Below are 70580 nucleotides of genomic sequence, written 5' to 3'. Positions count from 1 at the left end.
TGTTTGTAACTTGCTCAACCATGATTTAAAGGCATAGCTTAAAATGAAAACACGTTTACAATTAAGTTTCGGGACACAGTGTTTTCTGGAATGAGCTCTTAAATATTTTCTCCTTGGCAGGTTTAATATTAGAACCCACGAGTACAGTAATATGGCAACAGGAACAAATGTTTCTGCGTCTGGTTAGTGTGATGGATGATCAAGCTCAAATGCCTTTCATCACTGCACAAAAATGAATTGTGGCTGTCTGTAGCAAATCAAATCAATAATAAAATGCAGTGATAAAATAGAGCGAGACGAGATGAGACAGTAAAACTGATGTTTTGATTTAGCACAATGGCTTAGAGTGTCTAAATATTCTGTTATGCACTCATATACTGTACAAAATACCAAATTCCATAGTGATCTGGTTCTGACTTACTTGTAAATATTCTTTCAAGTTTAAATGTTTGAGGATATCTGTCTGAAGGTACAAGACTGTTTAAGTCTAGAAAATCTGTCAAAGCTCATGTGTCAGACAAATGTTATTGTGTTAACGTTAAACTAACACGCCATTTCCACCCCCTAGAATAATGTACATGATGGAGGTCTGCTTCTTGATTTCAATATGTTTCAGTATGTAACGATGTGGTGAGAGGGGAAAAACACATTAATGTCCTCTTCCCTTATTCGTCTTGCAAAGAATGTGTTTACAGTGGGTTTACGAGCTGGCTAAGGCAATTTCTCCACTTGTCTCTCAACAGGATTGAAGAGGCAGAGAAGGGCAGAGGTGTGCTGGATGGCAGCCACAGCCAGGCCTCATGGCAGGAGGTGCCCATAACACACAGAACTCTAATCACATCCTCTAGGAGCCACAGAGGTGATACAGTTCACGTGGATACACTGAAAAGGTATAAATATTATACATACATACATACATACATACATACATACATACATATATGAATATGTAAATGCAAACAAGTCTCGAAACAGGTCAGTTTTTTCATGTGTTTGTGTTTTGTTGTAGATGTCTGTTGTAGATAATACATATGTAAAGCTAGCAACACTGTGCTTATTCAGCATGGCTGTGTTCACACTGCAGTCCACAGTGTTTGTTTGTTTTTTTCACATTATCCATTCAGTGCTGCTAATATCAGATTCCAGTGTAAACTGGTCACTGTCCTGAACTGACCTGCATGTGCCGAAAAACAATAACAAAGGCGTCACTCACATTCGCTCTTGCACAGAAGTAAATATGGAGACCAGTAAAGCCAGTGTTTACATTTTCATTTAAACGTTGATGTGCAGTAAAAGCTGGAAAATATGTAACCAGATGTCAAAGAGAGATTATGGTTTTTAGATTATTTTAATTATGGTTTGTGCGGTAGCAACAGCTGCTGCTTCTAGACCTGTAGGTTTATAGTGCTGTCAAAAGTATTTGTCCCCTTTCTGTTTTTTTTTTTATTTCTTTTTTTGTGTGCATATGTGCCACACGTACATATTATAATATTAAACACATTTTAATATTAGACAATAACCAGAGTAAGTATAAAAAATAGAAAAACATAATTAGAAGATATGAATAGGGTTAAATACTAAATCATCTGGAGGTATTAGACATTTTACAATATTGGTGCACCAGTGGCGGTTTCTTTGTTTGTTTCACTCAGCTCTGAAATTTCTTTTTTAAGCTTATCAGCACTTATTTTCCTCCGTTATTCCCCCACTTCCAAAAATCTGAAACGTTACAAAAAATTGACTCTGCTCAATTTCAATGTGCCAATAAGCCATGTCACACATTGGGTACATTTTAGCCATTAATGTGTTGGCAAATGTCAAATTAGCCCTGACATGTCTGTATAATTTTGAATTTAAAAGAGAACATAGACACCGCATTGATGCTGGTCTTTCACTTTTCTTTTTACTAAAAGCAGTGCTGCTCCTGGGAAGATATTGTTCTCATCTTAAGTTTTTTCCTTGTTAATTTAGTCTGTGTGATGTTTACTATGCTATGCTCTAAAGTGATCTTCCTCTGTCCCCTAAAGTAGTCTAAATTGGCACTTAAAGGCAGAAAAAAACCCCAGACAAAACTAAGTGTGGCATATCTTCGCTGCCTTTGTCTGTTTATTTCCAACAATGATGCAGTAATGATTTTGTCATGTCAAAATGTTGCACCAAGTATCAATAACTTGAACTAGACAGACCTTAAAAGCCTATAATATCTTAGTTCTAGCTCACATTATGTATTGTTGCACAGGCTATGGTTTTTCTTTTGATTTGTTTTGCCAACAATTTTAATCCACAAGTGCTCACCCTGCTACCTGAGGCAAACACAGCATATAATAAGCCTGCCCAACAGAGCCTGCTATTGTAGCCATCACAGGTGTTGACATGCCTGTGATTCCTGTTGTATTAAATGCAGTACACAGCCTGTCAACTTAAACAAGCCATTAAGCACAGATGTTCTGTTCTGTGTTTTGTGGTGAGTCATGACACGATGAAAAGAAAATGATATCAAACACGTCACAATAATGTCAATTATATATTTCCCTACGTAATGTCACGCCTACTCTGATGGGTAATTTTGTTTTTTTGGGTATGTTATTCTTTAATTTTCCACCATTTAATTCAACTCTGTTTCTGTCTCGTTTTCCTTTTTTTAATAAACAGTACTGTGTACATTTTCTGGACAATTTAGATCAACGGTGTCCAACTCCAGGCCTCAAGGGCCAGTGTCCTGCAGGTTTTAAATGTGTCCTTGATGCAACACAGCTGATTTAAATGACTAAATTACCTCTTCAACATGTCCTGAAGTTCTCCAGAGGCCTGGTAATGAACTAATCATTTGATTCAGGTGTGTTGACCCAGGGTGATATGTAAAACCTGCAGGAGGAGACACAAATCCAGCCTCTGGGAGTCACAAGCTAATGCTAGTCCCAAGTCCACACAAATAGAAATGTCAGGAAGAGCATCCGGCACAAAGTCTGTCCCAAATAAACATGTGTATCTATCCACTGTGGTGCTCTCTTGGGAATTAAAGAAGCAGACAGTACAAAATATGGGACTTATAAACTGTCCAACTAGTCCTTCAACCCCAGTCAAATAACCCGTATCCACGGATTAGTGTTACCGAAAGGGGCAAATAAAGCAAGTATTTTTCACGTCAGTTAAGTTTCATTTCAACTCACAAACCTTGAAAGAAGAGTATCAGGTTTACAAAAATAAAAACAGGTTGTTGAGTGGTCATACTCTAGAACAGTGTTTCCCAATCTTTTGGAGCCACGGCACATATTTCACATTAGAAAACTCCCACGGCACAGCACCAAACAAAAATGTCACAAAAAGCATATTGATAATTTTCCCCTGCGCACCAGGTATAGTGGAACTGGCTTGGTTTGTCCCCCACTTCATGTGTACACCATTTATTATCCCAGTGATCATTATCCCAGTGATCCCAGTGATCACTGCAGCAGGCTAAAGCTATGAGTCATGCGCACTGTTGTATTCCCTCTCTTTTATTTCACATAGGATATGATAGATATTTTTTATTGATAGCATATGAATTTTGGATATTAAGCAATGGTGAGTAAGGATGACACAGGAATTTCCTCTTTTTTGCTTAGTCTTAATCACAAGTATCCATAAAGGTTTCCTCTTTCCTCAGTGATCACTGGACCTGGCAGTAGCTTGTGACTCCCAGAGGCTGGATTTGTGTCTCCTCCCAGTATACCTTTTTTGCTTTATTCTGACCACTACTCACACTCGCACCTTCATCTGGGTTGGAATTTTCTCCAGGACCCAGGTCAGATTGACTACTTTTTCTTTTCAAATATTTACCTTTTGCTACTCCATGCTGAGTTATCTCACTTGCAGCATGACTAAGTAATTTTTTATTTATCTTCTTCGGTTATAATGGCAGTTGGTAACCCATTAAATTGGAGCAAGAAGTTGTACTGTCCTCTGGTGGAAGAGAATATAATTGTTCTTCCCGTTACACCGGTCGCTTGGTATACCAGTCAGGTGAAACCAAATAATCTTCCACAGCACACCTGATCATTTCTCACAGCACACCTATGTGCCATAAGAATGGTTGGAAAACACTGCTTTTAGGAGACACTGAATGAGGGTTTGACCAGCTCAGAGACTCAAATTAGTAGAAACCAGAAAGTGGCTATAACTTCTAAATCAAAGTGGCCACACACCTACTTCCAATATTCAGTTTGATCAATTATGAAAATCATCCACCATACAATTTATAAAGGAGGAAATTCTCCATCCTAACTTTACAAGAAAATGCGAGTGTTGTAGTGGTCTTAAATAGTTTAGAATTAAGAATAAAAACTTCTAAGACCTTTATGGATACTTACTAGGAAATTCCTGGGCTATCCTTACTCGCCATTGCTTAATATCCACAATTCACATGTTATCAATTTAAAAAATCTATCACATCCTGTGTGAAATAAAAGAGAGGGAATACAACAGTGTGCGTGACTCATAGCTTTAGCCTGCTGCAGTGATCACTGGGACAATAAATGGTGTACACATGAAGTAACTCCAGAGAATGTCTTCAGGCAGCCACAGACTGTTAAGAGAGTTCACTGTCATCTTGTGGATGTAATTGTGTCAGTAATTTTTTATATTATTGCTAAATTAGATATGAAACATTGTACTGCTTTCTGTTTACATGTATAAATCAGCTCAGGGACTCTGCAGCCTCGGCAGCAGCTGCCTAATCAGGATTTGCAGACTCCACCCTTAGCAATGCCAAACACAGACTTTTAATAAATAGTGCATGTAAAAACTGTTAACGGTAAGTCATCAAACTTAATGTCAGGAAAGATGTTTGGGGTTTCTTCTGCTTTAAACAAGAGCTCCAGCATGCATGTACATAAAGCGAATCTCACAGTTCAACATGCTGAGGAATGAATAAGTGCATGTGGAGATTAATACTGCATTGTAAAAAATTTAAAATTCACTATTATTATCTAGGTAAGCAAAAGAACATTCACATAATTTTAAAACTGCAAAATTATACGTTAATTGCATACAATACAAAATAATTGGTGATTAATTACATTCTACACCTCCCCACAACTCTAAAGAACATTATAGCATTTTTCATTGTTTTCGTTTTCAAACCTCCACCTGTCATGGCTTCAGGAAGCCTATAAACAGTGATATAATACGTATGGTGAGCACAACAATAACCCTTTAACTGCTGAAGAACCACTTATTTCCCTCAGGAGTTACTGGATACCAAAATGAAAACAAAAGAAAGGGAATATCACTTGGAAACATCCTATACATATTAATGTTGATGTTACTTCATGTCTGCTGAAGAAGCTCTATGTAAAAAATGTTTCATATCCGCTGTAACATGTATGTGTTTTCCATTCTTACTGACACCCTCAGGTCGTGTGCCCATGAGGTCGTCCATGCTGGTCCTGTTCCTCTTCTTAAGTGCCCAGGCTGTGGCCGCAACCAGAGGGGACTTGTACACCACCACCACAGCGGCACAGGAAAACACTCCAAGTGACAACCCCGACTCTGTCCCGGTTGTCGATCCCAAACTCTTCACCAAGCGCCACTACCTCTCACCCAGAGTGCTTTTTAGCTCTCAGCCCCCTGATGCAGAGCCATCGGGGTCACAGGGTGCTAGCAGAAGGACCCGAAGGCAAGCAGGGCAGCCTCAACACCGCGGGATGTACTCAGTATGTGAGAGTATTAGTGTCTGGGTGGTCAACAAGACCAAAGCCACGGACACCTTAGGCAGAGAGGTGACAGTCCTCCCAGACGTGAAAATCAACAATGTCAACATGAAGCAGTACTTCTTCGAGACAACATGTCATAGCCCTCGATCAGGCAGCTCAGGCTGTTTAGGAATTGATGCGAGACACTGGAACTCCTACTGTACTAATTCACACACTTTTGTGCGAGCGCTGACTTCATTCCAGAACCTGGTGGCGTGGAGGCACATACGCATTAACGTGGCCTGTGTGTGCGTGCTCAGCCGCAAGTCCTGGCGGCAATGAAGACTTACAACACGCGCACACAGATTCACAAACCCAAATGCAGTACATACACAGACAAGCTAACAGGCAGGCAGGCAGAAGTGACTTTTTTCACGTAATTTATCACCAAAAACTTCTCAACCTCTGCACAAAGTAAATTATTAGTATATGTCAAAGTATCAAGACTGCATGTATACACACCAGACCTGGGTCAAAGAGTATCTGCAGCTGGTTTTGTGTTTTGTTTTTTGGTTGTTTGTTTTGGGGTTTTTTTTTTTTAACTGTTTGAAGTACCACGCTACAGGGGGTGTAGCTGTGCCGGTATCTATTTTAGCTGTGGTTTATATCAGACTCAGCTTATGGAAATTCAATACGCAGCTATGTGCTCAGTTTGACAAGTGTTCGTGCTCTGGATTTATCATAACTTTTAAGCATTACACTGAAAAATGTTCTAAAATACAGACAGGAAATATTTTTATATACATATACACATATTGCATACATTCATGGGTCATGTTTGCTATACTAAGTGTACAACTGTTTCCTCTGTGGCTCATTCCAACCATTTCCTCTCTGTTTTCAGCATTGCTGTATCTGATGTTTCAAGCACAAACATGTGCATCTTTTAAATGCCAAAGGCTTGGAATGAATTTGTTGGTGTAAAAATTCTCCAAATTATAAAATTATATTCTATTATACACTTATTGTGTTTGGTGTATCCAACCAGTAATGTAAAAGTGGCAACGCCATGCTCCAAATGAGTGAATTTATTGAATTTTTGTAGCATCATTTTTCAGCGTTTCATAGTCCCGAAAAAGTCATCTCATAAGCGCATAAATTTTCCAAAGGAGAAAACAGCGAGAAGGGAGGTCTGATGTGCATACTACCTGACTATACACCTAAATAGTCCACAAAAATAAACTAAACATGGAAACAAACTAATTAAAACATTAGGAAAAAGTAGTAGCTTAGTGTAATAAAACATGGCCTCAATAGCATTTGCCCCCTCTTACTCTATGGAAACTTTTTAGCTCCATACATTTACAAAGGTAAATAGGAGGCGTAATAAATATTTATCATCCAGGAGCAACAATCAAATGCCAGGATGCCATAATGACAGGAAATGGAAACAAAGACCAAACCAAACTGCAGACGGAAGGTAAATTTGCTGATGCAGTGCAATTCAAATGGAGAACATTCTATAGTCTATAAAAAAGCATGAAAGATTAATTCTGTTTCATTGCGTTAAGGCAGAGCATACAGGTACAAGCGGATGATCTTTTGCTTTTATACTTTACTTTCAAATTATCACTTATACCACATCTACAAATACAGACCCAAAATGCAGCAGAACCACAGCTAAATGGCACCTTTACATGATGAATGATGATTATAAGATCTGCTCCAAACATCCATATGTCATTCAGACTCTGAAAATGGTAATTAAGGAAACCGGTTTCAGCTGTCTGACTTTCCTTGATTACTAACTGCTCAACAAAGAATTTAGAAATACCTCTGAAACAATATGCAGTGTGTGTCTGATCATTCGCTTTTGATAAATACAAATATTGCTCATATAATTCTCTTTTATTTTGATGCAGATGTAATTGCTATCTTAGTGCTTAAGGCCTGAACTGAACTTGTGTTGCTGCAGTAGTTTATATATAGCTGTTATGAACGGATCTCCCAACCCAAACTCCTCTAATGTAACTGCGCTATGACATTAGTTTGACACTTGAAGATATTAAAGGCAGAAATATGTCCTTTACTTATACGTTGATTTTTTATTATGTTGGACAGCTATTCGGTACTTGCAGAAGGTTTCATTCACTGTTGTTTAGTTAATGCCTGCTGGACACGGTAAGGGAGTTTAGACTAAATCACAGGAACATTTTAAAGCTGCAGCTTTTACAGACACAGACCTTGGGTTTAAAAGACCATGTGATTTGGTTCCAGAAAGCACAGGCTTAAACCTGCCTTAACCTTAAACTGCAGCTCAGCTTATGACAGAGTAGCAGCCTCTAGGACTTTTGGCACAACAACACAGTCAAGCTTCTTTTCTGCCAGTCATTATACTGTCATGCAGCCCACTTACTGAAGAAGACTAAATCAATCCACAACTTTGCAAATACAATTTGACCCAGGCCTGATAAAACCAAAAGTGTTTTTTTAATAAATGTTGTTGTTGATATTGTTATTTATTAAACATTTACAAACATGCACTGTGTGCTTTCTGTAGTGTTCTGGGAAGCTTGCTGCTTCCTTCAGCGAAAAGGAAAGCCCTGACAGAAGTGAAAAAAAAAGAGAATTCCCATATGGCTTCGTTTTACCGCCATTCTTTTATTTTTTTTGGCTTTGCTTTTTGTTTTTCTCTTGCTATCATTCTACAGTGCATATGAAACAAAATTGAAAAGACAAACACAGACCAAAAATGATTGATAATACAATACCTTTCCAGTGATATTTCAGTGTTCTCAGCGAACACAAAATTATTCTCCAGGCAGTATCGATTGGGATTTTTGTAGGCTTGCAGCCTAATTTTGTGTCCCATCTGGTATCTGAGGTGTCTGATATGATTGAGCGAACATGGAACTAATGTAGAAATGCAAACAAAAATCAGATGAGGCTGTATTCCTGGAAACCTTGAGTTTTAAGATAAAGCAACAGGGCTCAGCTGCTAAAAAGAATGCAACGCTTCCCCCTAGAGGTCAAGACTGAAACATGAAATTTTTCCTAAAAATAATACTTTCACAAATAAAAACGTGACTCCTAACATGTTGGATTTAACAAATATTAGACTCCGCTCAGGCAATAAATTTTAGCTAGTTCCCCACGTTTCATGCACTACCTCCACAAACTAAAAGCAGCACTGATGCTCACTTAAATGAACAAAATAGGACAAATATTAATTTGATTTTGTTATACATCGCGTTTCCATGGTTTCTACGAAAATTGGGGGGTTTTTTGTTGTTTTTTTTAATCGCGTTATAAAAAGCCATACGTTACCACATGCCAGGCGTCAGTGTGCATGTCCATGCGCATGCCTCGCGATTAGTTCAGGGCCCATGCGAAGCCCTCGGAAAAAGTAGCGCTTCTTTGCTTTGAATATGTTTACTTCATTATATTGAGCAACGCGATATTGACGGGAGTCCCCAAGCTGCTGTCCTGTGGCAAGTGGAGAAGAGTCAATATGGCTGATATGAAATGGAAAAATACTGTGTATGTGTAATTAAAATGTATGAAATAAAAAAAATATTCAGTAAAAAATGACACCCACATCTTCCAGAAGGTGTCATTTAATTAGATGGTTTGACCTAGTGTTACTTAATACATTCATAACTTTTTTTGTCTGAAAATTAGTCCTGAACACATGAAAATAATGTTGTTATTATTGAGCCTTTTATTTTTGTTGTTGTTTATTTCCGGATATCGTTTTTAGGATAGTTATGAATGTACTAACTAACAAGGTACCTGAGCATACAGAATTTCATAGATATAATTGTGTAGTATGACGCAGTAATCCTACCTTGCTAAGATACTGAAATTTGTTTGAAAGTTCCAGTAAAAGTGAAGGCTGAATAAAATTTAAAATGTATAAATTGTTCATATCAACTAATAGATTTATAATTTAAGATCCATTCAAAGTGAGCATTGTGACAACGATAAAGATAACTGCATAAAGACCGAAACAAAGTGGCCTCTTTCATAAGTAGTGTATGCAAACCACAGCTGAGAGACTTGATATTTCGAGCTCTGTCCACTGGATGGAGACAATGAAACGCATAGACGTTTTTCTGTCGCGTACGGGTGCAGTGTTTTCTTTTACTCTAGTGGTGCACATTAGGGTATGGAAATGTACTTAACTATTTTGGGTGACATTGTTTATATGCATTGCAAATGAACTAAAGATAACTGTATTTTGCTATATTCGTCAGTTATTTGTTTTAACTAAAGTTGTCTTTTGAAACTTTCAGTAACTGGCCATTTTTCTGATTAGAAGTTTAGCACGGCCTGTTCAAAGAAAAAATATAAAGCGAGGTTTGACTGCACTTCACCTCTGGTGTCTCTTGGCTCATAGGATGACTCATACTTGCACCATATGGAGATCAGGTTACATTTTTGCACCTCATTTACATATCAAGCACAGTAGAAGAGGGTGAGGAGGATAAGGACAGTGTGTCGGTGGAGGGATAATGGGATTATGGCTCCATTATACCCTGAGGATATCGTTTCAGTTTGGATGCACTTCCGCAGTGATACAGTCCTGAATTCATGACAGGATTGGGTAACCGAACTGATATCGGGTTAACACCCATCCAGTCCAATGATCTTATTCTGGGTCACATGGAAACTATTAATCATTTGTAATTCAAGTGTGTACAATGCCATGTGTTTATCTCTATAAAAAAAAAAAAGGAGAACTGCTGTCATTGTCATACTTTTTTCCTTGTGTTTGTTGAGTCCTGTTTGATTTTTTTTTTTTTTTTGAGAGAGAGAGAGAGAGAGAAAGAAAATAGAGGTGGTAGGCAGTGATGTGATGTGTCTCATGATCCACCCATGCTGATTCTCACTGATACTCTGGCAGACATACAGGGAGGGTCGCTGTTTCCCTCCCACATCACTGCAGCAAACAAAGGCACTACAAACAAGAGAAGCTTGCATGTCACAAAGCGTGTGACCCCGAGATGACCTCCCTCCATCCTGCAAAGAAGACACAGAAGAGCACTGGCGAATCTCCATATACGCTCTTCATTCACAGGAATCAGCTTGCATTATTATTAATATGATATATTATATTATATTATATTAATAAAGTCTTCATGTTTTAAGCACTGACCTATGAAAGATGTTCACTCTGACTCTGTTTTTAGGCAATGTTCATTTATTCTCAGACTCATTATATTTAAGGGTGAAAAAGACAGCATCAACTAAGGTGTCTTAGTATGTGTCATAAGAAGAGCTTCATTGTGCTTTGGTGTTGATTCTCTAAGCCCCACATCTGGCTGGATTATTCCAAATTATATTCCTTCATTTTAGGTGTTTTGAAGATGTTAGTGGAAAACTCTGTCCAGTGTGCTGCTACAAAATCTCTGCTTTTAACAACAACAACAACAACAACAACAACAACAACAACAACAACAACAACAACAACAACAACAACAACAACAACAACAACAACAACAACAACAACAACAATAGTAATAATAATAATAATATTAACAATAATTAAACTTTTACTTATAGTAAATGTGACATAGCCTTTTAAATAAAATTACAGCCTGTGGTTAAATTATAGGGGGACATGGGAGTAGATATTTGTATGTAGGATGTACATCCATATGCACCGTTACTAAGAGTAAACAAAATTAAGAGTCTAAGATTGAAGACAGGGACTAAGACTTTACATTTTAGCTGATAAAATATTAAAACTATTTTCTTTCTTAAAATTCTGTCTATAATACACATATAACAATGATGCAGAACTAAAAACAAATGTTTAATTGTGTTTTTTTTGTTGCTTTGTTTTGTCAAAGCCACAGGGAGCCACTGGAGATTAGTAAAAGATATGTATGTCACTCCGAAGCTGAAGGTTTTCAATCACTGGTCCAGGCCAAGAGGGCAGTCCTAAAGTCTCACATAATGATCCCGACAGCATAACTAAATCCTCTGTAGGGGTCAAGCATTTTAACCCATCTGTATTTTAGTACATTAACTTTATCTCAGGCCAAAAGAACTTTGTCTTTTGTCACACTAATTCTGAGATCATGTACAGACTATATAACACATTTGATGTTTATTATGTTAGTTTAACATGAGGCTGAATGTCATTACTTTTGCATGTGTTTAGCCAAAGTACAATAAAAACATGTCAATGCTGCTGCTGCTGCTGCTGATGATGATCATTTTGGTTATTGGTATGTTGTTGTAAATTAACAAAAAAAACCCAAAACATTTAGACACATAAGCAAAGATTAAAAATGTATTATTATTTACAAGCACTGCAAAATTAAAAAGAATATATTCAAATATTTGAATTTAACAAAGAAAGTAAGTCAGAAAAGAAGAAAGCTTAAAAACATTACATACAAAAATATTGGTTATTAAGAGAAAAGCAAATGAATGGTTGAATGTTGGACCGGGATGGGTGATACGCACAAAGTGAAAGCATTAGTGGGTTTACAGTAAATAAAGTCCAGACTTGCCTCATAGTTTGTGTTTTTTCTTGTCTTCCTGCATTCTCCATTTTCTCTCCTCTTTCTCCTCACTCACAACCAGTCACAGCAGATGATAGCATCTGCCCGAGCCATCTGATAGAGGTTCCTTCCTGTTAAAATGGAGTTTCTCCTTCCCACCTTCACCTAATGGTTGTTCCATCTTATACTATAGGTTCTTTTTCTGTAATAAAACGGAATACTACTCAGGGCACAAACGTCCATTTACTGAGATGCATAATGATTATCTTCTTTTTAACATTGTCAGTGGTAGCATTTGGGTATGCAAGTCTAAAAAGGAATCATGAATTGCACACTCAAAATTAAACGTGTTGTTAAGAGCATTCCATATTTTCAAATGTATTCTCGAGAACTGTCTACTACTTAGTCTTACACCTAACTAGTCATGTGGGGAAAGATTACATACTGGACATAGCTTTTAAAATTACAAAGCTTAATTATTCTATTTATAGACTGTGCACCTGCTACATTTTTACCTAATTTAAAGTCGAAACTATTGCCCATTTTCAAACATGTCTTATTCTTTTTGTCATTAGAAGTTATGGAGACATGTTTATTCGCCAAACTTTTTGTAATATGCCGCCCTAACAAGAACAACAGGTCTACATAAGAGATTAGATAATAACATCTCCAAAATCCTGGCTATGTCTCTGCTGATCTTATTTTAACTATCAGGTCACTGTGTTGTAGGTGCACACAAGAAGCTATTTTCACACAAACAGGGATATCAGTGTCTGGCAGAGGACAATGTTAAAAGTGTCTCCATGATAAATTCTTGTCCAACGTCTAATGTAAAGGTCACACACATAAGTAATGGAATCCAAAGTGTCATACTGTCACACTGATATAATTTTCATGTAATGCAAGACTATGCCAAGATGTACAGTAGCTCCTCAAGACTTTACTAACCTGAAGTTTAAATCTACCATATTCACTTCAAAGTAGAACTTAAAATAAAGACTGCAAACAGATGTTTTTGTTTCACCAGTTATACTGTATTGTTGTGTAATTTGGTATTCAGTCATGATTACAAAATAATTATTTTTACTTGCAAAAAATATGATCAACCATGTTGTAAGAAATATTATCTTCATAACAATGCTGGTTAACCCATACCACCGGCTTTCCCCTCATTTATTTATTTATTTATTTATTTATTTTAAACCCAAATCATTGGTGCCGAACACAAAAATGAACCCCTCTCTCTGCTCTCGCTGGCAGACCTCTTGGTGTCTCTCTCAGGGATCCCAGATCGTCCCTGAACCCCACCTTGGGTACCTCAGCACTCGCGAACGCTTATGGGCGTGTGCAGACGGCGTGCAGCAGCACTTGTGCGCATGTTTCATGTCTGGATGGTGTAACGGCGCAGGTCTTCATTGCATGGGTTGATGTCCAGCTGAAAGACGCTGCAAAATAAGAAGGAATCGCGCAATAGATCGGAGACTCCGACAAATCAGGTGGCATCATGAGCAAAGTGCAGGGTGGGATGAAATGTGTGAAATATCTGCTTTTCGCTTTCAACATCATCTTCTGGGTAAGTCCGCTTCGGCAGCGGTTTGCCAAGAATTAACGTTGTTTCTGTCTGAAAAAGCCGGATCACCGTTTTCGTTGTTTTTATGGTTATTTATCTGTTTTGTTGTTTTCTCTTTAGGAGGTGAAATTGATTCGGTTTATTTTGAAGCGACTGTGGAGTTTCGTTGCCTTGTGAAAAACCTGTTTGTTCTCAGCCTTGTTTACACGTTCAACGTCCTGAAGGCTGAAAGTCCGTCTATTGATATTATTTGGTATGGCTTTTAAATACAGCAGCCTTTGTTATTCCGTACAGAGTTAGGAGTTAATGTTGTCTGGCAGACCGCCTCAATGCACCTGCTCTGTTCACACCGTCTCCCTCTGACTCCACACTGTTTCCCAAAATTCTCAAACCAAACCTCAGTTATATAATCCAGAGTCTTCTTTTCATCTGCGTTCATTAGTGGCTGCTGCTTTAGAGTTGGTCATGATTTATTGTTGCACCAAGTACATGCTGCAACAAATACATCAGAGCTACTTTTCCAACACAGATTCCAGTTCATGATTTGACGTTGAGGTGTGACTTTCCTGCTGCAGGAGTGTGAAGGGTGCTTTTTTTTACATGCAGGGTTAATCTATTTGGGGAACATAATGAAAGGTTTTTGTTTTGGTCTGCAGTGCTGCTCAGATAAGATTCCCTGTGACTCAGATTCACTTTCGATTTTCTGCCAATGACTTCTCATATGACAAAAGGTTTTTTTTCTTGGTGTTTAGAAGGCTAAATGTGTTAGAGAAGTACTTTTAAGCTTCTAATATTTTGTCAGTTTGCATGTAGACTGTAGTATGCAACCTTAAACATTGGATCAAGAGTCATTCTTTTTGTATTCTTTTATTTTAATTATTCTGTGTGAATCAAAGAATATAAGTATTCCAATAAGGTTTTAGGTTTGCCTTTTTTGTTTTCTGTTCTGTTCACCCCACAAATGTATCTCATAAACTTATCAACCCTGAGTTTGGGAACCACTGTTTTAGAGTGCAACATCAAGGAAAACTCCTGCCCCTACTTGAGGCTGCAAGAAACCCCCCCTTGTTTAATTATTATCATTTTCAATCAGTGATGTGTTTAGATAAATAGATACATTTATTAGGTCATTAACAAAGAGCCTGTTTGGGTTTACTCTTGTTTCGTTTTCATTATTGTCTCTTGCAAAAGATACTCAATATTTTACTGCTAAATGATACAGTGTGAGTTTAACTGGCTGCATTGACTCATTTGTGCTCTGTAAGACGATCACTTGTGTCATCCAAAGTGACAGCAGCCTCTTTGTTCGGCAGTTTTGGGACTGAAAGCAGAGCTGTTGTGGTTGTAGCCAAAAGGGGCGTACAGTACGCTGTCATTTTGGGGTGCAGAGCCAACAAGCAGCCAATGCCAGTGTGAGTTACATCACCCAGGCACTGTGAGGCTGGCACAGCCTGTGGCTGAAATGCACCATGGGAGATGGACCGCTGATTCTGATGCTAATTCTTGTGTTCAAATGTGGTACTTTGATGGGCCATGAGGATGCATGGGCTGTTGTTGCAGCGTGGCCTTATTTTCAATCATTTTATTGTCAGAGTACCTCACTAACAGAAGACACTTCCACTCTTTAGTTTGGGTGAATCTGAAGAGCAAGTCAGGAAAAGGATCTCAGAGTGTTACTGAAGATGTGCTGCTTGTTCATAGAACTGTGGGATTCCATGCTTTTACAAAATTTTGAAGCTGAATTTTTTTTCATCTGCATATTACATGTGACACTTGTCCTGAAAGAACATATAAGAAACATGGTTAGGATTAATATATAACTATGACATAGACAATATCTTTTACCCTTAATCCACATTTGTCCTTTATTCTTTCTGGCTTTGTTTTTGGATGTTTAAATTAAATAATGTTATGTAGGAGGTCAAAGGGATTCATTTTCTCAGAGTAAAACCTGGTTTCAATCAAATGTGTTATGGTAAGTCAAGCTCTCCTGGAGAGGAAAGATGCTACTCAGCATAGATACTTTTTTTTGTCTCCCCCCCCCCAGTTGGTTTTCTTTGAAAAGTCCTCAGTCTCTTGAGAGGTGAAGCATCAACATTCTGAAAGTTGTTAAATAGAAGGAGGGGAAAAAAGCCTGGGAGTATCATTAGCCACTTTAGCATCACCTGGAGAATTGTAACTACCTCATGATAATTAAAGACTAAAAGAAAACATGAAAGTGCTCATGTGAAATTTTTTCGGCACAAACAGAAGAACTGCCACTTACCAGTCATTGAATCCAGCAGAACTATAAAGTCACAAATAATTTTGATTTTATAATTTATCAATCCCCAGGTGTCTGGCTTGTTGGTGCTGGCGGTGGGACTGTGGCTTAGGTTTGACCCAAACACAGTGGACCTCCTGACAGGCGATGGCGCCCCCTACACCTTCTTCATAGGTATGTCAGAGATTCTATAGCCTCATACATATGCTTGTCTCATCCTCTGCAGAATAAAACATATATGTGGATGATTTAAATCTGATCTCATCACATAAAAAAAACTAAAATCTAAAATGGATCCAATTATTCGTATTCATTTCTTCTCAGCAGTTCACCATCTTGATGGATCTTGATTACACCATCTTGATTACATGGACCCCCTTGAAAATGAGATGTTACATCCCTACATGTTTATCCACATTAAATAAACGTTCAATGTGTAACATTTTAAAGATGCTCTAAAAAATCACACATACGGAGAAGTAAATACACGTGTACACATGCGGATGAGACCGAATGTCTGGTACTGTTATCCCTTACAAGTATGAAGAACCCTTCAAGTACTGCTTGACATTTAACAGCCACATTTTATCTTCAGCGCATCGAGATGTTTTACTTCTTTGCACAAACCACAAGGAAAGTTGTTTAATAAAACACGTTAGTTAAAACATGCCCACAGTTACTAGGCCTGTTTAAAGGAATTTGTCATTTGAAGCCCTCAATTCTTCACTTTCACTTTGGAAGTGGCTAAAGTATGCGCACAGAGGAAGTGAAATGTGATAAACTGATTGAAACTTTCCATTAGTGGCAATTCTCCTGTTCGTGGGATACGAAGAAATTCAAATATTGACATAAATGCTTATTTGGTCTTGATTCGACTGAAATAACATAAAAACGACCAGTCAGAAAAATGTACAAACGATGCCCAAGAGCCTTTAGCTGATTAATGAACAGCTCTGTCTGTTTGCTGAAATATCGTATAAGAGTGTCTTTGCAAAGTTCACACAGTAGATTATTAAAACATACAGTAGACAAGACAAACAGCTAGTGTTCAGCACTCCATACAATAGGCCTTCTCTCTGACAGTGTGTGGGAGCTGATGATTAGAATGAAGCCTATTCTTGTTACTCCCGTTTAAGCCATGACCTAAAATGGTGACTTCACTTCATCAGCTCTCTGCTTTGCCTTCGTGGAACTGGCTGCCTCTCTCAGGACATGAGTAGCAGGTTGGGTGGGGCCAGTGACAGAAGACTATATCCTGCTTGCAAACCTAGTGAAAAATGAAATTAGAGCAAAGAAGAGGGGAGGGGGAAGCAACACAGGGCAACCAAAGGCAGTGTTTTCGATTATAATTATGATCATATTGCCAAGATTACAACCTAAAACATTTCAAGATACAGTAGAAAATAAAAAGTACCATGTTACTTAAGTCATCTGTTGATGCAGTGTACTCCAGATGAGGTAACTTTTTTCCAGCTTGGTTTTATTTGATATGCAAATATCCTGGAATTTCTCTGTTACTGTGTTGCATCATTATGAGTCATTTTAATCAAATTCTCTGTCCCACTGTTCTTTACCGTCCCCTCCTCACTTTCCCATTTGCAGTGATTATATTTCTCACTTTAGGTTTAGCAAATCAAATGTAATGTGAATTAGATTTTCTTGATTAAAGAACATTTGGAGTGCAGTTAAAACTGGAGCATATGTTGATCTGATCAATATTTTGGAGGTAAAATAGCTGATTAAAAAACTGGCAGAAACCCTGGAAGGCTTCAGAAGGAAAGGAGAGAGCTAGACAGAGAGTTTGTTATTGCCACCTCTAAAACGAGATGCTGTGACTAATTTGTAACTGTGTGGAAAAAAATCTCAGAGGGTGGGTGTGATCTGGAAATCTTGTTTTTCTGGCTACTGTACGAGACAAACATGCTTCACAAACTGGGTAGAGGAGTATGCTGATGGCAGGTCTAGTTGTCAGCCAGTTATGAGCCAATTGTATGCCTGATATCAGTTGTTACTGTATCATCAGTAGGGATCCTCTAATACTAGTGGGCTCACAAACCCAAAACTCATGTCTCCATCATATAAATCTGCTACTTCTCCTGCCTTCTAATGCAGATGTTTGTGGCTGTGTTAAGATGGCGCCAAGATAGTTTGTTGGTAGTCCACATAAACCAGCAATGCGGGCTGCACTCTGTAGTGTTTTCCCTTAAGCTTAGTCTCTGTTCTAGAAAAAACTGAGGTTATAGCATACAAGGAATTTCTTTGTAGTGAAGTCAAGCAGAAAGCTGACCAAGCCACAGTCTGAATTACTTGTGTGTGGGTTTTGGGGTTTTTTTGTTTTGTTTTTTGGGGGGGGGTTTTGTTTTGTTTTTTGCTATGTTTACCTATTTGTGGTGAATTCCACAGTTCCCTTCAGTGTCATCAAACTAACTGTTGTCTTTCGGAGAAATACATACAAGTGCACCTCCATAGCCTCTGCATGGGCTGAATTCCCACAATTGCTCTTTCTGCAAATGGACAACACAAGCCCATAAATCCGGCATTTAACTGGAAACACTTGGGTTCTGCAGAGGATCACTTTGTGCCTTTGCAGCCAAACGTTATAAGCTTCCTGGGCAAAACAACTGACTGTTGCTCCCACTTCTAGCAATGAGACTAAACAGAGTGATACCATAATAAGGCAAAGTGGCAGCATTCTCTCTGAGGGTTTCACTTTCCATTCTATCACCTTTGTTACTCTCTAGTGTGTAAACAGCCATTACATGTGTATATAAGATAGAGATGGGGATCTGAGAGATGTTACAGATGTTTATACTCAATAAGTTGTATTTCTAAAAGATACGTGAAGCAGGAAGTGCACTTGGCAGGTGTCTGGTAGATGGTAGATACCTCTGGATTTAATAAGTAAAGCGCAAAGAGCAGATATTAAAGTCAGTGTATAAGTGTTGGAAAAAAAATGAGCAGCTGAGATCACTTCTGTGTAGACAATTGTATATAAATTGAAAGCTTTCATGGTCCATTATATTTTCCATTGCTTACCCAGACAACTTTCTTTGAAGCTCTGTATCCCTCTAGATCCCTTCAGCTCAGCAGTGTATTCGCCTCGTCTTTACCTTCCCTTTTGTCGCACAGCAAGAAAACAACAGCTTGCATTTGCCCCATGTGGATTAATTAAATTGCTGCAGTGGTTGCTGCCTGTGTCACCGATTAGGCCCTTAGCATGGACCTAAGGGACCTGCTTGGTGTATAGTTACAGTGTGAGGGGGCTCAGTAGCAAGGACTAGGAGCAGGGGAGTAGACCGAGAGGGTGACGTCACTCAGGCTTGAGGAGAGCATAGATGGTGGCAGACGCAGTTGAAATCTGCAGCAATCAAGCCCTCTGAAAATTAGATTTTGGAGGACAGATGGCATCTGTGTGCTTCTTCACCCTGCAGGAGCATGAATGGACAAAGTCTAAGTAACTGGAAACCCTACTAATGCATCAAAAGAGTCAATTAGAAGCATTGTTTCTCAGTGGGCTCTCTAGGCCTATTAGTTTTCTTTCAAATTTGATTATGATTTTGAACAGACTCTGCCTATGCCTTAGACAGCTACTCTATATACGGACAGGACTTCAAGCTATTTCTGTAGCTGTCCAGAGCAGGAAAGAGTCCAGAACTGTGTTTTGTTCAACCCACCTTTTTTCAAGTGATCAGAGATGCTATAATGTAACGTTAAGAACATAATTCATTTGTGCCAGAGATTCTATGTTTCAGATCATGAAAAACTTCAAATTCATTGTTTAAAGTAGCCTAATAAATAGACTGAATTGTGTGAGTCTATTCAGAGATGTTCTGCTACCGAAGATGCTTCCACCTACAAACACAACACAAACAATCCTTTTATAAATTCTGCTCCAGCAAAGGCAACCATTGCATCACGCTGCCACCCTCAGTGGAAACTATAAACTGCAGCCATGTGATACTGAGAACACCATGATCAGATGCTTCTCATATGTCTTTCACAATCTTCTTGTTTATAAAACACAAAACATTAATTTTCCATTTTTTTCATTTTAAATGCACTGATCTATCGTCTGGTCTCTCTCCTCAGCCGTGTACATCCTTCTTGGTGCCGGTGCGTTGATGATGGTCGTGGGGTTCTTAGGTTGTTTTGGGGCCATTCGTGAGTCTCAGTGTCTTCTTGCATTGGTGGGTTCAAAGCGTCACCTCTCATTGCATTTGTATTATTTTTATATTTGTTTCCATGAGGCTTAAATTGATAGTACCGTTAAATTGGTACTAACACTGAAATAGCTTGATGTGTATGCTTCTGATGAATGATCGCAAAGATGTATAGAATTAGGCTGTCTAATAACAAATGAATAATAGACAAATATTAACTTTAGTTTAGCGTAATCTCTCTTTTTTTTTTAAACAACAAGGCCCTTGTTTTCTCCATTTGTATAAAAGAGCAGAATTATACATTTCTTTCTAAGGAATTTCAGAAGAAATCACCAGGAACAGCCCCCAAGATTGTTTGGCCAACTGTTGTTCCCCAATAAATGAATCAATCACTGATTAGTTTTTGTGTTGCGCTTGTGTGGATGACTCCCACTAGAGGGCGATAATAGTCCTTGTTTCTGTTCTGCAGTTCTTTGCTTGCCTTGTGATAATCTTTGGAGCAGAAGTCACTGCTGGTGTGTTTGGATTCTTAAACAAGGAACAGGTGGAGTTATTTGATGATTAAATACAAAATAACAAAAATTATTCTCCTTTTTTTTTTAAATCCCATAACTAACAACCTTTTTTTTTTCTTCTTTTAATAACAGATTTCTGAAGAAGTCCAAAAGTTTTACAGTAGCTCCACCCTCGACTCTAGTCCAAATGGAACTGCAATAGTAACGACTTATTATAAAGCTGTGAGTAAAACTTCGCCATCATGTTCAGGGTTGCAATCAATACCATTAAAATCATGTTGTGTTTTGTTTTGTTCTTACTTCTTTTTATATTTGCAGCTGAACTGTTGTGGAGTTTCCACATTGGAGCCAAACGGTGAGGTGTGTGCAGACTTCCCAGAAGACGTCAAGGTAAACCCCTCTGCCTGCAGGGACACTTCATAGTCACATGAGGGCAGTAAAACACCATTTTAAAATCAAGCACTATTTGCTATGATGAACCTACTTTGTTGTGTGCATAATGATCAATATGAATGTTTCTTGTTATTTTTGCTTGATATTAGGACTGCCTGACTGCAATAACAGACTTCTTCGATGAAAAGCTGTATATCATTGGATACATAGGGATTGGTATTGCAGGAGTCATGGTGAGAAAAGTTTGAGTTTTTTAATTAATTGTGACCGATGTTCCTCAGGTAACCACAATATGTGTCTGTGATTTCAGATTATAGGAATGATCTTCAGTATGGTCCTGTGTTGTGCCATCAGAAACAGCAGGGAGGTTATATAATTGGTGAGCTGACCCCCCCCCCCAACCGTCGCCTGATCATATGGTTATACAGCCCTTCATAATCAACTTGTCTGCATGAGAAGGGAAACACCAAAGTTACATTTCACAGTCACTTCTCTTAGTCCAAACAAGTGCGGTGGGGAGGGCCTCCGAGTATCACAAAGAGAGAACAGCAAATCTCAATGCTCCCACTTATCCACGGACCACATTCAACACGATACGCTGGATCGTTAACGTCACACCTTCTTCTTGAGTCCACCAGCACTGAAATTTATTTCCCTCTTCTTTTCCATAACACATGCTTTGCTTTTAGCTCTACTCTGTGACATTCCTCACTTTTAACATATCTTTGTTAGACTGCCGGTGCTCCGCAAAGGCCAAAGTGCTGCAGTTGTAGATGCAACACAGCACACGAAGCCTTCTTTGACACAGGAATGTTGTGACTGGGGAGTATTGCTGTAAATATGGATCCTTATTTCCACTTCGTGTGCTTTAGCGTTTTGAGGACTAGCCTACCTTTGCAGAGTAAATTTGCAGAGTAAAATTCCGTCATGTGCCTATTTATTTAGTTACGATCAAGCCTATTACTACTGGACTGTTTGCCTATATCTTGTGATTTGAATATGTACACTGCACCAGTGCTTGCTTCCTGTCACCACTTTCAAGTATTTCTACCGTAAAGCACAATAGCTGAAGTGTAGACATGATATGAAGCCAAAGGGTTAGGATGGTCTCATGATAAACTGTGGCGTTGTAAATCTCCAAATTCATCTGACAGCTAAATAATGCTATGTGCTGACCTCTTCTGGAGCATGTTTGGGATGTAACAGTGAGCTAGTTTGCATTTTGTGTGAATTATTGTGGATGTAAATTTTGTTGGTGTGCCAATAAGATGTGAATTATAGAATAATATAGTTTGTCATACTGTTAACCGTAATAAAAACATTGGGTGCTTTTATTTAGATGTTTCCAGCTTCTGTCCTCTGAGGTGAATCACATGTGTGCTTCTTGTAAAGTGGAACAAGCTGAGCAGAACTTCATTGTAATTTGTGGTTAGTGAAGTTCCTGAACATGTCAGCAATGTTCTGCTTAGGTCCACGGATGACAAATTTCAGTCACATACAGGGCAAGAGTTAAAGGATGTTGACTGATAATACTATTTACTGAAAATACTAGTGATGGTAGTATAGTCTATAAATCAAGTTTATAGAAAATATCAAGTGTCATGGGATTTGGACAAACTGTCTCTACACAAGGCCTGCTTAGTACTTGCTCATACAGAGAAGTGGGGAATTCCACCACACCAAGGCATGTTTTACAATTTTCAAAGACAATAATGAACCGTCAAAGTGAAATATTACACTGACTTCAACTTCGCCAACTGAAACTGTCTTTTGCAAGACAGCAGGTGTTAAAAATGTAGTACCTTTGAAAACCACTTTAAGCCCAAACCTCATGTCCACAGCCCACCAGCTCGAAATTGACCCCACTGTGGACTTTACACTTGTACAGGTTTTTAAATTTATACTTCAGCAGGCTAATGTACCTCTTTAACCCGCTTTTATCAATAGTTTTTTTTTGGGTTTTTTTGCTTAATCCACTTAGTATCTTTAAAAACTTTCTTATATGAAAAATGAGACTCAACATTGTTTTGATTTCACTTGTTCTGCTGAGATCCGCCGTTAGTTAGTGTGGACTAAATCATTCACCTCAGTATGTGAACTCGCTCAACCATGATTTGATGCCCTCCTGGTAGTAAAGCTTCCTAAATGTGTGGATCAGATTCAGTCAGCCTTTTTTCAAAAATAACTGCATCTGCATTGCATGATACAAATGTGTAGAGAAGAAAATAGCGCTGTGTGCTGCAATATGTGGCTGTCATTTGACTAAAAACAAGGGACTAGTTCTTCTCATTTTCAGCATCTGGGACTCCAGATATTTGATTTGTATAATACAACGTTTATGGTGAGCCTTGGTACACCCCCTCAGTTCATTCACTCTGAAACAAGTCAACTTTCTTCTGATTGGGTGTGTGCATGAGATGGCCTTACTAAAGAAATCAGTATTCACTGATGTCAGCAGGAGTCCAGAGTCGAACAAACTCTTCGTAAAGGAACATTTAGAAAAATCGAATGTAGTATGTTTATATTAATGAATATATCATAAAGCAATAGTTCTTAACTACTGCAGTTATTCAGAATACCTTCATAGCCTTCAGTATTTAGTCAATCAGTACAGACTGGGTACTTCAGATTTTTTTATTAATATACACAAGTACAAAAAGCCATTACAATCATTGGTATGTAACAGTCTTTTTTTCCTTTTTTAAAAATAAGCTCACAGTAACTGTAATAATGCTTATATTCTGTCAATTTTGCCTTGCAGAATCAAAAATACATTTCAAACTGCTTTGTTAAGGCATGAATCACAAAGGACCTTCTGGGTAACATTTCAGATGAAATATAACAAGTGTGTGTGTGTGTACGTAGACAAACATAAAATGTGCATGATTGCATCTCAAGTTTATGACAGATGATAGTTCACATAGCACTAACCAAGTACAGCACTAATGTCAAGTGTAGGACACAGCTTATGGTTTGGTAAGCCGTATGGTCCCCATTTCATTAGGAAGGTTCATGATTAGTTAAAGTAAACATGTACACAAAGCAGTTCACAAAAAAAGCCTTTCCAGCAAGTTGTGTAAACTGGGCCCTGTGAATCACTTTCAGACTTTTGTTTCTAGATTAAGGCTCAGCAACATGAGACAGCAAAGAAGGAAAAAAAACAAAGAAAGTACTACAAACTCTCATAACAAACTACTTTAAATAACCTCAAATACAAGTTTAAAAAAAAGAATAGAAAAGTCGTGATCAAGAAAAAAAAAAAGAAAGAAAGAAAAGGTCTGTCTCTTTGGAGCAAGCTCCCTTCCCTCACAGAGGGAAACAAAACAACTGTTTAGGGTCAAGAGAGGCCCCAATGCAGTAAAGCTAACAGCTTCAAGCGCAAACACTGGCTTCAGCCTACTGAACAAGTAACAAAAGGGTTTAAGTGCAACACCACGTTCTGACCGTAAAGATAGTGAAATCATAGGTCTTTCTACTTGTTTTTCTTGCTGTAAACTGAATACATGTAGCAGCTAAGTCTTCTACCAGGTCCCATGGATAGCTAGTCAGCAAGATGATATGGTCTCATGGTCCTAAGAGGCGCAGGGGTGAGTTGTCAAGGATGTATTCACCAACACCAACAAAGTACATAACCTGTACAATGCCAAACAGAGGTGCGATGACCAGAGCCCGGCAGCCGGCACCTTTCAGGAATGCTGAGGGCCCCTCCTTCTGCATTATTTTACTGTCAAAACAGAGGAACAAGTTTATTCATACACATGAAGGAAGGAAAAGAAAAAAAGACGTGCAATTTACGCAACTGTAAAAATGATTCACTGTCATACCTTACACAATCCACCACTCCACTGTAAGTCTCCTCACTAGCCCCCTTGTTCAATGACTGCAGTCTGGTCTTCACCACTAGAAGGAGAGAGGGAGAGAGGGGGAGAGAGAGTGGGTGGAGGGATTGTTAAAATTCCAGTGTTGCTAAGAATACTCAACAGGAGACAACTGGATGATCCAGCTGAGGGGGGCGGGGGAGGAGCTCACCATCACAGGGGTTAACAGCCACCGCAGCAGTGGATCCTGCAGCACAGCCTGAGAGGAAGGCCCAATAGAAGGGTGACGACGCCTCAGGACTTGGTTTGCCCAGGCGATTCAGATTAGCAAACAATGGGAAGTAAACAATAGAAAAGGGGACATCTCTGGAAGAAAGTAAACAAAACATTCTCAGACTAAAATCCTGGCGAAGTTCAACTGCCCTGTCAGGTTCACACACAACTTCTCATCGGGACGGTAGAGGTGATTTACCTCATCAGTGTGGCCCCGAGACCTTTGTAGAGCCCCTGGATGCCCTGCGTCTGGACGAGTTCTTTTGCAATCTGTGTAGCCGACACAGCTCTTGGTGCAGAAATGACCATGCCAGAATTGTAAGAGCGACTGAGCACAGCATTAGTGACCACAAGCTTTGTGGGAGTCATCATGACTGGTTTCTGTTGTTGGGCTGCTGTACAAAAAAAAAACAAAACACATAAGATATACAATTATAAATGAGGAAGACACCTATAAATGTAAATTACTGACACTGATGCATTTAAAAAGGGCTTTGCATGTTTCTTACCAAGTCTGCCTGCATCCTGTAGTTGTATCTTGAGCATTTCCATGGGGGTAGTAACAATGACCTGGCACATGCCTGCACCACAGCCTGCCAGCATCTCTTTGAACACTGTCAGCCCCTTTCTGTTAATAGTGAGACATGTTTTAAGTAAACCACCTTTAAAAATAATAAATAAATAAATACTGCCCATTTCCAAGAAGATCCTCTCACAGAGTATGCTTACCCGTCTTTGGCAAGGTGGTGCCGGAAGAAGTCATTGGCAGCCAGCTTGATTGCCTTCTCAGGGGTAACCAAGGTCAGATTTACAGCAGCACCTGAGGAAAAAAAAATAGTTAGCACTGAAGACAGAATCCAGTTTTCCATTAAGCACATGTACAAAAACATACCCCGCCACTATCATTACAACATCAGAATGTAAAGAGTTAAATGTACAGTTAATTTAAACACAGACAAGACATATACTCAGCTTAATTGAGCTTAAGTAATAATTGTGAAGGGGGATTATGTCAATTAAAAACAAAAAAAAGTAAACAAAATATCAGGAGGAAAATGAGAAACAAGCATAACAAGACAACATAAGGAACAATAGGGCAATGAAGATCCAGAGGAAGATGCAAACACGAAATCTATGAAATAAACAGTCAGGGTGTGACAACAAGGAACACTGTGTAGAGAAGACTTCAAGAAAGGAAATATATCTTAGTGACAGGCTGCATGTCAGTGAGTAGGTTAGTGATGACAGATAAAATAAATAAACGTTAGAAAAAGGACAGACTGAATCCTTGACTATGCGTGTGAAGACTTTGAGCAAACTTAAATGTTCTGTGGGACTGAAGATGGAAAAAAAAAAAATAAATAATGATAATAATCTTTAGTTCACCACAGATTTGTTTGCAAGCTCAACCAAAGTCTGCAAAGACACAATTCATAGTCCAGAAAACAACAATAATCCAAAAGTTGACAGGACAGCAAGAAGACAGCAAAGTAGTTACTGACAAGTCAAATTACAGAACAAATAGATGGCAAAACAAAAACTTGAGCCTAGAGTTTTAAATAGAGCAATATTGTAAGAACCATTTAATGATTTGCCTCCAGCGTGGCTGCGCCTTATCGGCTAGCCTTCAATATCCCAGGGGGACCCAAGTCTGTAATATGAAAAACACAGATGCAAACAAACATTCCTCACACAGACAGAGACCCAAACTAAAAGGTCTCCAATTTCTTTGCAGACTTTGTTTCCTTTTCTAAGTGATACACTAATAATGAAAGTATGTGCTCTCTTTTAACAAGTACAATATTACATACTATACTACAGTGAATGTAATAATTTGCATGAGACCAAATTTGACAACTTCTCCTTTACAACTGGACTATGAGATATATAAAGCATCCAAACACAGCTAAAATGCAGTCTCTCAGTACTTGTTAAGACAACAAGTGTGGCCAGTGGTAACCTTATCAATGTTAACCTCACAACAGAGAGCTTACCCTCTCCTATATTTAATCCTCTTGGAGAACTTCTACCTCTGCTATCCTACTGCTTCTTAATATTCAGATATGTACAAGCCTTACCTCTGTACATTCCAAAGTATCCCTCTGATCGAACTGTCTTGACAAGGCAGTCCATCCTACAGAAGAAAGCAAGGTAAATATTACCGGTGTGACAAAACACGCCAGTAGTTCATTGAGGCAACAGGGGGTGGACTAAGGAAATTTAAGTGTTACAAGAGAACGCAGTTCAGTAAATTTCCACTCTATAAAGCCATGCAAAGTGAGTAAAATGACCTCACTGGAGAGAAATTTCTTAAAACCTACATAGTCATTACAATTCAATGCACAGCTGTCATTGTGAGATCAGTATGAATAGCACTGACTTACACCAGGGCGTGGTAGGTATAATACCTAGGGGCTGTGTGTTGCTTAAGTCAACATTAAGCAGAAATACTCACATGCTTTTGTAGACCTGCTGACCTCGTCTCTGATTCTGCAACCTGGTCTTTGCCAAGTCAATGGGGAAGACACAAGTAACCCCAACAATGCCAGCAATGCCGCCATTAATGAGTTTGGCTGGGAGGCTAAAGAGAGACAGCAAAATAAAAATAAATAAGTAAATAAATAATGTCACAACTTTAATGATGCTGTGTTTATTCTTATAATTTTGAAAGACAGACTATGATTATACACTGTTTAGAAGGCTAAAAGGTATACTCCACAGATAATCAGTTTACAATTACATGAAACATATACACTGAATAAAATAATGCATGAAGCTTACCTGATCTGCTGCTGAGACATGATAAAGTGATAAAGCTTTGAAAGAGTGACAAAGGAAGATGTATGAAAAAGTAAAAGCAAAAATCAGGTGATGTAGGTTCAGGTGTTCTTCCGTGAGGTGAATGAGTAGAGTCCTAGACAGAGAAAGCAAAGGGAGTTACTAAGTAGGTTTCCAAGTAGTCACAGACCTTACAGAGAAGCTTATCCCACCCACGAGGGACTTTAGGTTATCTATGTGCCGCACAGTCACAAGACCATGATGCAGCGGATGTGCTATACTTGCACTATGAGTAGTGCAACCCGTGGGCGTGTTTAAGCTCACATACCAGCACTCCATATATGGGCGTAACCATCTTTCATAAAGTTAAGATTCAAATCTGGCGGCTACTGCTGAATTTCTAGTAACTCTTTCTGCAGGCCGAGGCATAAAATATAGATACTTTGTATTAATGTGAGTTACGAGGGATAATATCTATGCAAATCAACGAGATGGCGTTTCCATGCAAATATATCCCTCTACCGAGCATTTTAATTGCATTAAAAAATATAATTAAAAAAAACTGCACTGGCCAATGGAGTTTATACTATTTATAATACACGCTTTGGGGAAAAAAGATATTGACTACCGCATTGTTTTCAGTTCCACATAAAGAAAGTGGCTTTTGAAGGCTACTGTCATTGAGACGCCCATTCATTCATCAACATTATGAGAAATAACGAATAAACTGGAGTAAAGAGCCAAGCAGTGAATTTAAAACCATTTCTAAACTAATTGAATATAGATTATTACGGCTCAACTTACCAAATAAATGATCTCGCAGTAGTCCTTGTTTGATTGTTTCGAGCGAATAGTCAGCACTTCTGTCTCTTCCGCTAGTTGAAGCGCTAATATAGCTGAGGGTAGCTGGAATTTTCCACTGGCTTTTTTTAAGGGGGTGGCGCTTATCTGATTGCCGCTTGACTTAAAGCCAATCATAAGTTTCTATATTGTTACTTTATTTTGATTGGAAGGTAGGTCCATCAATCATTAGCTGTTTCACCAATTACAGCTTTACACTGCTTAAGCCCAAAAAGAAAGAAGCTATTGTTCGTCAAGTTTAAACATTCAGTTTTTCAGAAACAAAACCTCACTGTTAGATTAATTTAAAACTGGTCTTTGTTGGGAGAGATTACCCCATTCTTAGTAAAGAAGTCCTTCCCCATGTCTCAGAATAATCTCAAGTTAAAACTGGATTAATCCTATTAAAATCGTCATGGCTTTGAGATTTGTGAAATGTGCTGTCCGACTGTTAATGGTGTTATTCGATTCGATTCTACTCTATTCTACCACCCAGGGGCAACTACGGCGCTTCTTTAAATGACTGAACTTGCTTTTATTTTATCACAATTAGCCACTGTTTTCTGCTGAGCAGATCAAGATGCATCATTAGTTCAAATATATATATATATATATAATGAATTGTTTGTAAAAGCTCATGCACTGAAATATTTATAAATTCTGCTTTCTATTTTCTACTATTGCCACTCACGGTCAGGATTTTCTCTTTACTTCCTTTCAGCAAGATAGCTGTGGGTGGGAAAACCAATTCTCTTATCAGTTGTAGAATTGGTTGAACATGCTGTGATGAGCAGGTCTGACTGTGTCCAGCTGCATGAATCTGATACAGAGTGATAATTTACTGACGAAGAAAAGGTATCTTCATCATTAAACCCATATTATAGTCATAAAAGTTGTTCTTTATGGTAAAATAAACGTGGCCTTAAAGTTTAAATGAGAAACACAAGACAGCATATCAAATTACTCAAAGGAATGTTTCCCGGTTTTAGTCAGAACAGTGCATTCTACAGACAAGGCTTCAGGTTTTTACAATGTATTTTTTAACCACATAATTTGGAAAATTCCGGAGTGAAAGATCTAGAGGCTTTAAAGGTGTGAACACATGCCCGATTGTCTCTTTCATAATCACCATATAGTCATGTCTTCTCTGCTCACTGTTCACTGTAATAACTTGTAACAACATGCCCTAGTGATGATCATCTGGTCACTCAGTGTTGTTAAAAAATGTGAAGTTCAATCAGACATATTAGCTTTATTGAAACAAATAAAAAATAATTTTTCTGAGAACCTGTCATATAGAAAACCTACAATCTTTTATACGGGCAACGTGGTGTGAAACTATATTATAAGAAGAAAAGAAAAACTTAGGGAATCACCAAAGTCAGGGGGACATGTAATATCTATGGCACGAATAAAGATATTTCACAGAATAAGTACAAAGTCATTTTGGAACTAGAAGTAAATTTAGAATAGAGGAGCAAGTCAGTGGAAAAGGTCACTAGGACAAATCATAATACTTTCTTTCATCATGCTCAAAACAGTTGAATGAAGATAAAAAGACGAAAAAAAGACAACATCACATAAACCTATTTCTGTACAAATGTGTTTTAAAAATTGATCTAAACAGGGTGACTGATTCTACAAACTTTGCAAACTAATTTTATACTAAACTGAAGTGTTTGACAAGCAGACCAACCACCAATGACTTTCCTGGACCCACTGGTGATTCCATTGCTACAAAAAGTTCTCACATTTTTATCTAGCTGAATAAACACAACACAAGCAAAACTTTATGGTTTGTCTGAATGAACGCGTAATCGGTATGTGCACAACATAGCTGGTTGCTTTGGAATGCTGACAGAGGCAAATTCCATGCTTTTATCCGTTAGGGTATTCAGGTTTTCAAAACTACACAACAAACTACACACCACTACAAATTTTCAGCCAAGCACATCAGACCATTGTGCCATACCAGACTGATTATTCTGGAGTCATGTCTGGTCAAATTTTAATACTAACAAAAATAACTCTATGTAATAAAAACATTTTTACCTTCTCAACACATCAAAATTAGGAGGGGTGGGGGGAGCATATGTAGCACAATATTTCATATTTAGTGACAAAGTCAGGACACTGAAATGCCTCATCCCAAAATGGATAACACTGCGCCATTTTGTCAGCTGACTTTTTGCAAGGTTAAACAGAGTGTCAGGTTGTGAGAAGCTGTACAAGCTCAAAGCCGACTAGTGGCTCAGAACACCTGTGTCATTGTTGTGTAAACCTGTCCCGCTTCCTTCTTTTCCCTTCATAGAGATAAGAGCGTCATATCCTGTTCTTACCCCAAAATTCAAAATGCTCCAAGGTTACTCCAAGGTTTGAAACACCATAATCATGTCAACCATTAGTGTAGTTAAACTTCTTATAAGGGGTTATGTTGATGAATAAAAGTGAGAAACAGCCTTTAAAGGTCTTTAAATCAGATGTTTTGTTGGCTTTTAGGTCACAGGACTTCCTTTGTAGTTCATGTTATACACACTTCTCTTTAAAATGTTGTAAAGTGTTAAAATCAGTGAGGGCTGCAGAGCCAATAAAAAAACTTCCATCAGTGCAAAGACATTTTAAACAGAAGCTGTCAGAAAAAAGAGAAAGCCTGTTATATATGTAAAGACTGAATATAAGATCATGAAAGAGAAATGTCAAAGAGCACCACATGAAAGACTTATCATGCATTCTCACACTCTGAATTGCTGAGCTATAAATAAGCTGCAGCTGTCCCCCAAAATTCCCACTGTGCACTGGAAAATACACATATAAACACTGCATCAAACTGATAGTTACAGTGGACAGAGTCACACATTAAATTTGGTTTTGTTGAGGCTTCTAGTTATATTGTTTCCAAAAAATCTAGTAACGTCTTTTAACAACCTCAAGGACAAGACATTTAACCCTTGTCTCTATAAAATTTCAATAAAAACCAAATGCAAAAGTTTGCAAATCTTTTAAAGGTGACAATATTTTTGTTTAATCATTAAAATGGTTTTAGTGGGTCAATGGTCCGGACTGCAGGCTTACCACATTAGCTCCCAGTCACTTCTTTCATTAAACCGTTCTTTTGGAACATATGTAGACTCTGGTTTGACTTTTTTGTTTTGTTTCAGCTTACCCTGAAAAAGATTTCATGTTAGGACGGTGTTGCAAGACCTGTATGAGCGTTGAGTATTAATGGTGCCTGAACTGGATAAGCAGTTAAGAAAAAGAAAGATATACTGATGACTCACAGAGCAAGAACCCATCACCACTTTTACTTCTAGAATAGTCTGAGTATCTGGGATGCACTTTTCATGCCCAATTGTGTCACAAATTAACCTCAACAGTTATTAGAAGTTTCCTAAAGTGATCACCATCAGCTTCCTTATTCCTTATGCTCTGGCGATCGTGGCTCAAGAGTTGGCAGTTCGTCTTGTAATCGGAAAGTTGCCAGTTCAAGCCCCAGCTCCGACAATCTCGGTCGTTGTGTCCTTGGGCAAGACACTTCACGCGTTGCCTATTGGTGGTGGTCAGAGGGCCCGGTGGCGCTAGTGTCAGGCAGCCTCGCCTCTGTCAGTGTGCCCCAGGGCAGCTGTGGCTACAATGTAGCTTGCCATCACCAGTGTGTGAATGGGTGGATGACTGAATGTAGTGTAAAGTGCTTTGGGATCCATAGGGACTAAGTAAAGCGCTATACAAATACAGGCCATTTACCATTTATGCTTTCTTTTGAATGTTTTCAGTTAAATATAGGCTTTAAATGATTTCTAAATCATCGCATTGTTTTTATTGACATTTTACACATTGTCATAGCTTTTTTGGAAACAGAGTTTTAGTTGTGTCAACAGTTCGCGGCTTTCCAGAATGACTATCAAGGTAAATATAGTCAGTGATGTTGTGGAGTGTCATGGCCTTGTGTAGCAAACAGAAAGCTATAGTCTTACACAGGATGTGATTAAGTCAAGTACTGCTTAGTCAGAGAGCTATTTAGAGACTTTAATTCAGTTGTAATCAGACTGTCCTTTTCCGAGCACAATAAGTCTGAGAGTCACGCTCACAAGAGAGTACAAATGGATATATAATGATGCTGAAAACAGGAAAAATGCACTAGGATCAACCCTCATTGTAAAGTTAGAAGCAAACCTGCAGCACAGACATATTGGCTAACAAAGGCACAATTTAAAAAGCTGGTACAATTGGGAAAGGTACAGACAGTACAGATCTGACAGTAAATGATGACACTTGTCTTTTCTCAGAATATTGATGTTCTGTACTTCCACAACTAAAACAGAAATTATGGGAACAAGAACATGTGAGTCAAAAAGGGATAACATAGTTGCTGTGGCCAGGATATGGGTAGATACGCCTAACAGGCTTGGTACACTTTGTTCCATCCATGCTGGCTCTGTGTGCGCACTCATCAGTGTCAGTCCTGCATGCACTGCAGTGGCAACTGAGAGCCACAGGGTAGGTGAAGACAGGGTTGGCTTCAATGGGACAGCCAGGCAGAATAGCAGTGTGGTATTCAACCTTATCATAGGTGCAGCCCCTCTGGACAAGGAAACGTGGGCCAAGAATATCCCTCATGTTGCTGTCCTGGTTATCACATATAAGCACAGAGATCAAACTAAACGAATGATGGTTACATAGAGTCTAGATAAAATTGGGGAAAAAGTGCTAGGAATATTTTTTTTATGTGACTATCTAGCTTAAAGTCTGATAACATTGGCTAAAAAGAAGTCTGTCTTAACATGTATTTATGTATGCCCAAATATTCAGCGTGTTAGTAGTCGAATATTTGCAATAGATGAATTATGAAGTGCCTTTTTTTGATATTTTTTTTTTGCCAGCTTTTGTAAAATTTTCTTAGTAATTTACTACATTAAAACCCCAAAGGAAATTGTAAGCTTTTGTTTCAGTGTAAAGCCCATCCAACATCTGAATAAAGTATCCAAAGCATATAAAACTATGTAAAAATATGCTAAAATAAAATGAAATAAAACTATGTAAAAATATGCTAAAATGACATATTCTTACTACCTTTTAGATATCTCTTTCTAATATTTTGTTTCATATTTCTTGTCATATAATTTTGTTTAACATTTTTGATATGGAAAAACGATTATTTACTAAGCACTTCCAGTTTTCAATAAACAAAAACAACATGTAGACTTTTTTTCTTTTTTTTAACATTAGACATACATACCCTCGAGTAGCAAAATCCCATGCAGATGGTTGTGTTTATTGCCACACAGAACTCACATTCTGGCTTTTCCACATACAGGGTGAAATCAGTGGGTAAACACATGGGAACAGCAGGGCTAAACATCAGAAAAAAGAGCCAGCAGTTGAACACTGTAGCCTCCATGTTATGTGTCTCAGTCAATCTTAGTCTATTTTGGTCCTGTTTGGGAAGAAAAAGTAAAGAGACCAGTCAACAACATACAAGAGAGATCAGAGGTTTGGTTTCTTGAATATTATTTTCTTACCCTCTGTATGCGTGAGTCACCTGCTTGATAGATGTGGGCACTTGCAGGCCTAATGATGCTCTGAGTCTAAACATCTCTGCTAAGCAGTATTTATACAAACATATCTTAATCTACCTTTACATAAACTGCATGTTATCTATCTGTGACAAAAAACGATCTGTTGAATTTTCAGTCCATTATGTGGATTACATGAATAATGATTTCCTTGGTAAACAAAGTTTGTGCATTAGCCATGTGGCTCTGTGCAAAGTAGTCTAAGCTAGTGTACACTAGATGTCACAAAACACACAAAAGCTTATTTTCTGCTTTAAAGAACGCATTTTCTATTAGAGGGCCATTCAAATTTTAACCCAAGATGTACTTTCTTTACCAAACAAGCCAATCTGTTACTCATTTATGTAAAAATTAACTTGAAAACTTCTTATAATGCAGAGTTGCACACCGGCAGTGTTAAAGTGACACCAAAGAACATACAACAATGTGAGCCGCTCAAAACACACAATAGTCACAGTCCAGAGATGACACTGGTATAACACAATCAAAAAAGGTAATACAACCCAATTTTGTATTACTAAAGCAAAAGTTACTGTAAAGATAGAGAGAATGAATTCCTGACAATAACATCTTAAAAAAAAGGAAGAGTACAATTCTCCACCTTCACTTTGTGTCTCCTTATCTGTAATTTAGTTTAATGATTGTCGAACATAGTCAAAGTCTCAGACACATTAGGTGATTTTGCAACTGTTTTGAATGCCATTGTTGTGTTTCTGTGTATCTGTAGCCCACTAGGATCAATACAAATATACAAATATTAGACAACAAAGAAGTACAGAGCAGGAGCTGGATATACTGATTTCTTTTTCATTTTAGTCAAATGTTTTTTTAGAGTAAATTGTTTTTTTTGTTTTTTTGTTTTTTATCTAATTACAGTTACCATTAAAGTATATGTATATGGTTAACCTGCTATCATCATTTAGTTTATCAGTGACCAGGAGTATTGCTCACAAAATTATTATGATACATTGAAAAATTTAAACAGTATAATTACATTTTAGCTTCCGCCTTAAACTGATCATTCTTTCTCCCCAGCCATTGTTCAAATGCACATACATAAACAGTGCATTTTACATTAACTTTTTAAAAATTTAGAGTAACTGATTCTCTCATAAAAGATGTCTTGAATGAAACCATCCATGAAACCGCTAATATTTAATGAACTGGCATAAAGGTCCAGGGCAAATGATTACACTTACTTTTTCTCTCTAGTCTGCAGTATTTTTTGCTGTAGCCATACTTTTCCCAGAAACTTAGATGTGTGACTTTTGTGCTTTTCTATGCATTACTGGAGAGATAATCAAATACTGAAATGCTTAGTAAGGCATTAGCAATCACATATGACATGTATGGCAAATAGAACAGAATGTCGTCCTAGGAGTAGTGACAAAACCCTAAAAATTGAACCCGCATTCCTCCTCCTGAAATTCCTAACATATCCAATAAATACTGAATAACCATGAGTTGCACACAGACTCCTCATAGGTGTGTCAACATGTCATTTCTTTTTAATAAGAAGTGACACCATAATAACAAAAAAATTATTTTCCGTCCGAAAAGAATATACCACGTCATAACGTGTCATAAAAGAAGACACACCAGAGGCTCATCAGTTTTTACAATCAGGAAAATTATGGAAGGCTTTACTACTTAGTGGCCCTGATAGATTATTAACTAAAGTGAACTAATCTTTATAGTCACTAGGAACCACCAGAGTGGACCAGATTTCTGTCAACGACAAGGGAGACAGTTGAACTACCTCAATGTTCTCATCCGTCGAAGAAACTTTTCTGATAGTTAAAGTGGCTACGCTGCAAATAATTGAAGACTAAAACCAAGAAAACTCTCGTAAAATCTGTTGAGGTCAAGCGATAACTTTTCCACCACGCAGCGGATTTAAATTTCTGACAATTGATTCTGAAATGCACTGCATGTCAACTGGATTTAAGGGCAATTTCAGGATAATTTAAAGGGGAAGGACTAGATTTGCAAGACTGAAAGTTATTGAATTCTGACAGAAGCTCAATATTGTGTGTCAAAGGAAGACCCTTTGCTTTTCCTGCTGAACCAACCATGGTGGGTGCAGGAGGTCCAGTGGCAACTTTCTCTGTGTGGGATTATGTGGTGTTTGCTGGAATAATTCTGGCGGCAGCTGGCGTTGGCCTATTCCAGGCTATCCGAGGTCGCAAGGAAACTAGCAGCGAGGAGTTCTTACTAGGTGGACGGCAAATGACAGCTGTGCCAGTTGCCATGTCGCTCACTGCCAGCTTTATGTCTGGCATCACAGTCATTGGTACGCCTGCTGAGTCCTACCGGTTTGGATCTGCTTTCTGGATCTTTGGCTTCGCCTATGCTATCATGTCTGCAATCAGTGCTGAGATCTTTGTTCCTCTTTTCTACCGACTGGGGGTCACCAGTGCCTATGAGGTAGGGAGATGGTAGAAACACTGGTGAACATGTGAATCAGGAAATAACTTAAAATGCCAAAGATCAATAAAGCAAACAACAAAAATACTGTACACGGCTTGGTGCTGGTTAATGAAAGTTGCTCATTACAAGTGACATGCCTTGTTAAAATTGATTCCAACATAGTATGCAAAGAAATAACCAAAGTTTTTCTTTTGGAAGTTTTATTTTTTTAAAATACAGTACACAGTACAGCAGTCTAGCAAATTTGTGGACCAAAAGATCCTTCTATTGATACCCAGGCTTCCTTTTCATTTCTAGTACCTGGAGTTGCGATTCAGCCGCCCCATTCGGATAATTGGGACATCAATGTACATCATTCAGACGGTAAAAAAAGAGTTTTAAATGATTAAATATATGATCAGTTACTTTATGTATTTTGACTATTAAAACTGAAATTATTAGGGAATGAAAAGTTGAGCAAACACCAATGATTAACATGTTAAAGGTAAAATGATAAACAGCACCTGCTGTTTTTTTTTCTTTTTGACTATATGTAAAACTGTTCCTTCCACTTCCAAGAAAGCATTAATATAAAATATATGCTTGTTGTTTTTCCATGTAATCAGCTAATGGTGACATTTCTCCTCAGGCTCTGTACACCGGTTTGGTTATCTATGCTCCAGCTCTTGCTCTAAATCAAAGTAAGCCGAAGAACACATCTTGATAAATGTAGGACTTTTAGCTTTAAGCCTCACGAAACTGTCACCTGCTCATACAACTTCTACTTCTTCTCAGTGGAATGTTAGTCCTGAGTTAATATACTAATGATTCTTTCATGTTTATCCTATATAAAGCTTAATCTAAAAAACAAACAAACAAAGGAGATCGATTTTTTTGTGGTTTTCGTGGTTTTAGATTAACAAACAAACAAAAAAAGGATGTAGACAGAACCATAATGAAGCTTATTTCTTATTACTCAGTCACTGGACTGGATCTGTGGGGAGTGTTGGTGGCTACAGGAGTGGTGTGCATCATCTACTGCACTTTGGTTGGTACCATCTAATGTAAAAAAGTATTATATTTAATTAGCTGCTTTAGACAAGCATGAACTGAAAACGTTGTTACGCCAGAGCATGCTTTCATTTCTAATGATAAACGTTTTGGTTCATTGAGGTTTTAATAACCAGTTCTGCATATACATATGAATGAAATGAAAGTTATTGGCTCCTTGATAATTAATAATTGTACACATCTGAACATTATTATGAATCTTACCAAGGAATCGGTTTGACAGATTCTGCAAAAAACCTTTACAATGTGACGCTTACTCTAGCATGAATGTTTTCTCCAGGGTGGTCTGAAAGCAGTAATCTGGACAGATGTGCTTCAGATGGTGGTCATGCTGGCAGGTTTTGTGGCTGTTATAGCTAGAGGAGCTGTACTGCAGGGAGGCCTGACAAAGATTTGGGAAGATGCTGGTGAAGGAGGTCGACTAAAAGCTTTTGAGTAAGTACGCAAGCAGACTAATGTCCAATAGTGAGTGAGTTTATTTTACAATAAAAACCAGTCAGGGTGTTTTGAATCACATAAACTGTGATTACTAATTCCAAGGAAACTTACTAAAAACATTTTGTATCCAAAAATAAATATGATGGATGGGAATCCTGCTAATTGGCTTCTATATGCCATGCCACATTAGAGGTTTGTGTTGCTGATGTCCTCTAAGTTAATCCTTTGGTATGTTTTCATATTATTGACATTTCTATCACAGTTTTGATCCAGATCCCCTGAAACGACATACTTTCTGGAGCATAGTAGTTGGCGGCAGCATAATGTGGGCGTCAATCTACTCGATCAACCAGTCCCAGGTGCAGCGTTATATCTCCTGCAAAACCCTGGGACATGCCAAAATGTGAGCGTTCCTATAATTCAATACAAACAGTACATTGCTGAGTCTGAGGAAAATTTTCTGTGCTGACATGTCTTTTTTCATCTTTTAGGTCTCTGTATGTGAATATGGTTGGCTTGTGGATAACTGTGACTCTGGCTGTGTTTTCTGGTCTCACCATGTACTCCATTTACAAGAATTGTGATCCACTATCAAACGGTGATGTTGCCACCCCTGACCAAGTAAGTACACCTGCAGTTTTCTCTTTTGTCCTCACCACCTTTCCTTTTATTGTGCAACAAAGCATTATGTGTAACAAAACATGGGTTATATTTATCAACCAGCTGTTCCCCTACCTTGTGATGGATATTCTGGCAGACTTCCCTGGAATTCCAGGCCTGTTTGTGGCTGCAGCATATAGTGGTACCCTGAGGTGAGAGCCATAAACAAGAAAAAACATGTTATTTTAGAGCTGTGCAGGGATCAAGAGCAGATAAATTAAGATTCTTAGAAAAGAATGGCTCTTATAGCTGCCAGAGAAAAGGTCACTAAGTAGTGAACGGGAAGATATTTTTGAATTTGCATAGACATAGATAATGCCATAAAGTACTATCTGTTACCTGAAACTAGCTTCTCTCTGTGTAATTAGCATTTTAAATGCATCAGCCTGACTGTTGTGTTCCAAGTCTAAAAGCTTACCTTTGTATATTTTTCAGCACAGTGTCTTCCAGCATTAATGCCCTAGTTGCTGTCACGGTAGAAGACTTTATTCTACCAGTGTACAAAGACCTCACAGAGAAGCAAGTGAGCTGGATGAACATGGGCCTGAGTAAGTTACACAAACAAAAAATTTCCAAAATAGCCCAAAAAAGCCTTGAGCAATTTGGCACTATATTAATTAAAGTGAATTGAGTTGAAAACCCTGAATAAAAGCTTCATCGTGTCTGTAATAACACAGCTTAATAATAAGACTTTACAGCTCTTTGTTTTTAAGTAGTCACCAACAACTGTTCAGACTCCTATTATCCCAGACCCTTTGAGATTACAAGAGAGCAAGTGACATCGAGATAACCATCTTATCTTGCTACTTTTAGATGGGATTCAAAGCATTTCCACCATATAAGTTATGAAATGATTAGAAATATATCATAGATAGCCATTTGAGCCTGCGTAATACCTCTGAACAAAGGAAATCTTGTCAATTCAGCAAATAGACAAGTCATGAAGTCATAAAAGACATTTGTTAATAATTTATATTAACAGACCTAACAGAACAGTCGGTACTGTTACTGTTATCTTCAGAAGGTGTAATTATGGTGTGGGTCGTTCATTTTCTGTGAAAATACGTTTGCAGCACACAACTTATCTTTTTCTTCTTTATGTCATACAGACAGTTTTTAGTATGGATCAATATGCTGTTTTTGCACAAGGTCACAATGATCTTGTTCATTGCAGTCCATTTTTAAGTCAAAATCATTTATGGTGGCGATTTCTACTGGCCTCACATCACCTTTGTGGACTTATTTTTCCATACGTTTTCCATAAGTTATGATGATAAATTGAATTATATGAAAAAAAAAAACCCAAATAAACATTTGCTTTTAAACAGAGTTAAGTGTGCATAACCATAATAACATTTGTTCTAGAAAACTGTGTAAAACATGTTGCCTATCTGAACAACTGAATTTGCACTGCGAAAGTTGTAACCTGGATCTTTTATATTTTTCTACTTGCAGGTGTTTTCTTTGGAGGAGTGTGTATTGGAATGGCTGGAGTAGCTTCCCAGATGGGAAGCGTCCTGCAGGTAATCTAAATCACCATGAACACAAACTACTGCAGTCATTTATTGCTCTTCAGCTTCACCATGAGGTGAAAGTTGCAAACTACAGGGTAAACTACTTTTTTTTTCTTTTCTTGTCTTTTTTTTCCTTTTCTTTTCAGGCCGCTCTTTCTATATTTGGCATGATAAGCGGACCGCTCCTTGGTCTCTATCTATCAGGCATGTTTTTTCGCACAACAAACTCAATAGTGAGTATTTCCTTGCACTCAGACTTCCACTAGCACAACTGCACAACCTGACAACACATAAAAAATATTGCCAAAGAAATACAAATGTGACGTCCTAAAGAAAGTAGTTCACTGTGTTCATATTTACTTTTCAGGGAGGACTTGTGGGAATGATCATTGGTCTAGTGTTGACTCTGTGGGTGGGGATCGGAGGCCAGCTTTACCCACCAACAGCTGAAAAGACTAATCCTCTTCCACTCACCACTGCAGGCTGCAACAACACAATAGGCCAAAACCATACAACAATAACTCCCTGGACCAGTCCAGTGACTCTGACCCCAGAGCCTGAGTGAGTCACTTTACATAAAAGACTGATGCAAAACCTTATTTTGCTACTCAGCAACACAGTAAAAATCATAGTAAACTTTTATTTAACTAAAAAAAAAGAAAAAAAGATTAATATCTGTCTAAAAAGGCATAATTAAACCTCATGAATCAACTACAAAAAGTACAAACTTCTCTGAAAACAGTTGTCAACAGTTGAAAACAGTTGTCTGCTTTAAACATAACTTTTTATATATAGCCTAAGTATATTAAAATTAGTGATTTTTGTTCATTTCAGTTATAGGCCTCCTTTAGCAGACACCTGGTACTCTCTGTCTTACGTCTACTTTTCTCTGTTGGGCGTTCTGACCACAATTGTGTCTGGCCTGCTTGTGAGCGTGATCACAGGTTAGCCTTTACCTTTACTGCAGAAATCTAGTCCATAATATTATGGTATTTCAATTATATCAAAACAAGGATAAAATTGAGGGAGTATGTATTTTTTTTTATACATATACAGGTGGATGTAAGCAAGACAAGATGAACTCAGAGCTGTTTGTGAGGAAGAATGACTTAATCTGCTTCAGCTGGTGCAATAAGTCAAAGGTATGATGCTTACCCCCTAACAAACAAAGGAAGAACATATCAGCAACCCTCTACAAAATAAACAAAAATTTGGTGTTATAAATATAATATGTTTTTAACCCAATACAGGAATCAGACATCACAGAGAAGCCTTCAGCAAACATTTGCATGGGAGCTGACAACCCAGCATTCAAAGAAGACGACGTGATGAGCAAAGATGTTGAAAAAAACACAAGACTATAATATTAGTCTATCAATGACATATTCTGTCTTGGGGTCATTTTAATTAAATTTAAGAAAATATACGCACACACATAAAGCACAAGCAAAACCCCTTTATTAGCATCTGATGATAATGGTATTTATATTGATACTAATCATGTGTCAAAAATCTAAAATTGAATCACTTAAGAAATCATTGTATTTATGTTACTGACGTATTTCAACAAGACAGAAACAGTGTATTTAATACAATGATGGAAAAAGAAATCTTTTGTTTATTCAAGTCAGATGCCCACAGCTTCTGCTCCCCATGGGATGAGATGTTCCCGTTTCATGTTCACCTAGACAACCTTGTAATTCCATTTATCGCCCTTTATAATTGCTGATACCAGATTACAGCTTCATAATCTATCTGAACATTGCACTTAATTTTATACTGACACAGAGATACATATTGGAGTATTGTTCACTTTTACTGTACAGTGTGATTACTGTTTTGAAGGAAGTGTTTTGAAACATGAACAATGGCTGTTTGTTTATTACAGAGTTGCTTTTATATAGAAAATATTGCACTCTTTATGAGCTGCCTGTACAAGCTGGTAACAAATTTGTCAATAAAATATTTTGTAAAAAAGTGTACTCAGTAAAAAAAGCTTAAATCACACATACACAAACTCTAAAAACTTCAGTGCATGGACTGTACACACACCTCTCTTTCTCTCTCTCTCTATATATAAATGTATTGTCTATCACTTTGGTAACTGTCTCTTTAAGGCTTGTAAAATATGTTTGCCATAAAGAAACAGACGCTGATCTCTGGACCGGCTCACAACAATGCCTTTGTCTCCTTAGTAGCAAACAGTAGAGGAAGTTTAAGGGTAAAACTGCCCTGCCCACATTCACCTGCCATAGTATCAGCCACTTTCAATCCAGGAAGTGAACAGTCAGTTGAGACATGGAGGCACACTTTCAACCAGAGAATTAAACTAAACTAGGCTGCTGTTTTCACTCTTATTAACTAAACAAGGTGAGCTGGTTTTTTAAATTCGTTTTTTAAACGGTTTGGATTTACTTAAAATTTCACAAGAGGCATTTACATGTTTGTGTAATTTAACTAAAAAGATCACATCTACTCTTGTTCAGTCTTGATTTCAGCTAATGTTTTTCTTTCTAGTACTAGATTAAAAGGTCATGGATGTAAAGTTTACTGCCCTGGGTTACTGCCATCTGGCCCTTTTGTTCAGTGTGGCCCAAACAGAAAATGGGACTAGCACTCCTCAACCAACCTTTAGCTTAACGACCCTTACGACACTAACTCAGTCTGACTCTACTTCACCAATCTCAAATTTGACTGAGGAGACAACACTATATACCAGCACACAGTTGGATAACAAAACTGTCGCTAGCACCACTGCTGCAACAACCGAGAGGACAAGTCACCACCAGACTTCTCAGTCAGCAACCACCTTGACTCCTCTAACAAACAGTACAACTCTGAGGACTACAACCGCTAGCACTCAAATGTCAACATTTACTGCACATACAACGGCAGCAATCCAGACCACAGTAGATAACTCAAGTACACCAAGTACTCCAGTAATTACAACTGAAAATGCAACTCATACTACCATGAACAGAACCAGACAAGGTAAGCATAAGGCTCCATTCTTATCTGCAGTTTTATCAACAACTATTCATTTTTTATATAATTTGCTGATAATGGTAATTTTTGCTGTTTTACTTTGTCGCTAGATGTGGGCCTCAATGTCTCTGAAAGGAACATGACTATTGTCTTCAGCACTGTACTTGGAGCATTTGCTGTGTTGTTGGTTTTTCTTATGTTTCACAAATGCAAACAGAAAATACAATACTTGCACCAGCCTCTCAATAATGCACAATACACAGGTAAGGAACTCTCCTTCATCAAACAATTAGTTCAAACCCTTTTATTTACTATTGGCAATTAAAAATACTAATCTAATTTTAAACAGATACATTTGTGGCAGATGATGACACACTCGTTATTTCTGGAGGACTTTATGATGGCCATCCAATCTACGACAATGTACCAACAGCTCCTGCAGACCAGTCTCAATTCCACCTCGAGTTTCTCCATTAAAGACACAGAGTTTCTATAGTCTGAAATCTACAGTTTAGGAGTGGATAAAACCAATGTACTAAACTAATGTAACCAATATACTTTCAAGACTGAAATATAATTCCTATGATGGTCTTTATAAGAGAAAAGCGGTCCTTAGAAAAGGAAAATGAGAATAGGTAGGGCATGCAAACAAGTACAAAACTGATTTTTGAGAACACTGCTTTTACTTGTACAACACCAGAATACATAAATATATTAACAGAGTAACTTGTAACAACTAGAAATTGTCAAAGATCAGCAACATAACCTTGTGATAGAACATATTAGATTTCACGTCAGCATTAAAGATGAGTTATTCCAAACATTAGCACAACAGCAAAGTAATAAATAATACACTGACTCTGTAGTAGGTAAAAATATACTCCTAAACACCCATAAACTTACTAAAAGCAGGCATCTTAACACCAAAACCTTCTTCTCATTGACACTATGTTTTAGTTGAACCGTAGAAACATATTCCATTCATGTTTTTGTGTTATTATTAGTCTATTTGTTATTCAGTTAATCGTGTATTATTTATTCATTCTCAATAGAACTGTATTTCAAGTCACCCACCTCTACCAATATTGTTATTACCGCTAATCTGACCTAACAGCCATACTTAGGCAAAAATCTTCTCATTGGTCTTCTTCTTTTTTTTGTCACAGCCAGTAACAGCTGTCCAACCAGCATCTCTCATTCTTTTCATTGCGGCCACCTTTAAGGAGTTTCCTGGTGATTTATGAATGAGTGGGCTCTGATTCTGTAAAAATAACACACACATACACACACATAGGGATTTTTAAAAATCAAAGTAAGTATATTATATGCCACTTTGTTGGATCATAAAGGCACATTACCTTTTTGAGAATGTGGAGTTTACATTGTGAATCTGAACTTTTACGTGCAGGTACATGTGTATAGGTCTATCAAGACAAGAAACAAAAGAATACACATTAATCTGTCCTAGCGAATTTGCAGAAATGGTAAAATCACATTCACATAACCTGCAAGGTTTATGGCATTATTTTTTTTAATATCAACAAGCCCCCACCCCCCAACCACCGAAAAAAATACAACAAAAAAACCCACCATTGCTTACCAAGAGATCATTTTGATCTGAGCTGTCAGACTTGGGGTCAAGTTCAATGGCGCTCTTTCCCCACTGTGCTGACTTTTCAGAAGGGGGAGTCCTTATTCTGTAGGACTATAGGGGAGTAAATGTCAGTGAATATATTCATATTTTTTTTAATTTTGGAAAATGTCAGAATGGTATATTATATTACTTTGATCTTTGTTGTTCTGGCAGTATGGTTTGTAAGACTTCTTGGGGTTTTCATGTCTTCACTGTTGATGCACTACAATTCAAAGTCAGTGCAAGTCTCATAATCATTTATCATAAAACTTAAAGTAAATAAAAGCATATCAATACATGAATTATGTTATAATTTATTCTGTCACTATAGCCATTTTTATATATCTACTTTATGAATAGGTTAAATTGCAGTCTACCTTGGATTTTGGTGTTCCACATGATGCTCTGATAAATTCAGTGGCAGATTCCTTAACAACAATTCAAACAAAGTTGCTTTAGAAAAAGGCTGTGGTAATAAGGTTACACTGTACTGCTTTACATTCACACACAAAGTTTTGCGGTCGTTTCCTACAGCTATAGGCAATTATTAGCAGAGTCTTCCATGTTAACTGACTAAGAGTATCTGGAGCCAGTATTCTCAGGCCCTATAAAAGCTGCTAGCTTACTAATCTCTGAGAGATGCTCTCCATGAATTTAAATGTTTTCTCCAATGAGTAACACCCATGCTCATATTCACACTGCTATTCTTGTTAATTAATGGTTTCTAAATAAATCTGTCAACTCTGGTGCATTTTTAGTTCCCATGGCACATTTGAGACTCTCATTCAAACATATACCTTTTTTTACTCATACACAACAAATACATTTAAAATCCCTTTTCTTTCTCTAAACAAAATCCAGGTGAATAATAAACACTATGAATAGCTACAGGGCTACAAACTGAAAGGCTAATACACCATGTCCACCATAGTTTAACCATTTTTAAAACCAAAAAAATGGCAATTAAAATCTTCGCAAATATTATGGAAAAATAATAAATGAATCTATTTGTCCGATTTGATCCACCAATCACTTAGACCAAATATCGGCTGATCCTGACTCAGCTGGATGTTGTTCTGTTTTTGTCTTTACCTATGGCCTGGTACCATGGATTATTTTTCTAATAAATACCAGTTCAGCAAATTCAATTGGGGTTGTATTTATTTTTCATAATACCCAAAATCAAGGATGTACTATATCTGAAGTAGAAAAGGCTATTTTGAGAAATCTGTAGTTATAAAAACCTTAATCATCTGATTTTCCAAGCTTACCTTAAACAAAAATGTCCGAAACAAAACGTGCTTAATCTGTTGAAAACATTTTGGTCGATAAAACTCACATCTATTGTACGAGTGGCCACACTCTGACCATCTTTGCTGTAGGAGGAAGTTTTCTTGGCCTTGAAGAAGTCAAATGTGTGACTCTTTGAAGAGTTCTCTTTTGGAACCTCTGAACTTTTCCCTTGTTTATAGTTTGAGGCAGCTACCTGTAGTAGTACACATACAATTTTTGGTCAACTAAAAGTAATGACAAAGAATGCCATCTAGTGGCAGCCTATGAGCTGCATGCACTGTACCTGTTTGTCGCTCCCTTGTGACAGCAGAGTGCTTTTCACAACAGATATTTCCTGCTTCAGATCACTTATTTTGTTTCTGAGGTTTTCCTAAATTCAAAGTGTTTGTTACATTGTGAGTTGTCACCCTCAGAAGTATGGCAAACAAACAGCTGTATAAAAAAATCCAACATAAACTGTTTTAAAGTAGGATATACCTTCTCTCTTGTTTCTACCTTCAGCTCTTTCTTCAGCCTCTCATTTTCAGACTTATGCTTTGAGAGGTCCAATTCCTGATTTAGAGAAATTTGTGATGCAAATATTAGGATATGACATATTTTCTGGTCAATCATTATTAGTGCTACTTAGCATGTTTCTTGGTACCAGTGATTTTGCACGGGCAGTCGCCTCCATCTCATTCTTCTTCTTCTCTTCAAGCTCTGCATCCTTTTCTTGGACCATCCGGTCATACTGGCTCTGGTAGTGACAAGTTGGGTTCATTCCAACACAATATACATGAGACATATTTATCAGACAGCAAGAAGGCCATTATAACAACTTTACCTTATGTTTTTCCATCAGAGTGACCATATCTCCAATCTTATGCTGGCATTTAAGTTCTGTGGCCTCCTTGTTCTTAATGGCTTCTGCTGCTGTAATTCTAAGTTTCTTGACCTACAACACAAATTGGTTCTATTTTTGTAAATTCAATTTGAAGGAGGTAAATGTTAAATTGAAATTACAAATTGAAAAGAAAAAAAGTAACCTCCTTCTCAAGTTCTGCTGCAAACGTCGATTTTGACTCAAGAGCCTTGAGCAGTTTCTCATGTTCTTCTCCTTTGAGTTGTTTAAGGTTCTGGGACTCATTTTGAAGGCTGTTGATCTAAAGATTAAAGCAGCATCTTAATTTTCCAGTCTAATACTGATTAGCTTAAATAGTTCACATACATATTAACAACTGGAAAACAAAAACACCATGCAAACCATCCCCATACCGTTGTTTCAAGGTCACTGGATTTTGCAATCTCCTGTGCCATTTGTTTCTTAAGCATTTTATTCTGAAAATATACAAGTGAGAACAATAAATACCATTCCACTCCTTTTATAGCTACAGTTTCATGGTCATTACAAACCTCTTTCTTGTATTCCTCCTGGGCTTTAAATTTAATTTCATATTGTTTTCTGAGTTTGCACAGCTAAAAAGCAAAGATTTTTTGTTTAGTTCCAGAAAATGATCAATAACAACAGTATTTGCAATTTCACATTTTTCGCTCACCTTTGTTTCCACAGCTTTGATCTGTTTTTCTTTTTCTGTGATTTTCACTTGAAGTTGCTCATACTGTTCACACAGAGCATAAAGAAGCCATAATGAACATGTTTAGAATAAGCATCTTTATAAAGCCCTGTTTCTACTAATAATTTAGTTAAGATGCTTACCTTTTCTTCAATTTGCTTCTGCAGAGTTTCTGTTTGTACACATTTCCCCAGGATTTTGGTTTTGACTGTAGTTAACTCATCTCTATTGCATGGAAAATGAATATTTAAATCTCAAAAACTGTGCATTTCAATCAGGAAAAAGTATCTTTAAGCCTCTGAAGTGCAGATTCACCGTAAAGTCTTGTTTTCTTCCTCCAGCGTTTGAATTTCTCCTTCGAGTTTTAATGCCTTCTCCTCACTCACCTGAGTCAATACAGTTTCAGAATTTGTGATTCATATAATAAATGATTTAATAATAATACAAATAATAATAAAAATGACAATAATACAATAAAATCAACCCATAATTCAGACCTTCATGTTTGCCTCAATAGCTTGCACGTTGAGGAATCCATTTTCAAACTGCTCTTGAATGGCTGTCTTCTCAGACTGCAGCTCATTAAAGTTTGATAATAGCTCTTCATACTTTACTCTTAAAAATGACATAAATAAAAAATGAAAGATATTACAACAGCGTAATAAAATATTATATATGCTAATATGATGAAATGGCTGTCTATTAACAACTCACTCATTTTGCAAAATGTCTTTCCTCAGCTGTTCCATCTGAACGTTGCATTCCTTATTTTTCTTCATTTCAGTGCACAGCTGTTCCTCCAGCTCCTGCACTTTGATCTGCAGGTATATTGCAGAGAAGCAATGCATTGTATATTTCAACCCACTGAATATATTTTACTACCAAACACATAAACAGCTTTCTCTAGTGGATAAGAGGTGAGGGGATGAGAAACAAAATTAAAAACATGTAAAAACCTGAGTCAAAGTGGACTTCTCCTGTATGTGTTCTTTTTCCTTTTCAGCAGCTTCACAAGCCTTTTTCAGTGAATCATTTTCAGCAAAAGCATTCTCTGCTTCTTTCTGTATCAGGGAAAAAGGACAAACAATTTTAAGTATCTTTATTAAGCTATCTGATACAGATCATCTTTTCTTTTTGCATTATGTATCTATTTATCTACTTATATCACCTTAATCAAGTGGATTTCTTCAGTTTTCTTTGAAAGCTCAGCCATGAGTTCCTCCATTTTAGCCTGAGTGAACTGAATTTTAGCCTTCACTGACTCAATGGATTTAGATTTTGTGTCCTAATAACAAGAACACATATTGTTTTGAAGGTATGTAACAGACTTGGACATGCAAGGACTGGTTTTAGAGAGAAATCGTACACTTTCCCTTCAAATAAACCATACCAGTTCATCTTTGAGAATTTGGATTAGGCCATCTTTCTTTGTAGCTTGGTCGATGGTTTCCCCTGTTGAGTAAAATATTTCTTTCAGCTTGAAACCACATCACCTAAAAATATCAACACATGTTATCCGGTGGGACTTACCTAAAACTGTGTTTCTCCTTTCAAGTTCAGTGTTGTTTTCTATAAGTTTATCCTCAAGCTCTTTGGCCCTTCAGAAAAGTAAAAACAAGAATATAATGACATGAGGAAACACTGTACTTTATCTAGAAAACACTGTGAATGAAGGAGTTTAATATACCTCTCTTTCTCTAGTGCTAGTGAAGTCTTTAGCTCTTGAATGGTTGACTGAATGCACTCTAGCTCCTCTGCTTGCTGGTTTTTGACTCTGTTGAGCTCCTGTAAACTGAGATCTTTGCTTTGGATGACCTCAGCATACTCTTTTTTACTTTGTTCCAAGGCTGCAGCAGTAGTTTCCTGATTTTTCTTTGTTGGGGTGTTAATATTTCAGTTAAAGCATATTGCATGCAACACAAGAGCCCAATTTCAGTACAAAGAAAAGAATCTCAAGTTACTCACCTCAGTCTCTCTGCAGCGCTGCTCAGCAATATCCAGTTGTTGAAGAAGAGATTCCTGTTCAGCTTTTGCACTTTTGAGAACTTCAAATTGATGATCTATAAAAGCACATATATAATATTAGTATCCCCAAAACAAAGTGTACTAACCTGACCTGAAGACTGGAAAAGAAATAAAACATTTTCACCTTAAACTAAGCACCTTTTCTCATGTTAATGAGCATCTATCCAAATATACTGTCATGACTCTAATACCTCTGCATATTTAATACTGAGTAATATTTAAAACATTTCTTGTTATGAACACAGTGTTTTTTATTACCAGTGTAGCAAAGTTTAAAAAATCAACATGCACAGCTTATCTTCAGATCTAATTATGATGTTACTTGTTAACTGTTGAAGTTCATTGCAGTGCTTCTGAGTTTCATCGAGGTCCAGCAGGAGTTTCTGCAGTTCAGTTTCCTTATCCTTAAGTTTTATTTGAAGCATGGTTATCTGAGAAGAACATGTCAGTCATTAACGTGTCAAAATTTGTAAAATTTGTGGAAATATATTTCATGCCAAAAGTTCCTCAAATAAACTGATGGAAGGGCTTTTTGCCCCCACTAACCTCTTCCTGTTTTATCTTAAATTCCTGCTGGTATTTCTTTTGTAGATGGTCAAATTGCAGTAAGTCTTCTTTGACTGAAAAACAATAAAACATGCTGTGTTGATGGTCAAAGTGTCACTAATTCATCTAGTTCCACTTAAAGTCTAAATACATTTAAGGCATTTTACTGAGTAAAAGACAACATTTTGGCGTAATAGCGGCAAGAAGAAATGTATATATATACCTTTCTGCATCTCTTGCTGATCAGTTTCTACTCGGACACGTAGGCTTTCAAATGCGGCAATCAGTTTCTAAATGAAAAAGTAATAAACTGGCAATCAAACCTCAGCATTTTACAATGTTTTGATCAACAAAATATAATAAATTAAAAGCTACTACTGGCAAACATTTTGTGGTGTTTTACCTTAACACTTTCGTTGTTTTCAGTAAGGAGGTGGTGGGTTTCCTCTCTTTCAGCTTCAACTGCAAAACATTCACAGCAATGTACCGTTTATTTCTGCACTTACTAAAGCAGATAAAGAAAAGTATTCTCCAGATCAGCAGAATTTAAGAGACACTTTTTACTTACATAAATGTATTTTCTCAACTGACGAGTCAAAGGTTTCCTTGAGTATATTGCACAAGTTCCATGTTGAATTGTTTCTGCATTTTAAAAATTGAGTTTTTAGCATTTCACAATTAAAGGAACAAAACAAAGCTACATGTAATCAGATCATCATATTTATCTTAGTTTCACAAATCACACATACTTGTTCCTCAGTTCCTCATTTTCACTAATCTGTTCCTCCAGCTTTATGCTGAGACTTTCATTTCCAAACTGCAGACAGAAAATACATTAAAGAATTCAAAGTTATCTCTTCCTATTGTAAATGTTGTACATAAGTAGATAGACAGAGATAAGCATAAGATCAAATAAGATCAGTCTGTGGGGTACACACCTGCAGCTCCTGAATTGCCTTGCGCTGTGTTTCAATTGTTCTTTTGTTATCTTGGAGCCTTCTTTCCTTTTCCACAGTGTCAGAATAAACTTTAACCTTCCAACACTTAATTTTCTCAACTTCATCAAACAGCTTTGAATAAAGCTGACCAGGATTGCAATTATTCTGGAAAACATCCACAGTTTAGGAAGTAAAATGACACACACAGACATATTCATGCTGCATATTTCTGTGCAATAGAAATATTTACCTCATCTTTCTCCATTGGTTGCATGAGTTTCATCTTCAGAAAGTCTTTAGTGGAAACAATAATTAGGTTAATATTTCTAGTGCAGTTCTTTTGTTGGAAGTGATAGAGCTGGTGTTGTTAAATAACACAGACAAAGACACACAAATACCTTGTTTGGGTGGTTTAGTTGGTGCAACCACGTTTGTATTGGGGAACAGGATGTTTTTCTCTTTGTCAAAGCATTCACTGTAACTCTAGTGGAAAAGAGCAGTAATATTTAATGTCATGTGTGTTAATAATTACTGCCTCATAGACTGTTGCTGACAACACACATACAATGGTCATTGCGCTTATAAGGTTAAATAGTTACTGCTGAGCTAGCATAGTGGTGCTTTGAGTTTTTTCATCAATGTTTAGCTTCTAATTATTAACTAATTATAACTAACTATTTATTGACTTACAGGTTGCAATGCTTTCATGAAATCGCCTCTGTCTTCAACTATGTCTTGAGGTTGAACCGCAGATATTGGTCCGTTATTCACCCTGGGAGGCACCAACAGCTTGAAGCTAAAACGTCGATCTCTCTCCATTCTGGAATAGCCATACAGCAATAACCTAGTTATTTAATAAGCTGTGTTTTAAACCAAGACATCTTTAATAAACACCACAGAAATGCCAGAAGACTACAAATAATTATTATTTTCCCTTTTTACCTAATATTCATAAGTCAAATACCCTAAACATTAGCTAGCTAGCTAACGGTAATTAGCTTTTTATTTGTGAGTCACCTTAGCTCGCAGACAACAGCTAACAGTTACCTCCGGTATATTAGGTCAGCATTAATTCCTACAAAATACAAGATAAAAAAACAATAATAATAGTCAGTAGTTTAGAATGTTACTTAATAAACATCAATGTGGTAATTTACTAGGTACTACGTGTAAACTATGACATTTTTTTAAACGTTACCTGTTAAACTTGGTTAACGGTTATAACACGACCACCCTGCACGCGAGGAAGGATTCTTGCCCAACTGTTTAAGTGAAGACTATTCTTGTGTCGCTCAGGTTTATTTAAATATCATACTTTATTTTTTTATTATCTTATTTTTCTTCTTCTTCTTGATAATAATAATAATAATAATAATAATAATATAATAATGTTTGTGGTAGCAGTGGTATACACAAAATTAAGTTGTTTTTTGGTGGGCGGATGCTGTGTCCCTTTAATTAATATTTAATGTGTACAATTGGCAAAATAAAGCAAAATTTTATATTATAAAATGAAAAATGAAGGTAATACGTTATAGTCAAGGGATGTATCACTTATACACAGATAATTTTTCAGTCTAATTTAGCACAGATATGCAGTTGGAGGTGATATATGTCATATAAGAACAGCACTTTGTATCTTTGAAACCATCAATCAGTTTGGTACATAGTGGAGAATATTAATTATTCTCTGAACTCTTGTATCAAAACTGATATGCAACAAATATTACAAACAAAATCATAATATAGAATTATTCTTTTTTTCCTGAAGACTATAGCTGACGTTAAGATTAAATTTTTAAATAAATTATGTCAGCACATAACAAAAACATTACCATATTTCTATCTTAGATTCAAGAAAAAAGACACAAGACACAGTGGAGTATTACATCCTTGTTAAACAGCCTTTTATTTGACTTTTTCACAAAATTCCTTTTGTTTTTTTGCAGTCAGTGGCATGTTTACCATCATAAGGCAAACAGCTAAACATCAGAATTATTTTATAATTGGCATAATGCATTATCAACAACGAACCAGAAAAAAATAACATTTAAAAGAATTTAGAATGAGAATGAATGTGCTTATGGAATAAACAAAGTGGCATGGGTGATACTTCTAAAAGTTAAAAATATTGCACTTTGCTGTGATGTGCTTGGAAAGCTTATGCTGTCTTTATAAATGTTGTGAGAGAGAAGTGAGAAAAGAGAAAGTGTCTCTTAAAAATAAATCTTTCTACTGGTAACAACAAACAAACAAGAGCAAAACACTTTCATTATGTAATTGTACATTTCAGAAGGTTAACATGCTAAAGGAGATAAAGTTATAAAAAATGTTATAATGATATTACCAATAAGACAGAAGTAATTTAAATCGCTTATTTAATATATTTATGAGGTTTAAGTACAAATATAAGAGGTATATATTTAATGAGGATTGTGTATTTGTGTTTAAAGGACTTTAATAATTGTGGCTATGAGTTCTATGGTGGACTTCAAAAACAATGCATAATCAAACTGATGAGTAATTAATGCTATTGTTGCCTGTTGAAAAAGCATGTTTCCTTTGATGAAAAATTACCTCACTAAGGACAACAAATTGACCCATGTTGTAAATTGACTTGATGCAGGACTTTATACAGTGTCCTCTGTATTCCTAGCTTCTGCCACTTCTTTGGCAGCATTGTCCCTGTTGGACTTTTGTTCTCCAACTCCCACCACTCCTCTCCTCTCCTCCTTTTTTTTCTCTTTGTCCAGCAGCCGATAGTTCAGCCCCATTCCTGCAAACAGGAAGACACTAGCAACTATGAGGATGATCCCACAGCCCTGGTAGGTGTACTTGTAATCATGGTAGACATCTTTGAACTTCCCTGTGAAGACAAAACGACATCATACAGGATAATTTGTTTCTGTGCATAAACTGTATATAAAATATGGAAGTCTTCACCATGACATTACCCTTTGGTTTGTGCACTCACATTCGTAATCGTTCAGATGGATATTTTAGCTGTTACCCTCTGTGTGTTTTGATAGTAGCGCAAGGGCTGGTACTGACTGAAAAACTACAGACCCTACATGCTCATGGCTTTTCACTTACAAGGTACTACACTCAATGACATAATGTGCGATAGTCTATTCTAGAGGAACAGTGTAAGGGTCTATGTGTTGCTCCTGTGATGGGCTTGTAACCTGTCCGGGGAGACCACACCTCACGCCCAGTGACTGCTGGAATGGATGGATGGATAATCTAGCAGTCTAAATCAAAATTACAAAATGAAGACAATATTGTGTTGTGTAACAGCTGAAACTAGAGATTGAGACCATAAACCTATAAGCGAAGTCTTTACTGAAGTAAAAGATCGAGTGACCAACAAGGCCATTTTCTTATACAGTTGCACTTCTTATTGCGACTCAAGGAGTGCCCTCTGCTAGCCAGTTAAAAAATAAAATTAAGCACTTGTGTAGTGGCTTAACTTTCAATCTTTTATATATACAAGTGTATTAGTAAACTTATAGTAAGTAGTTATAGTAAGTATATAAGTATATAGTAAGTAGTTATTATCATTAGTGGGGTACTCACCAAGTAACGGCGGACCTAATAATACAGGACCGCACTCAACAATAGTGACAAGCCCAACAGCACTGGAGAAACGCTGCGCTCCGACTAGGTCCATTAACGTCTCGAACAGCACTGCACTCAGCCAGCCGAAAGCAAACCCAAAGAAGATGGCATAAATGGTAAAGCCTGTATAATCTTCTGATATTGGGGCTAGGACATGACACACGCCGTTGTACAGTACTGAAGCAGCAAAGAAGTACTGTATCCTGGAACGGACCCACTTGGTATTAGCTACCATGCCCATTGAGGGTCGGGCAAACATGTCAACAAAAGCGAGGATAGACAGTAAAAAAGCTGCCTTCTCTTTGGCAATGTCTTTACTCTTGGCATAATTAGAGAGGAACACCAGCGGTGCAAATAGGCCAAAAAACATGACAACATTGCCCACTATGTAGAGCAAAAAGCCACGGTGCTTGAACAAAGTGAGGTCGATAAAGCTGTTAATGGTCTGCAACACAGTCTTCCTCTCTGTGGTCTTCTCTGCAGGTTTGGGTTTTGGTCCTATAGGTCGCATGAGGGAACCTGCAACACAGCAGTTGAAAAGCAGGCCACCCAGGATCAGAAAACTTCCTCTCCAGCCAAACTGATCAAAGAGCCAAGTATTAATAGGAGCTAGGGTAGAAAGAAAGACAGGACTTCCAGCCATGGCAATCCCATTAGCAATAGGTCGCTTCTTGTAGAAGTACTTTCCAATCATTGTGAGAGCAGGGTTAAGGTTGAAGGACAATCCCAGACCTGAAAGATTCAGTAAAAATATGTATAAAAATGAGCATGAAACAGTGTTTGAAAAAACAACAGTGCATGAAAAAAATAAGTTAGCAACGAACAAACTTGAAAATATTAAAAACTAGGTACCTCCAAGAACACCTATGCAAAAGTAGAGTGCTTGAACAGATTCACAGAAAGAAGCAGCAATGAGGCCCAATCCTGATAGGCATCCTCCAGCCATCATAACGGGACGACTCCCATATTTGTTAACCAGGATGCTGCTGATTGGACCTGAATCAAAAGAAACAAAGAACAAATATAGTAAATATATAAATATAGCATATATATCATATTGCTACATGTTTTTCATCTATTCAAAGGCACAATTCTAATTTTAACCACCAGAGGGCTCTAGTGCCACAGCTGTGTCTCAGCAAATTCAAACAACTTCAGCAATCAGTTTTGTCAGTGCTGCACTGCAGTAGATGTGCTCCCAAGCCATTAATAATGCGATCTGTCAGAAAAACCACAAAAGCTGCAATGAAATAATCATTTATTTGATCCAGATATTCATAAAAATTGACAGAAGAATAATTTGTTTTGGAGCTCTTTTTAATGTACTCCAAACACAATTGAAATGATCATTAGAAATATCTCAGCTCAGACAAGCGGGTGGGGGTATTTGTGTGAGTGTACTGGGGTGATTTTCTCACTGGTGTGTACATTGGGGTTAAAATAACACTGAATCTTCTGTTATATATATAAATATATATATATAACATATATAAATATTAGATTTTGATACTGGATATAGAGAAAGAAAGACTGACTGTGCAAACAGTAACCAGCTTATTAAGATTCATGCATACTGGATTCAAAATCAGCTCAAGAAAATTGCTATGACTAGTAGACAAATGACTAAAATGCACTGAGGGCTCGGGTCGCAAAACACCATCTCCATCTAAGACATGTAACAACCAGCCTAAATGAGTATGAGGATCCACATGGAAGACACTTCTGCCTTCCTGCCAAATCTCTGCACTACCCAATGAACCCAAATGGAAACTGACAGTTTTTGTTTAGAGGTTGTCCAGACTCATTTGCCAGCACGGTGCAAGACAAAGGGTTTTTAAATTGTAATGCAGGCAGTCTCCTCACAAACAATGAGTTCTTTCCTTCTGCGTTGCAGGGTGGGTTGCTTATGATAAAAAGGTTGGAGACAAACCAATGTAGAATATTATGAATATAATGAATCAAAAATTGAAGGAGTACAGAGGTACGCAACAGTGGGCCGTTAATGAACTTCTCCCGCTGATGTGTTCTGAATGTTTAACATAGAGATGGCAAGAGGCTCAGCTGTCATCTGCTCACGGCGCTGACAAACATTGCCTTGCTTATTCTCTGTTCTCAATTACTATGCATAGCTTGCCTTCATCTGTGTATATTTACATCAAACATTTGCATTAATTGAGGGAGTTACACATATCCACGTATACTAAGACACTGCAGCTCATAACTTGTTAGGGCATGTGAGGCTCTAAGAGCCAAGTGAAACAAAAAGAAGTGATTAACAGACATCCACTTTGGTCCATTATGTGTTACAAATAAAAAGCAACACCATGGTAAAGACAGAGGCAAGTTGAGAACAATCAGATGCTGTTACAGTGTAACTCAATAACCTTTAACCATTGTTCCTGCATGCCTGAATGTCACTCTCCAGAAGCAGCTGCTTGTTAAGTGTTGCTGAACAATAAGCAGCATTGATTTCTTCCATGGGGAACATGATACTTCTGTTGTACAGTAATGAGGACTTAACTTGAATGTGAAGTTTTGTTCGCCTTAGGAACTTAATACTCAGAGTAAATAACAGACATGTGGCACCTTGGTTTCTTGGGATGTTTTCACCTGGGATGTTTTGATGCAATATGTTCACCATTATGCACACAGTGTAATGCTACCTGAGTGAGGCCATATTTCCAATTTTATTTTACTGCTAGCAGATCTTACAAACAATTTTACACATAGCCCCATGTATAAAATTTGACTGACAGTGTATTTTATATGGAGCTACACTTCCCACTTCACACATTCGTTTGGAACACTAAAGCAGCTTTCCCGAAGCTTCCTTGAGACTAGATGCCTAAGTCATCATTTTTCCAGTTCATCACACACTAGAGCAAAGAGAACAGCAGTGTTTTGATTTCAGAGGAGATGGCCTTTTGGGACAAGAAGGACTTCTTTGAACTCTGATCTCTCTCTGTTTATTTATCGTGAGCTTGAAAAGGGCTTTATCATCATCTGATTGACCAGCCCGGAGTGACATCATGAAGTGTCTCATTCATCTCATCAGTGCAAGAACACAAACAAAACCCCTGGTGGTCTTCCAGTCTCAAAGCACAAGAGAAAAGAATGGGTAGGTGTGCAAGGCTTAAACTCATTCATATGCTCCAGAGACAGATATTGCAAATTGCAACAGCATTTCAATGGAACACTTGAACTTTTGTTTTGCCAGTTTAAATTTTTCTGCACAGTAATTATGATGATGTGTGATTTTTTTTTTATTTGGAACAGAACACTAAAGGAATGAATGTAGTATGGTCATGCTAAGAGCTGGGTATTGATTTCAGCTGCTTGTCTTGGATGGTACTGTAGCTCACCTCCGCCGTACGTGACGGCTAACATGATGGAGGAGATCCAGGACACCTGGCTACTTGTCACATTGAAGATCACCTCAATCTCTTTGAAGAAGACAGTGATGGACTTGGGAAATGCATAGGAGAAGCCAATAGAGATGAAGGCTCCAATCACCACCATCCATCCCCAGCCACCCTCAGGTGGTGTGTAACCTTGAGGACCACCGACGGCTGGCGGCATTGTTCTTCGCAAATCTCCTCTTAAAACTCAAGAGGTATTTACAGATACGATGACTGTTTAGGAGAGAACAAAGTGACAGAGAAAGTCCTTTGATTAGTTGCTTGTAATTCTTAAAACACTTTAAAAATATATATATTTGTGTTTATAAATTAGAATACAGAAGACTTTTGGCAAACAAGCTGAAAAAACTTTATTTAGTTAAGTGCTTAATAAATATTCAACCCATCAATAAACATATAAAATAACAAAATATTTTCCCGTTTTATACAGCTGCACAGTCATTTGTGATACTTTGTTCAATTTAGTGTCCTCTTTTACTTGAACTTGATGTTTTGTCCTCAACTTTGAAACATTTGACATCAACAAAACATTCTTATATCAGTTTTGTGACTAGAACGCGTCAGCAATAGATCAACTTTGTATTCAAGTTGATCTTAACAAATATGACCTTGCAAACAGAACTCAGATTTGATGTTTTCAGTATTTCCAAACACCAGCAGTGGTTTTGTTTCTGGCTCACCTCTCTTGTTTAGTAATATTGTTAGTACATTTTACTTTGGCATTGCCTATCACGGCAGTTTTTGAAGAAGGAAAATCAAACTAACAAATTTTCTACCAGAGGCGTAATTTTCACATTTTCACACTGTGTTTATCAAATAAACATTTGCTTTTATTTTTTTTAACCTTCAGTAAGTTAATGTTACTTTTTTTTTATAAGTTTTTAGAAAACTAGAAAAAATACAAATCAGGTACTGTCTCACAGTCTTGATTTGATTTTCCTTTTTCCAAAATGTTTTCATGCATTTCATGCTCCTTGGTCTCAGCGTTAGCTAGGCTTTTCTATTCTTTGGAAGCCCTTTTGGCAATTCCAGCCCTTTTGGCCACTTCACCATATAGCTTTGTCATGCATTATACAGTACGAACCTTCTATACCGACCTATAACTTCTGAGTAACCCTGCTTTGACGATACCACATGTGTATATGAAAAGATTCATTATGTTGCAAAATTATTTTCCCAACTTTAATAACTATGTTCAAGATTAAACATGGCATTTTTGGCCTTGCTTTGCTTTGAATTGATCTCTGCATGCATTTACTAAACTCCCACCTGCTGATCTCACACAGTTTCACTTTAGAAATGATGAATACGAGTCCATCTGCAGAGTCAAACAACTTACTGTATTGTTTACACAGGGGAGACTATCCAGAGAGAACATCGATCAGACCACGAACACAGGTTGAATTCAGACTGGTCAATAGCTCAGGGCTACGCTCTGGAATGGCTGATGATGTAGCGTTTTTCAGCCAAGGAGGACTTGATTTGGTTGATGAATTGGTTTAGGACTCTGAAAACTTATTGGATAAACCAGTTGTGTGCAGCACGTAGTGAATATTTAATGTTTTAAAGAACTTTTGTTATTGAGCTGGGATTTTAGCATCTGCTGTGCAGCTGTAAATGTGCCTCCTTCTTTATCCTGCAGCAGCAATACACTGAGAGAAATAAGAACTTACACTGCCACTAAATCAAATCAGTTTTGCATATCAAAGAAATAAGTTGTGTGTGACATTATTGGTTATCACTAACAAAGAGTATTTGTTTTTTTATGCAAGTAAAAATGCTAAATGACTGTTGTTTTTGAGGAACATTAAATTGGTCCATCAACCAACTGCACTGTGGATACACTGTCTGTACTTTTCATACTTCAATGTTCTGGCCGACTTGTCAACCAGTGAGTATTCATTTATGTTTAGAAACATGCAATTGGGATTTTGGGAGGGCTGCATGGGAAAACTTTTGTGCTGAAAAGCCTATCCATAGACTCTCCACTGACAAATACATACACAAACTGACACAAACATGGAAACAAAAAGGTGTCCTAACTGCAGCTCTGTACTCTGATGATGTTCTCTCCAGCCGCCATTAGAAAACGTAACTGTATTGGTTTTCTACTCAAAATAGATATATATTTTGTCATATTTTCTCTTCTTTTTTAATGTGTTGCTTCCAGTTTAATCTTGTGTTTTCATATCCATAGAAAGTTCAGTGTTGTTTGATGTTACCTGTCCATTGGATAGCTTCATATCAAAGTTAATCATGTTTTACCAATAACATCATGACAGCCCACAGATTTTTCCATGAAGTGACCACAATACAGCAATATTATTTTACAAAGCCTAAATGTCTAAGTGTGCACCACATATTTTATTGGCCTTTCTTAATAAATGCTACTTTTAAAATCAATATTGTTCAATACACTGTAGGTAACAATAAAATTTGAGTTTGTTTAGGTTAAGTGTAAAAGTTTTTTAAAATTTTTTTTAACCTTTAATCGATCAAGGAGCCTTCTCCCTTTGGAAACTACGAAATTACGAGAAAAGGGAATAAAAAGATTGAATGAAGTCTAGACTCTTAAACAGGATAATATGCCGGGAAATGTTCTTACAACAGAGACAGTGCTATCTGTATTTTTAAAGAATAAAAATTCAGCAGTTGACATTAAATGATAAATGGAGGAACAAGTTAAGACAGTCAGGACCCCCGGATAGAATAGTAAATCTGCAGAAATAATGAATAAAACAGATAAGTTCTCACTAAGGATTGACTGCCTGGCTCTAAAATAAAGAGCAAAATATCAAACAATTCAGTAAAAACTGCAGAGTCAATTCATTCAAGTCAGGAAGAAGTAGACAAACATGCAGAGGCATAAAAACAAACTCCCCTCACGCTGTAAAGGTCTAAATAAAGTAGCCAAAGTGGGCGGCCTGAAAGTGCCACTTGACAACACACATACCAGCACAAAGCAGGGTGGGCTCAGCAGAGGACATCAAGCAGATATACAAAAGGATTTGGTGTCTGTGCTTAAAGATGTGAGGCTCAACTGATTTAATTTGAATTCATAAGATTAAGTTTGGTAAATGTATCTCCTTTTCTTAGTAATTCATTTTAGTCTCAGCTCTGTGTACCCATATGTTGCCTGAATTAAATTGTCAAACTAAGAATAATGAAAATAAAAAAGAAAGTACCTTTAATATGGTTGAGAAACCACACAATTTTAAATTTGTGCCAAATTGGGCTCTTTTGCGGAAGACTTTTCATTCATTCTGCCCGCTTCAGGCCTTTTCTGACCCCAGCTTTCTAGTACCAATTTTAGACAGAAATGAATTTGTCTGTTTAATTATAGATGAAAATAATGTGTTAAATATTTGCTCAGGGAAATTGCATTCTCACATAATAAGTATTGTTATAACATTGACAAAGCAATCCATTTTTTATGAATATCCAACTGGAAACAGACTACTTCTTGAAGTAATTATTTTAAAAATGATTTCTGGCAAATATTATATGTATATCAAGGATCTTACCTTAGCAGGAGCTCTTGAACAGGGACAGATGAGCTCTGCAGATAAAGTCTCTGAGGGACGTTAACACAGTGCAGACATCACAGAATCGGACTGAGTGGCTTTGAATATATATTTAAAAAAATACAAAAAAGAAACACTACATTTGTTTCACAGACTGTCCACAAAAAATCAGTGGGTCGGTGCCAGGCTACAAGTTTCAACAGTGTCACTGTTTCCTCTGAATAAAGTAGAGTTCATTCAGTGCCCAGATCAAACAGCTGGACAATCTGGACACAACGGTGCTAAATGGTGAGGCCAGTCAAGATCTTATTGGCTATGCAACACGTAGTGCCATGCCCCTACGGTGCTTTCTCCACCCCTCTGTCATGTGCTGAGCTGACACACAAGGTCAGACTAAGGCCCTGCATACTGCACAACTCTATAGTATCCATGACTGTATGTGGTCCAAGAGGATATAATAATGTCTGCACTCCAGAAGATTAGATGCTGTTATCAGTGCCATTCACTTGAATTTTATAGGAAATCAATTTTACAAATATGACAGACATTGTTTATTCAGCCACCTGAAAGAAAGACTTTTGTGTCATTCCTTGTTGAGCCTTTCTTCCAGATTCCCTGAGGAACTATTTATAAGTCTGTATCAGGGCTTGGGACAGGAAAGGCCTGAGTACACTGGGTTACTGAAACAGCATGTGCTTCCAAAGTGCCTTCAAATTCTTGACACCCTTGAAACATTATTTCTTATTGTTAACTTGTTTTGTGTAGTTCACCTCATTTTTCATCCTCCAATGCTTTTTATTGCTTTTCAAACAGAGGATGCAATAGAGCAACACCTACAATTCAGTGTTTTCTCCTGGGTTGGTATTTATTCACAGGAGCACAGTGTGAGGAATAGAAATGGATTTGGGGACAAAGGCATTCAAATTTGTATCTGCTAGTTTCCTTCAAAGGCTGAATACACAGTTCTTAACAGAGGAACTTTTTCTTTAACATTTAAGTGCATCCTTTCACTTTGAGCCATGTACATGGCATTACTTGAACAATGTACAATTAAGTTTTTGTTCCCACATGAAGTTTAATAGAGGAGTTTTTACTTTTTCAGAGAAACATCTCACAATAAACTGGCACATAGCATATCATCATTGCCATAATATGAGAAATAAAAATAAAAAAATCAAACAAACTTTTAGTTTCTCTACAAGACTGATATATTGTTTTTTCTTGCTTTAAAAAAATATACCTCAACAGCTTCTTAATGAATGATGAATGATTTTGTTATACTTTCATGGTCATCATGGAATTAAATAATAAGGACTGAATAACACTGGCATCAATTCAAAATGTGTTATGACCACATCTCTACAACACTCATGACATTTTAGGTTTAATTGTTCCTTTTGAACAATGTCATTTAGCACCACATAGTAAAATATAGGAGGAAATTTTGAAAATCACCATATATGACTTGAATTAGCCCCCTCAGGGGTGTTAGCATGCCTATTTTACTTGCTTTTTCTGCTTTCAGTCCAAAAAGAACTCAAGTGATTCTGTCAGATTAAACCACAGCATGCTCTTCTCTTGTTGCTATGACTGTATCTTTTATGTGACCTGCAATAGCCTGTACAATCTCTATGTCTCCTTATGGAGTCCCTCCAAAGAAATAATAGGATTCTCTGTCAAGAACAGAACCTGCCGCCTTTATCAGCATAATCACTCTCAGAGAGCCAACTCTCAACTCAAAGGCTCAGGAACAATGACGTCACACTGTCTTCTATTTCATCCTAGAATATCTGGTTATCTGTGTCTACGTGTCAGACCTGCCGTTGCCTTGGGAGTTAATTGTTCTAATCCTATTGTATAAACAGTCAGAAGCAGAGAGGTTTCTGAGCATGACGAGGGGTTTATGTTTACTAAGCAGGCTGCAGGTTATACAGAATGGAAAGCGCAGTCGTGTAAAACAAACAAGATTTTCAGTTTCAACAGTAAAGTACAGTGTGTTTGCACTCTTAGATAATAATAATAGCAATTTCTGCTATCAGCCACGTACAGTAAAACTGACTAGCATGCTGATATTGTTCAGTATGGTCAATAATGAATTTAAACTCTGCTTAATTTATAGAATTCTTTTTCACATGCTTGAGTAACTGACACATGAAGTGAAGCATGATCCCCTGAGTTAAAAAAAATATTTACTTTGTGTTAACGGAATGATTGATAGATTTAAAAAAAATAATATATAAACCTTGTATAATGTATAATTTTTTTATGAGCTGTTTTGTTGTAAGTCATAATTCTTCCACACTGTTTAGCAGAAAAAAATGTCTGAGGTCACTCTTGGGTTTAGAGAGCACTACAGTAAAATACCTTATTCATTGTCAAAGGGATTAGAATTGATTAGCTCAGCTATGTGAGGCACAGCCTATATAGAGTTTTTATAAGCTGTAGTAAGAGCACTATATGTTCTCATTTGAACAAGGGCACTCTCAGACAACATACACTGGCATTGTGCGTTGTTCATTGCTGTGACTGATTCCCAAGAACCTGCCTGGTCTACAGTGTTTTCTGTAACCCTTACCTTAAGAAGTGTAACATGTAACTCAAATGGTAAAAAAATAAATCTTTTTCTACATAATAAAAGAACAACTTGTACTATACAGTTGGTTATTTTGGGAAAAAAATATAAAAGATACAAAAGATCTGTAGGTAAAACAAACTTTTTTTTATTGATTTGTCTCCATCAGTTTCTAGTAAAAATATTAGTGTCCTCCATTTCTGATTCAGTATACTGGCTTGTACTGCTCAGACCAGTATATAGTGGAATGTCACCATGGCCCACAACAGCTACACAACTAGGATGGAAAAAAAACTGCTAGTACTTGCAACAATATTATGAAATTTTCTCTTAATTTGTATATACTTCTTTTCAAAGTTTAAAGACAAAAATTAAAAAGCTTGTTGTCCCAAACAATTTTACCATTAATGCAGTCCATTATCTCACTAGTCAACTACATTTTGCATGTCTACAGTGCATTTCTTGGTTCATATCCTGGATAATGATTACAATAGCTACCACACTCGCAGTCACACACAGTTGTTTTCTAGATACACCTGACTGCATTAATGTCATAACATTATTTAATCTTTCTCATTTGTACTAAATTGTGCGGCTAAGCACAAGCCTGACTGTGCATCCTAATGTGAACAAATAGACCAATAACCATGTCTGTGCCAGAGCTCCTGCATCCTGCAGATATTATATTAAATTACAAAAAAGGTCTTTGGTTTGTATTTGAATACTTTGTTACACGCTTCTGAGATGCACAGTGTACATAGCAAAACACACCAGAGACTGGTAAAATGATTAGAAGCTAAAAGTCTGAAGTAGATTCTGATAGACTAGAAAAACAAAAAGTCACATGAGCTTTGTTTTGATCTTGGTTGGTTTACAAGATTCATTTCCTCTCATCAAACACAAACACTTACACACACTCACACTCATACAGTATATTGTCTCCTATGGCGTACCTCAAGTACTCCTTTGTGGAGACAGATATCCGGCTATACAATACTTCCTGACATTAAGACTTTAATTTTGGCTCAGACTTTTAAATTACACTAAAGTGATCACATTAAGAGTCTGAGCCTGGACTGATGACATGGACCATTCTGTACATGTGCCACATGTCTGCTAGCTACATTCTCACTTTCATTTTAAATTAAGATCTGACAAGCACTTTTTTCCATACCCTAGATGCACATTTCACTTCAAATTAAAGTATTCCTTTGGGACAAAGTGCTAAATGTCGAGGTCTATCAATTGTGTTACATGGATTTTCTCCCTCTGTAATTAAAAAAGCCCATTGTTCACACCCATACTTGCTTGTTCACTATCATGCTTTTGACAGGCTTTTTAAAATATCACTGACAACAGCTGTTAATCAGTGGAATACTGTGAAATCACATGTAAAAATGTGCAGTCCCATACAATTTGAAGAAAAACACAGCTATGTGTATTTGGTGTGTATGTATATACAAAATTTATTCCCAAAGAAATCACAGCCTAGTAGACATGTGGGTGAATGTCTTCTTGGCTTGCGAGTGCACAGATAGTTATGCAAATAAACAAGAAAAATCAAAGAAATTAAAGAGTGAAAATGTGTATTTCTAATCTAAATCCAGTTAGAGTTATTAAAAATGGTTGCTCCATATCACTGTTTTATCTTAAAGTTTCCTCTTGTACTTTCTCTAATGTTCTCTGTTCTTGCTCCATAACTGATTTCCTTCAGCCATAATAACCTAATTTTCTTGTGCGGAAAATGGTTTATTAGAGCACAAAGGAAAAAAAAAACAAGTTACTATGAGTTATATCAGGTTTCTTTGGAATGTCTTTCTTCTTATGGTGGTGATTTCACACAGATCAAACATTCAGCACTGTAGGTTTCTGTGTAAACAGATAAAGTACCTATGGTGTGGCATGTTCCTTCATTGCAGGGGTCCCATTGTTTGATGAAGCAGTACTTTAGGAAGTGATGTGAGAACCCCTGGGATAGACAAGGAGGGACAGCAACAAAGTCCCTTTTGATTCTTGTTTCCTGGTCCTTGTTTCGCTTACAGCTAAATTATTGGGATTTGTCTTTGAACAATAACATGTCCTAGGTTTGTCTTCGTATATCAATTTAAAGGAAAAACTTGAGAAAAAAGCCATGTTTCCCTTTTACAAGCAACAAGCTGTGCTGAGAAGTAAATGCTCCTTTGTTGCATTTGAATTGACAGATTTATCATTATGTTCTAACTGTCACTTATGGTCGCAGAATAGCATGATACATCATTTTGCTTTAATGTATGAACAAATGCTACATTAGACATTTTCTGAGAAAAACACTGCTTCTCTCGCAAACACTTATAATGGACCATGCACAACTGAAGCTTTAAAATGATATCACTATTATGTCTGTAGAATATTAAAAACAAAAACAAAACAACTCTGTACTACTTGTCATTTTGATTGGAAAATGGACAATAGGTGCAGGGATTTACTGAAACATGTACAAACATGCATGGCAATACAGTATATAAGGCAACAGCAGTTTCTGCAATTGAGCTTGAAAGTTGATATTGTGTATGACCTTTTCTTTAAATAGTCTTCAAGAATAGTTCTTGTAGGACATTCAAAGCTCCTCTTTGGATGTTCAGTGCGTTTTATTCCTTTCTCTGCAGAGATGATCCCGCACTGCTACAATAATGTTGAGGTCTGAGCGCTGGGGAGAACAGTCCATATCTAATAGCTCCAAAAGTTGATTCTGTTCATCTGGATGTAACGTTTTGTGGGAGAAACGTTTCGTCACTCATCCACGTGACTTCTTCAGTCTCAGCTGACTGCATGTTTCCCCAATCTTATAAACAGTACATTTGCATAATGACTGAAACCAGCCCACTGAAGGAACAATGGGCTGGGAGGTCAGTTCCTTAATCTTAATTATGCAAATTCTCATGACCATGAGAATTTGCATCCAGATGAACGTCCAGATGAACAGAATCAACTTTTGGAGATTTACTTACCTGGATGATTGAGCATGCATCAAGACATAACTAATAGCATTCCAGGTATTCTTTTCTTGTACTGGCAAAAATGCATACCTGGGTCATTGTCATGTCGAGATAGTATTGCATCATGGATCAAAATCTGATAGTGCTTTTCTAAGTTCATAATTCCATCAATTTTGCCAAGATCTCCAACACCGCTGGTTGAAATGCTGCCCCAACCCATGACAGATGCTTCATTTGATTTACAGATGGTTGTAGACAATCACTACTATACCTCTCCCATGAACTCCTCCGTACATATGGACAATGATTTGAACAGAAATCATTGTCACCCCATCATCACCCCATAAACCCTGTTGCTGCTGATTTTCAGTACAGCGCTTGTGTAATTTTATATGCCTCAAACTTTTCTCCCCTTTTTCCTTAAAATGGGTTCTTGACAGCCACCCTTCCACTGAGACAATTTCTTTTGTTTCCTATTTTTTTAAAAAGACATAACTGTAAGATAAAGTTCACCAGTGGTTACGTTTTAGGTCTGCCAATTCTTCTTTTGTTCTCCACTTGTCCAGTTTTCCCCAATTTTTTAAGGACACCATGCCAAAAAATGTCAAGCTTTCAGCTTTGTGAATCACCTTGTTTGCGCAAAATACTTTTTTATGATCGTCAAACGTGTTATATTTAGTGTTTTTTGTACATTCAAAAAAAAAAAAATGGGGGGGGGGGGGGGGGGTGTGTGTGTGTGTGATGTTTTTTGTTACAGGCTGCTACTACCAAAGTAGCTAAAGATAAAATTTAAAATCACTTCTTTGCATGTGTTACATTTCACATGTTACCAAAAAAACAAAAAAAGAAAAATCAGCCAGTGCCCAAAATAAAAACTTTAAAAGATCTTCAGGAGGGCTAGAGAATTGCTCAAGACTATTTCAAAACATTTTTCAAGAAAATCTGATTTCTTGGAAGCAGAAATATAAGGTGGCTCTATACTTTTACTCTATATCAAAGTGCTCTATGTCAAATAAAAGGTCAAAAGGTGAATAATTAACAAAAATAGATATAGTATGCTACAAAGATACAATCTAACTTGTTAAATATCCGAGCTTTAGAATTGCTATTAGATGGTTATTGCCAAAAAATAAAGAGCCTCCTTCTCTAAAAGAACACATTTTTACAGTAGTGGCTATCATAAGGGAACATTTTTATATCACTTAACAGCAGTTTGCTGTTTTAAACTGTCTTATATTTTATTTTTGTAGTTATACTCAGTGAGTTTCTGCCAATTATCCTCAAGCAGGGCATAATACTTGGTTACATAAGCACAGAGATGTCACCAGTACTGTTAATATTTACTTCTTTTTTGTAGTCTTGTCACTTTTAAAAAAAATTTTCTTTCTCATGTTTCTTTCGTCATCATTGACTCTTTGATCTTTAGATCAGGACAGAAGTCTCTATAAGGCTGGGTTTGGTATAAATTTACTGATACATTTTCTTTGATGGTTTTCAAGGTTTGCAGGAGAATAGTTCAAAGGAAGAAAATGACAGAGAAACCTCTAATTGTTATAACAAAAACATCTCAGTGTCAACTCTGCTCTCAAAATGACATAACCAACGAATGACTTCATGACAGGAACAAAAACATTCACGAGGGATTTCTCATGCTCATGATGGTGTCACGTCAGTCTTATGTCCACCATTTGAAATGCTACCTGAATTTTTTTCATGGCGTAAGATAACACTTTTGTCCTCGTAAAGACAGCAGTCAAACAGCTTGTTGTTTCAAAAGTGTAAACTATTGTGAATGGATGAAAGGACAAAGTGTCAGTCAGCAACTTTTTTGCCTTTTCCTTCAAGGCTTCAAATTCATTTCACTTGAATGTCTTTAGGGTTTAATAGTATTTCTAAACCTTGTATTTCCTTGATTTGGTGCCATTTTATGTTGTCAACATGTTCTTTCCCCTCTAACCCCTGTGGTGCTGCAGTAAGGTGGTTGTAGTCATTAGTGTATCTGAAATGTGATTGGAGCACAGGGGCAGAGGGGTGGAGGATGGAGATCTGGGGAGCTGGATGTGAAGCAGGCGAGCAGTAACAGGAGTGCTGTTCTCCTACTTTGTCCAACATCACGCAGAGCTGACCTTGAGGGGAATGGGGAAAATTGACAGGGGGGAGAGCGGTAACAAGGGCTAGCAATATATCAGGGAAGCAATTTGGAGCAGTTTATCCGATGAGGGTCAATTCCTGCTGCAGCACCATAGATCAGAGTTTTCAGGCCTGAGCGTGCCTTCATGTGGATGGGGTTAGGATAGATTCATTTTTGAATGACTGAGCTGCTGATCAAGCCCCGGCAAATCTTTCGCACAAAACATACAAGAGATGCAGAAAAATGTGCATCAGCAGATTTATCTCCTGCTATTTGCAGCCTTGCTCTGGCTCTAGTCCAAATCAAATCTTTTTAAGAGGCATTTTCTCAATGCTCCCTTCAATTATTTTACGCATCAAGTGCATAGAACATGTGATTATGTAGGGGCAACACACATTAATGTTATTATTATTACTAACAGTAAAAATAAAATACCCTCATTTGTGACCGAGCATATTCCTCCTCAGTGTAGAAAAGACATTAAAGACCTGTACTAAATCTGTCATTGTGAAACGGTACAATGCCAAGAGTAATTTTACAGATGCCTTTACTCAGCATCTGACCTTTTCTAATACTGCTTCTATTTTGGATCACTGTCTCTCTGAACCTCTGAGACTGGACAGATGGCAGGTCTACAGACGCTAAAATTTGAGAGACAAGAGCACCATTACACTATGAGACACTTTGGCTCAGGCCCCAGCTTCAATGGAGGCTGGAAAAAGCGCATAGCTCCAGCAGAACATTTGAATTCCCTTCATTATTTTCACCTCCTGCGCGGTCAGTAGACTGAGCCTAGTTCAGATGTTCTGCTGTTTTCACAGAGCAGCAAGTCAGTACAATGGAGATTGTGAGTTATATCCATGTCCACCCACAAACTGTTTCAAATGTTGTTTAGGGATCGAGATATTC

General features: G+C 37.3%; 7 protein-coding genes across 10 annotated transcripts; 3 read left to right on the top strand and 4 right to left on the bottom strand.

Moving 5' to 3' along the window:
• The first annotated feature begins 5396 nt into the window (after positions 1–5396).
• ngfb (nerve growth factor b (beta polypeptide)) lies at positions 5397–6213 on the top strand. Its single transcript, XM_063472846.1, has one exon. It carries the CDS (start codon positions 5406–5408, stop codon positions 6012–6014), a length of 609 nt encoding a protein of 202 aa, XP_063328916.1. The 5' UTR covers positions 5397–5405; the 3' UTR covers positions 6015–6213.
• A 7275-nt stretch (positions 6214–13488) lies between these two features.
• tspan2a (tetraspanin 2a) lies at positions 13489–22408 on the top strand. Its single transcript, XM_063472844.1, has 8 exons — positions 13489–13760; positions 16092–16194; positions 20110–20207; positions 20650–20724; positions 20828–20917; positions 21014–21085; positions 21238–21321; positions 21399–22408. Exons 1-8 carry the CDS (start codon positions 13692–13694, stop codon positions 21462–21464), a joined length of 657 nt encoding a protein of 218 aa, XP_063328914.1. The 5' UTR covers positions 13489–13691; the 3' UTR covers positions 21465–22408.
• Positions 22409–23743: 1335 nt separating this feature from the next.
• Positions 23744–28887, bottom strand: slc25a55a (solute carrier family 25 member 55a). Of its 4 annotated transcripts, none has more exons than XM_063473505.1 (10): positions 28762–28887; positions 27961–28093; positions 27635–27760; positions 27258–27313; positions 25909–25999; positions 25689–25807; positions 25379–25571; positions 25118–25272; positions 24913–24988; positions 23744–24812 (listed from the first exon to the last, which is right to left on the bottom strand). In XM_063473505.1, exons 2-10 carry the CDS (start codon positions 27978–27980, stop codon positions 24653–24655), a joined length of 996 nt encoding a protein of 331 aa, XP_063329575.1. In that variant the 5' UTR covers positions 27981–28093; positions 28762–28887; the 3' UTR covers positions 23744–24652. The 4 variants fall into 4 exon arrangements, with proteins under 4 accessions (XP_063329575.1, XP_063329574.1, XP_063329578.1 ...); XM_063473504.1 differs by having other exon boundaries at positions 23745–24812; positions 25379–25574; XM_063473508.1 differs by lacking the exons at positions 27961–28093; positions 28762–28887 and adding an exon at positions 26760–26830 and having other exon boundaries at positions 23745–24812; positions 25379–25574; positions 27635–27690.
• A 4254-nt stretch (positions 28888–33141) lies between these two features.
• On the bottom strand, positions 33142–34192 carry tshba (thyroid stimulating hormone subunit beta a). Its single transcript, XM_063472843.1, has 2 exons — positions 34031–34192; positions 33142–33420 (listed from the first exon to the last, which is right to left on the bottom strand). The coding sequence occupies exons 1-2, from the start codon at positions 34190–34192 to the stop codon at positions 33142–33144; spliced, it is 441 nt and encodes a 146-aa protein (XP_063328913.1).
• Positions 34193–36440: 2248 nt separating this feature from the next.
• On the top strand, positions 36441–41823 carry slc5a8l (solute carrier family 5 member 8, like). Its single transcript, XM_063472842.1, has 15 exons — positions 36441–36794; positions 37095–37160; positions 37426–37477; positions 37757–37824; positions 38128–38282; positions 38548–38688; positions 38777–38906; positions 39009–39097; positions 39381–39493; positions 40401–40468; positions 40606–40692; positions 40827–41020; positions 41294–41403; positions 41516–41601; positions 41710–41823. The coding sequence occupies exons 1-15, from the start codon at positions 36441–36443 to the stop codon at positions 41821–41823; spliced, it is 1827 nt and encodes a 608-aa protein (XP_063328912.1).
• Positions 41824–44564: 2741 nt separating this feature from the next.
• sycp1 (synaptonemal complex protein 1) lies at positions 44565–52251 on the bottom strand. The gene is made up of 33 exons (XM_063473955.1): positions 52162–52251; positions 51831–51915; positions 51683–51726; positions 51433–51597; positions 51244–51311; positions 51063–51136; positions 50898–50956; positions 50718–50784; positions 50495–50568; positions 50271–50379; positions 49889–49983; positions 49611–49795; positions 49454–49521; positions 49314–49375; positions 49092–49208; positions 48880–49020; positions 48638–48741; positions 48421–48538; positions 48239–48309; positions 48067–48148; positions 47906–47968; positions 47763–47825; positions 47625–47687; positions 47396–47512; positions 47194–47304; positions 47014–47106; positions 46848–46922; positions 46654–46740; positions 46417–46563; positions 45229–45300; positions 45045–45149; positions 44803–44868; positions 44565–44705 (listed from the first exon to the last, which is right to left on the bottom strand). Exons 1-33 carry the CDS (start codon positions 52249–52251, stop codon positions 44565–44567), a joined length of 3081 nt encoding a protein of 1026 aa, XP_063330025.1.
• A 1811-nt stretch (positions 52252–54062) lies between these two features.
• Positions 54063–58629, bottom strand: LOC134626938 (monocarboxylate transporter 1-like). Its single transcript, XM_063472841.1, has 4 exons — positions 58413–58629; positions 55903–56046; positions 55009–55782; positions 54063–54298 (listed from the first exon to the last, which is right to left on the bottom strand). The coding sequence occupies exons 1-4, from the start codon at positions 58627–58629 to the stop codon at positions 54063–54065; spliced, it is 1371 nt and encodes a 456-aa protein (XP_063328911.1).
• Between the last annotated feature and the right edge of the window lie 11951 nt (positions 58630–70580).

This window comes from Pelmatolapia mariae, linkage group LG5 (genome assembly GCF_036321145.2).
Source record: "Pelmatolapia mariae isolate MD_Pm_ZW linkage group LG5, Pm_UMD_F_2, whole genome shotgun sequence".
NCBI classification, from domain to species: Eukaryota; Metazoa; Chordata; class Actinopteri; order Cichliformes; family Cichlidae; genus Pelmatolapia; species Pelmatolapia mariae.
Note: the sequence above shows the minus strand (reverse complement) of the source record. Positions and strands in the feature narration are given on the sequence as shown.

Coding starts and splice junctions, on each gene's coding strand:
- LOC134626938 (XM_063472841.1), bottom strand. CDS start 58,629: ATGCCGCCAGCCGTCGGTGGTCCTCAAGGTTACACACCACCTGAGGGT. Junction 55,783..55,902: donor TTGCATAGGTGTTCTTGGAG/GTACCTAGTTTT, acceptor TGAATCTTTCAG/GTCTGGGATTGTCCTTCAAC. Junction 54,299..55,008: donor ATTAGGTCCGCCGTTACTTG/GTGAGTACCCCA, acceptor TTGTCTTCACAG/GGAAGTTCAAAGATGTCTAC.
- tshba (XM_063472843.1), bottom strand. CDS start 34,192: ATGGAGGCTACAGTGTTCAACTGCTGGCTCTTTTTTCTGATGTTTAGC. Junction 33,421..34,030: donor TGGGATTTTGCTACTCGAGG/GTATGTATGTCT, acceptor TGTGATAACCAG/GACAGCAACATGAGGGATAT.
- sycp1 (XM_063473955.1), bottom strand. CDS start 52,251: ATGGAGAGAGATCGACGTTTTAGCTTCAAGCTGTTGGTGCCTCCCAGG. Junction 48,310..48,420: donor CTATTGAGGCAAACATGAAG/GTCTGAATTATG, acceptor GTATTGACTCAG/GTGAGTGAGGAGAAGGCATT. Junction 46,741..46,847: donor AGGTAGAAACAAGAGAGAAG/GTATATCCTACT, acceptor CTTTGAATTTAG/GAAAACCTCAGAAACAAAAT.
- ngfb (XM_063472846.1), top strand. CDS start 5,406: ATGAGGTCGTCCATGCTGGTCCTGTTCCTCTTCTTAAGTGCCCAGGCT.
- slc25a55a (XM_063473504.1), bottom strand. CDS start 27,980: ATGTCTCAGCAGCAGATCAG. Junction 26,000..27,257: donor ATACTTTGGAATGTACAGAG/GTAAGGCTTGTA, acceptor TTTTTTCCTCAG/GTGCTGCTGTAAATCTGACC. Junction 25,808..25,908: donor CACCACCTTGCCAAAGACGG/GTAAGCATACTC, acceptor CACTATTAACAG/AAAGGGGCTGACAGTGTTCA.
- tspan2a (XM_063472844.1), top strand. CDS start 13,692: ATGAGCAAAGTGCAGGGTGGGATGAAATGTGTGAAATATCTGCTTTTC. Junction 13,761..16,091: donor CTTTCAACATCATCTTCTGG/GTAAGTCCGCTT, acceptor ATCAATCCCCAG/GTGTCTGGCTTGTTGGTGCT. Junction 20,208..20,649: donor CTCAGTGTCTTCTTGCATTG/GTGGGTTCAAAG, acceptor TCTGTTCTGCAG/TTCTTTGCTTGCCTTGTGAT.
- slc5a8l (XM_063472842.1), top strand. CDS start 36,441: ATGGTGGGTGCAGGAGGTCCAGTGGCAACTTTCTCTGTGTGGGATTAT. Junction 38,283..38,547: donor GGTCGACTAAAAGCTTTTGA/GTAAGTACGCAA, acceptor TTTCTATCACAG/TTTTGATCCAGATCCCCTGA. Junction 41,602..41,709: donor GCTGGTGCAATAAGTCAAAG/GTATGATGCTTA, acceptor AACCCAATACAG/GAATCAGACATCACAGAGAA.